We start from the raw sequence: 72089 nt of genomic DNA, 5'->3' as shown, positions 1-72089 counted from the left end.
AATCTGAGAGATGAGGTGTTGAGGCAAGGAATATGACTATTCTAGAGAGCCAGCTGATTGAGAAGACGGCAGACTAATGTCTGAAAATAACCATCTTGTTAGGGTCTGGATGCCAGGTTCTTTTAAGGATCAGAGATGGGGGAGGTGAGGAAACAGTAAAAAAGATCATTTAATTCTTGAAAATATCTCCTAGAATGGCAAGCCTCAGGCAGGGGGATATGTTAGTTTCACTTCCTTGCAGTCATTTCACGGGTGGTGTGAAATGGAATATCTCCTGTCATATCAATAAACAAAGATGTCACAGCTATCTGAGATTCCAGCCCCCTAAATGTGAATTTCTGAGCCATACTAGTAAGCAGCAGACAAGGGGCACCATTTCCCACACAAAGAACTTAAGAATGCCATAGTCTTTCACAGGTGGGCAGGCTCAGGCTATCTCCCTGTGAGCCAAACAAAGGCACCTTAGCCCAAGTGTCAGGTGGAGCAGGGAGGGCAGGGCTCCCTGAGGCAGACCATTAGGTATACCTATAATAACAGAAGTGGCAAAATAAGAGTTAAAGCCATAGAAGCAGATACAGTATGGGATCAAAATAAATCCTTCCCAGTTATGACAGGAATCAGGGAACAAGTCCTGCCCTGACCTGGAGGACACCATTCATAAGAATGCTGAAACAACCTAGAGCTCTGTTCAGTGCCCCACTTTTCTTCTTTATGTGGGATGACCTTAAGAGCACCTGATGATAAATGAAGTGAAAAACAGTTTCGTTCTTGTGTCTCTGCCCCTCTGAGATACTAAACTGACTCAAATCAATAGATTCAGAAGTCCAGATAGAAGTTGAAGGGCTCAAATAACAACATGCTTTCCATAATAACTGAGGGCTTCTCTTGTGGCACAGCTGGTAAAGAATCTACCTGCAATGCGGGAGACCTGGGTTCGATCCCTGGGTTGGGAAGATCCCCTGGAGGAGGGTAAGGCTATCTACTCTAGAATTCTTGCCTAGAGAATTCCATGGACTGTATAGTCCATGGGGTTGCAGAAAGTTGGACACAACTGAGCAACTTTCATTTTTTCATAATAACTTGTACCTCTTCCTCATAGAACAATCAACTATATATCAATCTGTATCAATCTGTGTCAAATCTTCCCTGATAGCTCAGTTGGTAAAGAATCTGCCTGCAGTGAAGGAGATCCTGGTTCAATTCCTGGGTTGGGAAGATTCACTGGAGAAGGGATAGGTTACCCACTCCAGTATACTTGGGCTTCCCCAGTGGCTTAACTGGTAAAGAATCCACCTGCAATGCAGTAGACCCTGGTTTGATTCCTGGGTTGGGAAATCCCCTGGAGAAGGGAAAGGCTACCCACTCTAGTATTCTGGCCTGGAGAATTCCATGGATTGTATAGTCCATAGGGTTGCAAAGAGTTGGACACAACTGAGTGACTTTCACTTTGAGCTTTTAACCCAGTTTGGATGTAAGTCCCATGAGACCAAGAGCTGATTCTATTTTATCACTGCATTCCCAAAGCTAGCAGAGTATCTGGCACAATGGTTGTCAATAGAATAAACGCCAATGACATTAAGTTGTTAACATACATATAACCTCATATATATGTATATGCAAATATAGTAATTATAATAAATGTAATAAATAGAATTGAGGTGCATGGGTGCTCAGTTGGGTTTGACTCTTTGGTAGCCCATCAGGCTCTTCTGTCCATGGGCTTTCCCAGGCAAGAATACTAGAGTGGGATGCTATTTCCTCCTCAGGGGATCTTCCCAACCCAGGGATCAAACCAATGACTCCTGCATTGCCAGGCAGATTCTTTACCACTGAGCCACCTGGGAAAGTGAAGTCGCTCAGTCATGTCCAACTCTTTGCGACCCCATGGACAGTAGCCTACCAGGCTCCTCTGTCCATGGGATTTTCCAGGCAAGACTACTGGAGTGGGCTGCTATTTCCTTCTCCAGGGGATCTTCCCGACCCAGGGATCGAACCCGGGTTTCCTTCATTGCAGGAGCCACCTGGGAAGCCCCAATAAATAGAATTACATAAATAGAATTACATATGAACACATATACATATATGTATACACATTCTTATTTACTTTATTAGTTTGTGGATGGGAAAAAAACACAAAACCTTGAGGGGTGTCCTATGGAATGCACTTACATTTTATTCTTTTTTCGCTTTTATGTATACAGTACTCCATTCATAGGGAAAATATCTTTCAGTTTGTCACACAATGAAATTTTTATTGTGTTCTTTTTGTAAGAGATGAGGTAAATAATTTTTTCCTGGAAATACCTCAACATTACTTCAAATAGGAAAAATAAAAGATAGACAATCAGACAAGGGGACCTGAGCAGAAGAAAATAATTGGATGTTCTAAACTGTACCATTCTCATGAGGAATTACTCATGCTGCTTCTTGCCTGGACCATGCTGTGCATCCCTTGGAATCACTACAGAGGCATTTTATTGCTCATTAAATATTTTCTTTTCTTTCTTTTTTTTTTAATGTGAACCCACTCTTGACATTTCTGTTTTATAATTTTTCTCACAAACCTTCCCACGTCGCACACTTCCTTCTCCACTATGTGTAATTTAAAAGAAATTATGTAAGCTTAATTCTCTGATTAAGAAAGTCTAATGCACAAACACACAAAGGATATGACCAGTGTAGACGGAGCTCAATGAATCTGGCAATTGTCAGCTCATTCAAGGTGAAAATGGGCCCCACAAATCACTATAAAAAAGTGTGTTTTGTGCCTCAAGAGCCATAATCGTCTCACATTTACAATTCATAAGCTGTGACTGCAGGGTGCTTACTCTAGTTAGTTCTCTATAGAATAGTAGATATTGATGCTGTGAGGAAGGGGCGCAATGAAATCATTTGTCACTTGAAACCCCATTTGGAAAGCTTCCCACAGTAATATAATCCTGAAATGTAGCCCTGGGAAGCCTGAATGGGTTCTTCCACTTAAACTTTAAGTGGTGACAGAGGTGAAAGTCTGAGATGGCCAGGCAGAGCTGAGCTACCTTTCCTCTGGTTTGCAGACTTTAAAGGTAGATTGTCAAAAATCTTATGTCCCAGGCCTTTATCTATCTAGGCCCCAAAACACAAGACCTATAGACATTTAAATTCTGACACACTTCCTTGTCTTCACTGATTTGGTTGAAGTACAACTGGGATATGATAAACAGCCAGAGACTGAGACTCAGGAATGACTCTTAATGAACAAGCTTAATATATTTACAATTCCTTTAGCAACCCAGAATAGTTTTTGTGCCTGTTATATTAAAATGATTTTCCAGTCGTGTAAATAATATTTCAACTCAACCAAAACACGTAGATCATCCTTGACATCTGTGGCAAATGGCTGTTACCCACATAAATGGATCTTTGTCGTGCTAGTTTTACCTTTCATTAATTAAGTCATGGGAGTTTGAAAAGGGTTATAGACTGATTTTAAACATGAGCTTTTTTCTTTTTTATTAAGAGCATTAATGAAATTAGAGAAAGCATATTGCTCATTTACTCTAACTCTTCTGCAATTGAAGGACATTACTCAGTTGACTTGAAGACTAGTGAAATGTATTGGTGAATCTTGGGGATCTCTTTTTCTGTCCCTGAGAAGAGTTTCTAAACCACTCAGTCATTTAAACATAAGGCACTTGAATGTGAAAAATAAATAAATAAAGTCAGCTGCCCTTACTTCGGCCCTTTCTTCACATGCCACCTTAACATCTTTCTCCAGTTCTCTTCTTCAACAGCGCCCCTGCTTCGTCTACTGTGCACAGCAGACACTCCTTATATTTCCTGGTATAAAAGTACCTCAGTTTGTTGATTCAAAATAATGATCCCTCACTTCCTGGGTGTGCAATTTTAACAATACAAGCTTTTAAAGTTCAAGAAGCAGAATCAAAATGCATTTATATTCTATATTACAATAAATGTGTATATCAAAAGATTTTCCTAGATTTGTGTGACTGCTGGCATTTGTAAAAAACCAGAGAATCTTGGAATTGGAAGAAGCAGAAATGTATTTAGTGTTTCAGTTGACTCTTGATGAAGAGCAAGATAGGGGAAAAAATGACTTGCTCTTTTGTAAATTTTTATATTTCTTTAAAAATATGTTTATTTTCCTAAGACCTAGATTAAGTGCAATGTTTGCTTCAAGACACAAATAGTTCTCTTCTATGTGCTCATTTTTGTCATGTGTTTATTTTTAATAACTTGTTTTAAATGTGTTTACTACTATGCTTTTTAATAAACAGTAAACATGCATTTGTTATGAAAAGTGTTATCTCCATGACAATTTAAGTGGACTCAACTGGTCTTCTATCCTGTTTCTTCAACCCAAAACAACAACTATCTCAAACGGTGATTTTCTTGGGTGAGGGTGGGAGGATCTGCACAAAGTACCTGAACAGAAAGAATATGCCTTTAAAAGTGCATTGTCAATTTTAGTCATTTTTAATGTTATAAAAAGGCACACACTCTATATAATCCTTTTAAAGCTCAATCACTCTATAATAATGCTAGGATATTTATAGATACATAGTTTATTTTTACTGCTATATGACATCCTATTGTTTAGTATGTATGTTTACACTTTCGTAAACAAAAAATTTAATTCATGAATTATCAACTGTTTATAGTAGACTAAGAGAAAGTGAAAAGAAAGTGAAAGTCACTCAGTTGTATCCACCTCTTTGCAACCCCATGGACTATATAGTCCCTGGAATTCTCTAAGCCAGAATGCTGGAGTGGGTAGCCTTTCCATTCTCCAGGGGATCTTCCCAACCCATAGATCAAACCCAGGTCTCCCGCATTGCAGGTGGACTCTTTACCAGCTGAGCTACCAGGGAAGCACAAGAATACTGGAGTGGGTAGCCTATCCCTTCTCCAGTGGACCTTCCTGACCCAGGAATCGAACCGGGTGTCCTGCATTGCAGGCAGATGCTTTACCAATTGAGCTATCAGAGAAGCCCAGACTAAGAGACGAACAACAAAAAGTAGTGTAGTACATTTTTTTTTTAAAGCTTTGGTTCTTTCTAGAAGAACATTATAAAATTACACAAGCTGCGTGTGGTTTCAACCTTCTTTGTGCTCTGAGGCAGCCCAGTTTTCTGCCTGGTGAACATTCCAGGGCTTATATCTAATGAAGATGCTGACAATCCCCCAAGGCCAGAACTCTTATAAATAGTTGTAGTGAATTCCTTAATCTAAGCTTTGCTCTGTACAGTGACAGGTAGAATCTTCTTCATGTACAAACGTACCTGATGTAAGTAAATGTAGTAGGGGAAGAGAGCTTTTCTAAACATGGAACAACAGTTATCTTGTGGTAGTATTATGACTTCCATATTCATGGTGTTTATTTGGTTAAGTAACTGTTCTTTGGTCATTGGTCTCATGACGGGGAAAAGAAATAGTAGAGCCTTCCCTCCTCCCAAACCTTGAAGTGAAAGCAGCTCTTTTCCCCTTTCCTATTTGCCCATTTCTGTTCTCTAATTTCAAAGAACATAATTGTAGGAACTAAATCATGAGGCTGTTTTAAGTATTAACTCCTGATTTATGTTCTGAATGCACACCATGCCTTGTCTAACTTGTTGATTTTTTTCTAAGATAAAAAGAAGAAAGAAGAATTCAGTAGTTAAACAATGACTAGCTTTCTACCTCCAACAGACCCCTTAAAAATCCTTCAGGCAGATCACGAGGACAGGATTAACATCTGAAGAGAGAGTTAGCCAGCTTGAAAGCAATGGAAAAGGATGCAGAATCCAACCTCCTGCCTTGATGATTCGCTGAGATTCTTCTCACCCTTTTTTTCCCTTGTAAAACTGTCATGACTGAGCAGAATCTTCAGAGTTGGTTTTGGGATAGGATTCCACCTTCTTCCCAGACTGCTGGTTTTTCTAATTAAAGCATCTTTCCTTTTTACTGACATTTGCCTCTTGATTATTGAGTGGCGAATAACCGAACCTGACTTTGCCAACAGAAATACAATCATTAAAGTGGGAATAAAATGTAGGGAGGAAAAACAAAAGGTATCCAGAGGTGAGAATGTCTTCACATGAGCACATTATTCTACTCTTCACTTTCACCGAACTTGAAGAGTTATATTGGGATATTACTTTTACTCCAGATACCATGATGATAAACTAATGGAAAGATTAATACCAAAATACATTGTTTTAAGTATAATTGATATTATCAGGGGGGCTTAAGAAGCTTTAAATATTTAAAAAGAGAAAAATAGTACTTCCGGGGCAAGCATACATCTTCAAAATAGGCTTGTCAAGCAGTTAAGGGAGATGAAAACGTTTAAGCTTTTTGGCTTGTCCTCTTCTTCATATGAGAGGAGAGAACAAGGAGGAGACAAAGCATAATTGTAGGGACTTGAAACCTGGCAGAAAAGAGGCAGTGCCTTTCCAACCACAGCAAGATCTGCACCTTGCATCTTCTGAAATACATTGAGACATAAAGCAAGTAACAGGGTCTTCTTTTAATACCTCTCTCCCCATGCAGACCAGACCCCAACTCCTTTTGGCTTACTCGAAGATACCCACTCCAGCAATTCTATCTTTCAAAACCATCTCATCCTCAATAATTGACTTATTTCAAGTCTATAGGAACTCTCTGAGAACTATTTACATCTTGGTCTCTCATGAACCCACACCATCAGGCTTTTATCATGAACAACATTAGCCCTTGTCTATGTGCCAGTGACCCCCATATTGATAAATCTACTGTGAGCTTTCCAGTCTTCACATTACTTGACCTATATATTTGATAGAGCTGATTGCTACCTGCCTACTGAAACTCTTGGCCTCTGTAAATACACAATATTTTGATTTCTTTCTTTATGGAACTTTCTGTTAGGTAGATAGAATAGGGAAAAGGAGTCCAAAATGGCGATGGCTAAAAGACAAGGAAGGGAAAAGCCCACGAAAATAGAACAAAAGAAGGTCCGAGGACTGGAGTGAGGACCTCAGGTAAAACCAACAACACTCCTGGCTGGCCCAATTTACATAGGACAGGCCCAGGGAGAGGTAAACATATAAATAGAGGAGCCAAAGCTAGCTCGCTCTCTCCCACGTGCTGGGGTACTCTTCTCCTCGTGTCTTTGGATCGATGTGCCCTCACGCCTCGAAGATGGATTTTTCCTGCTATCTTCTAAATAAAATAGAGCTGTAACATTGAGCTGTAACACTGATTTGTCTAAGAGATATAACACGGTCCATTCGAGACCTGAGAGCTATAACACGGTCTATCCAAGACCCGAGAGCTGTGACAGGCCGAGGGGGCTTTAATGTCCATCACTCCAAATCTTTGTCGTGACAAGACAAAGAGCCGAGGAACATACACTCGCATGACATTTCCCTCTTAAATTCTTTGAATGGTTCCCTTTCCTTTCCTCAGCAATTAAACACAAAGGTACCCAAAGGTTTCATTTCCCAGCTTCCTCTCTCTTTTTTTTATATTCACTCCTTAGGTGGTCTCAAACCAGGCCCATGGGTTTTTAACACTCTTCAAAAATCTCCGAAATAAAAAAGAGCCAGATATCTCCCACGATCTACATACTGTTTTATCCAACTGCTACTTAACCTCTCCTCTAATATGTGACATTGTCAACTCAAATTTAGAGTGTCTAAAAGTAAGTTGATTTTTTTTCCACCCAAGCCTGTTCTATCCACAGACTGTCCTATCTCAGTAAGTGGGAAACTCCATCCTTCCATTGCTCAGTGTCTCCCCCAGCAAAAAAAAAAAAAAATTAAAATGACATCATTCTTGAGTCCTCCCAATTTGTTTTCAAATTCTTATTCTATCTTCAAAACATAGCCTGAATTCAACCACTTTCCCTAAATTTAAATGTTACATCCTGCTCTAAGTCACCTTTAAGCCTCCCTTAATTGGCTTCCCAGTTGTCCTGCTCAGTTCTCCCCTACGCCTAAGCTTATTCTCAGCCCAGCAACAAAGATGGAATCTGTCAGATTACAGTGCTTCTATGTTCAAAGCCCACCAAAGGTTTGCCTTCTCACCATAACAGTAAAAGCTGATGTTGCTTGAGTCTGTGGTCTGCCCGCCATTCTTTTATGACAAATTCTGTCCCTTACTCAATGTTCTCCAGCCACTCTGACCTCCTTGCCATTCCCAGATTACATCACGGATGTTCTTGCCTAGGATCCTTTGCACTTGCCCTTCCTCCCGAGAAGCTCTCATTTCCCAGTCACAAAGTTGTCCTGCATTTCTTTCAGGTCCTGCCTCAAATGTCACCTCATTAAGGAAGCCCCATCTGATCTTTTTAAAATAACAGCCTGCTGATTGCACTTCCTGCTACTCTCCATCTACTTTGCCCTTCTTTATTATTTCTACTCAACTTATCATGTACTGATACACAGCAATTTTGCTTGTTTGTTTACTGTCTGTTTTCTGACTAGACTCATGGAGAACAGGAATTTTATCTATTGTGTTCACTGCAATATTTTCATTGCCTTGGAAAGTGAACTTGCAGGTGTCGAATAAATATTTCATTCTTGGAAAGAGGAATAACTTACTGTTATTAAACACATTTGTCTAAAATAGGTCTCTGTGTTTAAAATCATTAAGTTACTTTGCTTTAAGCATATATGGAACAATCACACAAGTAGATGATGCATTAAAACTACAAAAAAGCATCTTAAAATTTTCAAAGAACAGAAATCATAAAGACTATATAATCTGAAGACAATGCAATAACATTAGAAATTAACAATGACCTTGAACAAAACAGTGAAAAATGAACCTATCCACCTGAAAGCTTGAAAACATCCATTTAAATAACTGCTGATCACAATATAAAAGAAAAATCACTGAAATTTTGAAAAACTTACAAATAAAATTACACTATGAGATGCAGCTAAAGCAGCATACAGAAATAAATGTGGAGCCTCAAAAGTATATAGTAGGAAATAAACAAAGAAAAACAATATATAGAATTTGAAAACTAAGACTCATGACTCAAATAGTTGAAAAAGAAAACCAAAAAAGGAAAAGTAGGAAGAAAAATGAGTCAACAGATATGAGATCACTACTTATTGAAATATAAGTGAAAGGAAATAAGGCTTGATCAACAAAACTAAAGTTTTCCTGAAAGACTAATAACATTATCACTGTATCTGACCAAGAAAGAGAGAGAACTAGGAAGAATAAATAATATAAGAAATATGAAATGATATAAAAACATAAATGGAAATAATAATCCAATGTAATTTAATGCAATTATTTTAATGGCTATATTTATGATGGACAAAAATAGAAGACAAAGTCAGAGAAAGCAAGTAGAAATTATTTCCAAGTCTGGGAGAGAGATGGTTTTTGACACCTATACTAGAGTAGTATCTCCTAGGAGAGGTTTAGGAGTGAACTAGAAGTATTAAGGTAAAGTGGGTGATTGATTGGGTGAAGAGGTTAAAAAGAGATACATCCCTCCACTTGCCACCCTTCACTCCACAACCCTGTATTAACTGTGACTGAGAGGGGTGAAGGCAAGGACTCGTAATTTATTTTCAATTTTTAAAATTGGCTCAACACCTACCATTAACACGAATATTTCAATTACCCTAATTCATTAGGTGAGACCTGATGAGATTTGGCTTTCTTTTTTTAAACTTTTAAAGTTTCATCTTTCTTCAGCGTGTGTGATTTCAATTTTTCCTGAATCTCTGTGTCTGGGAAAACTGCAATAAAGTTTAAGAAGTCAGTACAACTCTCTTAGGTACACAGGAAGTTCATTGATTTAATTAATGAAATTACTACTGAAGTCTAAATTGAAAGAAAGGTTACCAAATACTTCGCAGGTTATTTGAATTACTACATTTGTTACTCCTAATTTAAATAGGAATTCTTTACAAAAGCATGAGGAAAATGACTTGGGAGTTTGAACTTAAATTTTTAAGACTGTGTTAAGTAAGGAAAAAAAATAGTATTAGCAGTTCCAATAACAATACTACCTTCCTGGAAATTATTTTCTCCTGGATTTATTCTATTACTGGCTCCTTTCCAATCCATTTTCTCATTCTCTCCCATTCCCCAGCCCCTAAAATTTCCTAACCCTCAGTGTTCAGACCTTGAACTTTTTCATCTCTTTTCTATCCACACACCCACTACCTTGGCATATTCACACAGCCTCATGGTTTAAAATATGCTGTGCAATAACGCCTTCCACATTGCTCATTTTAACCTAAACCTCTCTGAATTTCAGAATAGCATTCTTAACTGCCCACTTGACATACATTCTATGAAAAGTAATTGGCATTTCAAATTATAATTCAAAACTCAACTTCTGGGTCTTCCCCCTAAACTTGTTTCTTCAACAGTGTTTCCCATCTCACTAAATGACAACTCCAATTTTCTAGCTATTCAGGTCAACAGCCTTGGGATCACTCTTGATTCCTACCCTTCTCACATTTTGCATCCAAATTTAATCCTGAGCAAAACTCACTGTTTTTCACCATCAAAATATATGCCATCTCAGCCTGTCCATATTACTACTCTGTTTCAAGCTACCATCCTTTCTTGTTGAGATTATTTAATGGTCTTTCCACTGGCCTTTGTGCTTCTGTCTTTGTCCTAGTACATCTGGTCTCCCATAGTCTAATTTCAGGACAGCCAGCAGTCACAACTATCCTTGTAAGATGAACACATTTTACTCAATTATTTTATTTAAAACCTTCCAGTGTCTCCTCAGTTCACTTTGAGGACAATTGAAATAGTTATAATCACCCACAACATCCTATATGATCTGTTTCTACTTTATGTCTTTGACTTTATTTTCTAACTCCTCCCTGGTCTTCTTGCTGCCCCTCAGTTTGAGATATTTCCAGGTTATGTTTCCTTACTTAAAGCTCTTTCCCAAATTTGCTGCATGGTTCACTCATTTACTCCTGTAGTTCACTGCTCAACTGTGATTTCATACTCCTTTTCTGTCCTTTGAGAAATTTTATCTCCTATACCCTGGCATTCTTTCTCCTTTGCCTATTTTATTATTCTCCACAACACACACAATCCAACATTTTGTTATTGTTGTTGTATGTGTGAATACATGTAATGAATTGGCTTTATTCATTCATGTATTCAGAGATAAAAACTACGTGGTTTCGTGAGGCTCCTTTTAGCCTGGCGTGACTTGGTCTACTCATGAGTAACTGGACTCATACATGTCAGTAATTAGTAGACAGTTTGAACTGGGAAAGGGCAGAAGGAGAAGGGGTGACAGAGGATAAGATGGTTGGATAGCATCACTGACTCAATAGGCACGAGTTTGAGCAAACTCTGGGAGGTAGTTAAGGACAGGGAAGCCTGGGCATGCTGGGCACTTAGTGACTAAATAACAACAACACATCAGTTCAGTTCAGTTCAGTCGCTCAGTCGTGTCCGACTCTTTGCGACCCCATGAACTGCAGCACGCCAGGCCTCCCTGTCCATCACCAACTCCCGGAGTTCACTCAGACTCACATCCATTGAGTCAGTGATGCCATTCAGCCATCTCATCCTTTGTCGTCCCCTTCTCCTCCTGCCCCCAATCCCTCCCAGCATCAGAGTCTTTTCCAATGAGTCAACTCTTCTCATGAGGTGGCCAAAGTACTGGAGTTTCAGCTTTAGCACCAGTCCTTCCAAAGAAATCCCAGGGCTGATCTCCTTTAGAATGGACTGGTTGGATCTCCTTGCAGTCCAAAGGACTCCCAAGGGTCTTCTCCAACACCACAGTTCAAAAGCATCAATTCTTCGGTGCTCAGCCTTCTTCACAGTCCAACTCTCACATCCATACATGACCACAGGAAAAACCATAGCCTTGACTAGATGGACTTTTGTTGGCAAAGTAATGTCTCTGCTTTTGAATATGCTATCTAGGTTGGTCATAACTTTCCTTCCAAGGAGTAAGTGTCTTTTAATTTCATGGCTGCAGTCACCATCTGCAGTGATTTTGGAGCCCCAAAAAATAAAGTGTGACACTGTTTCCCCATCTATTTCCCATGAAGTGATGGGACCAGATGCCATGATCTTCGTTTTCTGATTGTTGAGCTTTAAGCCAACTTTTTCACTCTCCTCTTTCACTTTCATCAAGAGGCTTTTTAGTTCCTCTTCACTTTCTGCCATAAGGGTGGTGTCATCTGCATAGGTAAGGAGCAGCAGCTGCGCTTTGCTGGAGCAGCCGTGAAGAGATACCCCACGCCCAAGGTAAGAGAAACCCAAGTAAGATGGTAGGTGTTGCAAGAGGGCATCAGAGGGCAGACACACTGAAACCATACTCTCAGGAAACTAGTCAACCTAATCACACTAGGACCACAGCCTTGTCTAACTCAATGAAACTAAGCCATGCCCGTGGGGCAACCCAAGATGGGCGGGTCATGGTGGAGAGATCTGACAGAATGTGGTCCACTGGAGAAGGGAATGGCAAACCACTTCAATATTCTTGCCTTGAGAACAACATATCAACCATATCAAAATCTCCTTCTTCCTCCTTGTCACATCAATAAAAAATGTGTGCAACATTTTTAATCTGTAATATATCATTTTCCTGATGGTAGTAGTGATATTTCACCACAAGAACAACTAAATTCCCACATAGAAAAGTTAGCCCATGAATCATTGTAAAGGAGTGGTCTGATTGTTAGCTCCTAAGGTTAGCAATCCTTTTGATGACTATACCATGCATTCTGTTTCATCAATATTTACAGAATGAAGTATAATATATGAAGGAAAAGTACTGACATGAGACTGAGGGTATAATGATTCCTTTGCTTCTCTGAGTCTTCTTTATACATTTTAGATCTCAAGCAAAAGAGTCCTTTAACCAGGAAGGGACACACCATAAATGGCCATCCTATGCCTTGATTAAGTATGCTGGGTAGACTTGGCTGGGGTCCAGTCCAGTGAGAATCTAATGCCAATGCTTGTAAAGCATCTACAACTCAACTGGTAAAAAAAAAAAAAAAAAAAAAAATTACAGAAACAGCTGCAGTCTGATCTCCTTACATGTAAAGCAGGATAAGCAGCAAAGATGGAATTTATTCAATACATATTACCCATTTTTCAATGAAAAAATGTCATTTAAAAATGGTGTTCATCCCAGGAATGTCCAAATGGTTTTTATTTAAAAAATCAGAAGGGTTGTAATAACAAGTTTGTGTGTGTGTAGGACTTCCTAAATACTTTCAAGTTGCTAAAATCTCAAATGATGTCCCAACTCTGTTTAACCAACTTCTCCCAGATTATTTATCTCAGAAATGAGAGGAATAGACTTGAAACCCATATGATTCTAGGATGAGGAATATGCTAGTCTTAAAACTAACTAATACCAAAATTTTACAAATTCCCTTTATCCCTCCACGTGATGTTTACATCCTTCAGCCATTGCACATAGATAGCCCAAATGTTTGCAAATTCAGCAATGCTATCTTATTGTTCTCTGCCCACTCTCCGCTTAATAAAACTTCATGGGCTTGAAGGTCACTGTGAAGTTACTCTCAAGACTTTGCTCTTCTTCTGGTAATTTAATCTTCTTTGCTCTTCTTCATAGTTCAATTTTGTCAACCTTTTCTTCAGGGGAATTTAAAATTTACTACCATAACTACTTAATGGGCTGCTTCTTGTGATAAGGGGATAAGAAATTTACTTTGGGGGACATGTGCTGACTTCCTCATGGGTACAGTTTAGGCTGCTTACTGCTGACCTCAGGATTCTGTAACTTCAAATGTTAATGGTTTCTAAAATGTGAGGACTTCATAACCACTCACTGAAGAGTCACCTGCAAAGTGTGTCACAACAGATACTTGTATAATACAGGTTACTCACGTTCTTTCTTTTGACAAACTTAACCCCTCAATTTTCAAAATGATTCATTTTTTTCATGAATTATTTTGATTTAAGTGTATAAATACAAAAATTTTGCAGCAAGATATACAACTATGATTATTTAGCACAGCAATTATAAAATATTAATAGATGTATGAATGGATATGAGTAGTAGGGCTAATGGGACACCTCTGATTCGCTCTGTACATCTCTATATGCCAGGTATTCTAAGGATTGATAAGGGAGATACAGAAACATATTGGGTATGGTATAAAACAGTGTAATATGATGTACAGTGGTGGAAGGCCACAAATACATTTCATGGCAATAATAAGTTCTTACCATGGATATGAGGAAGAAAGAAATTTATTGGGCCTTCCTTGAAGAAGCCAGAGATGGGGAGGGAATTTTAGATTAACAAAAAGCATAGACAAAGTGTTAATATAATTTACTGAGGCTAAAGCTTAGACTATCTGCATTATTAATAGATGTTAGCTGAAGTAAAAAACAACCCTAAAATCTGAACGGATTAATACAGTTACAGTTCAGTCACTCAGCCATATCCAACTCTTTGTGACCCCATGGACTGCAGCATGCCAAGCTTCCCTGTCACCAACTGATGGAGCTTACTCAAACTCAAGTTGATCCAGTTGGTGATGCCATCCAACCATCTCATCCTCTGTCGTCCCCTTCTCCTGCTGCCTTCAATCTTTTCCAGCATCAAGGTTGTTTCTAATGAGCCAGTTCTTTGCATCAGTTGGCCAAAATATTGGAGATTTAGCTTCAGCATCAGTCCTCCTAAATAAATATTCAGGACTGATTTCTTTTATGATTGACTGGTTTGATCTCCTTGCAGTCCAAGGGACTTTCAAGATCTTCTCCAACACCAGAGCTCAAACGTATCAATTCTTTGGTGCTCAGCTTTCTTTATAGTTCAATTCTCACATCCATAATGACTACTGGAAAAACCATAGCTTTGACCAGATGGACATTTGTCAGCAAAGTAATGTCTCTATCTTTTTAATAAGCTGTCTAGGTTGCTCAAAGCTTTTCTTCCAAGGAGCAATGGTCTTTTAATTTCATGGCTGCAGTCACCATCTGCAATGATTTTGGAGCCCAAGAAAATAAATTCTCTGTTTCTATTGTTTCCCCATCTATTTGCCATGAAATAATGGGGCTGGATGCCACGATCTTCATTTTTTGAATGCTGAATTTTAAGCCAGCATTTTCACTCTCCTCTTTCACTTTCATCAAGAGGCTTTTTAGTTCTTCTTCACTTTCTGCCATAAGGTTGGTGTCATCTGCATATCTGAGGTTATTGATATTTTTCCTGGCAATCTTGATTGCAGCTTGTGCTTCATCCAGCCCAGCATTTCACATGATATACTCTGCATATAAGTTAAATAAACAGGATAACACAATAGACAGCCTTGACATACTCCTTTCCTAATTTGGAATCAGTCCATTGTTATATGTCCAGTTCTAACGGTTGCTTCCTGACCTACATACAGATTTCTCAAGAGGCAGGTAAGGCAGTCTGGTAGTTCCATCTCTAAGAATTTTCCACTGTTGTGATCCACACAGTCAAAGTATTAGGTGTAGTCAATAAAACAGAAGTAGATGTTTTTCTGGAACTCTCTTGCTTTTTCTATGATCTAATGGATGTTGGCAATTATACCATTTATTTATTTTTCATGTCATAGTGTAAGGGGGGTCACCAGAGAATTCCTATTTCATGTAGTCCTTCAGACACTAAGAGACATTCGACTCACCTGCCACTGCCCAGAAACCTTGGAATCTTTCAGTGGATACTCTACATCCAACTAGATGAGCTCACAAGGAGATACAGTATTGCACAGATGATCATGTGAGAACTTACAGAGGTCATGTCCAGAAGTAGTTCATATCACTTCCACCCACCTTCCCTCGGCTTGAACTCAGAAGAGTTCCTTAACCTGTCACCAGCACACTGGCCAGCTGATGTTGGGTGTCAGTGTGCTGAGGATAAGAGAAGAAACTCAGATCTTGATGAGCATACATTCTGTGTCATGGTGGATTCATTCAAAGGACATATATTTAGCTGAAAACTCACCAAGCACGTTCTAGTCAGATCATGGAAGAGATTTAGAATTTACTCTGCAGGGTATAGATAAAAATGGTCATTGCCTAGAAGAGCAAATATACAATGAGATCTATTTCTCTCAAGTATACCTAAATTATTTTTCTTCACTTCAGGCAACAAAGATTTAAAAAGGGGAGAAGAGAATCAAGCAGTCTATTTTAGGAGCATCAACAGATGTATATACACTGTTTTGAATGTGCATGTCTAAGGCATTCATGTCATTAGACAAAAAGCATTGAAATAGAAGATGCATTGATGTGAGACCTCGGTATTTGGATTCCAAGGTGATTTATTTTCGTAGGGTTTTTATGACATTGTAAATGAGTGTAAATTGGTGCTTGAATGTGAGGCACAGAGGATTGCAACTCTTCTCAAAGTGGATTCAATAATCCTGCCATCTAAAATGCTCTATAAAATTGCAAGATTCAGTTAAAAAGGGGAGGAAGCTTCACTTATTTGTGATGTGCTACACATCTGTCAACAATTCTATACCAGTTTAGCTGCTTCTATTTGACATAAAAAGATTTCTGGATTATGCTAGCACATAGATTACATAACAGAAAGAGACCAGTTCAATCTTCTAACACAGAAAAATCAGCTGCAAGGCTTTTTCAGAGAGGAGGAGGATGAAAGGACAGAGGACTAAGTTAAATGAGGAGAGGAGTGCAAGAGAGAAAACTCACACTACTTCTGTTTTCTGTGAGTCTTTCACCAGTTCTCATTGTGAGAGTAAAGACTATCTAGTCTATAACCAGTTTATCAAATGGGTCAGACTTCTAAGTGCATAAGCAGAAGACAGTGATGCTTTATCTCAAACTACCTCTTCAAACATGCTCTTATTGCCTGTACTAGTCAGGCATCTCCAGAAAAACACGCCAACAGGATATGCATATAGATACAAAGAAAAGTTTATCTGATGGAATTAGTTCATATGACTATGGAGGCTCGTGAATCCAAACCTTCAGTGTGAACTGACAGGGTGGAGACCCAGGGACAAGTCAATATTGCAGTTTGAGTGCAAAGGCTGTTTGCTGCAGAATTTACTCTTGCTCTGGGGAGGTCAGTTTTTAATTTCTGTTGTTTTATTCTGGCCTTCAACCAATTTGATGAAGTCCACCCACAATTACAGACCAAAGTCTACTTTACTTAAAGCCCACTGTTGATCTCATCCAAAGAACATCCTTGCAGAAACATCTAGAAAAATGTTTGACTATGTAATGAAGTACCTGCAACCCAGCCAAGATGACATATCAAATCAACGGTCACATTTCCCTTTTCTTGCTTCCCTGATAGCTCAGTTGGTAAAGAATCCACCTGCAGTGCAGGAGACCCCAGTTCGATTCCTGGGTTGGGAAAATCCCCGGGAGAAGGGAACGGCTACCCACTCCAGTATTCTGGCCTGGAGAATTCCATGGACTGTATAGTCTGTGGGGTCACAAACAGACAGACATGACTGAGTGACTTTCGCTTTGACCTTTCCCTTTTACTTACAACAATGGATAGTTTACAGACATTTTCAGTTCTAAAAACATTCTAATTTTTAGATAGTAAAAATTCCAGAGTAAAGGCCAATTTCAAATTCTCCTTCCCTAACCTGATCCGTAATCCTAATGTCTGAGGGATCACAGAGAAGAAATGAAACAAGAAGGACATAGGATCCTTTTATCTTCCTCTTTCCCACTCGTCCATGCTTCTTTAGGCACCTTCTCATCCCTTCCCCACACTGCTACCTCTCCCTCCACTTCTTAGGAAATCCTGCTAAGTGATCTAGAGTTGATACTTAAAGAGAGGCCATGGAGGGGGCAGGGTGTGGCTACTTCTCTTCCTCAGCTTTGCCATGTTAGCTTATGATTTGCAATAAGAGTCTAGTTATCATTTCAAATACTATTACATATACTACCACACAGTTATTGCCAACTAAAATTTTCACTCACCAACTGGTTCTAACAGAACACAGTCACTAGCCACAGTAGTTACTGACATTCAACACACCCTAAAGGGTGATGGTCAGGAATAAGTACTGTGTGCTATAGGAAAAACTAGCAAAACAGTTTGCCCACAGATAGGCATTTTCAGGAGAAGATTTTATAAGCCTAATTTCTTGCATCTTCTTAGATCTAGCAAAATGCTAAAATCATTAACAGAGACATATGTTCCTCACAGCTACCAAAAAGCCTGTGTCAAAATGTGTGCTGGATTGAACGTACCCCACTTCACTAAAATCATATATAAATTGACCTTCAACTCTCACCTCTTCCAGACTATAGTCCTCATTATCTCCAAATGAAAGTTAACTCTCAGCTCTCACATTGAGCCTTTTTTTTTTTTTCCAGTTGATGTTATACACAGCTGTACACTCATTCTCTCACACACACATGCACACAACACCACTCTCTAGAAGGAATACATAAGAGATTCAACATAGGTCTATTTTTGGAACAGTAGGTGATATGCATGGAGAGGGCGATGGCACCCCACTCCTGTACTCTTGCCTGGAAAATCCCATGGATGGAGGAGCCTGGTGGGCTGCAGTCCATGGGGTCGTGAAGAGTCGGACACAACTGAGCGACTTCACTTTCACTTTTCACTTTCATGCATTGGAGAAGGAAATGGCAACCCACTCCAGTGTTCTTGCCTGGAGAATCCCAGGGACGGGGAGCCTGGTGGGCTGCCGTCTATGGGGTCACACAGAGTCGGACACGACTGAAGCGACTTAGCAGAAGCAGGTGATATGCAAATAACTTGCAGAAGAAAGTAATCTTTGGAAGTGTCTCCATACTACTGATAATACTCCTGCTTGGATAAATCCCAATTACAGCATTATTTCACACTAGTCAGAAACTATTAAACACTGTGTAACTCATACAATTTATTTTAACATAAAGACCCAGTCATTCCAGCATGTCGTATTTCTATCACACATCATGCATAATTCTGTAATATTGTTACATCACCATCTCTATGTGAATGGAATGATGAATCCAAAATAGTCACAAATGCTATGAGTCATGCTATATGAATAGTGTGTATGCGCTCAGTTGCTTCAATCTTATCTGACTTTTTGCCACCATACGGACTGTAGCCCACTGGGCTCCTCTGTCCAAGAGATTCTCCAGGCAACAATACTGGAGTGGGTTGCCATGCCCTCCTCCAGGGGATCTTCCTGGACCTGGCATTGAACCTGCATCTCTTGCACTGCAGGTGGATTCTTAACCCACTGAGCTACCTGGAAATCCCATGTATACATAGTAATTCTACTCAATAGTTGATACTCTAGTTTAGATTTATTTGTAATATTTGCATATCTTTATCATGTGTTGCTAATAATTTTTATCAATCCAAAGGTAGGTTAATGTATAGTCAAGTCACCGGGTTGTGGTGATGGCCAGACCTAGAAATACTGCCTTGTATTACTCCTGACCACTCTTGGGTGCAATGTTCCTCTCCTTATATCTTTAATACCAGCTGCTTCTCTGCTTGGGGGGAGATGCATTTTCTCTAAGATATTCTCCTTCACATGTGAGTATCTTCACTATTTGTTTGCTGTTAAATTTGCCAATATAACTAACACCTTAGGCTTTGTACAAATTCAAAAATTATAAATAAAAACTGAAATACCATATCCATTACTTGGATAAAAATTGGGAACAATGTTAGATTTTTATAAAAAAATCACAAGGAAACTAGTAGAAAAAAAAAGCTGTAAAAGCAAAATAAATAGATCCCTACCTCAAATTCTTAGAACTTCCCCTCTAAAGATGAACACTTCTAAAAGAAAGATGTATCGGTTCAGAATGTTGATTATGAAGCTGATCTTCTTGGGTTTGAATTTTAGCTCTTTTCTTTATTTCCTAAACATATTCTAGAGCGTTTTATTCTTTCATAATCCCAGTTTCTTCATTGTAAAATATGGATAAGAAAATAACCTACCACATAGGATTATGGTGAGAATTAAATGAGTTATTATATGAAAAGCACTTAAAACAATGACTGAATTGTATTAAATGCTTAAGAAATATATTATCATTATAAATTCCCTCAGTAAAATATTATTGGTATGTCCTTCTAGAAAAATGATTACGGATACTGCAGTGTAATTATCTTTTTAAAATTTATACAAAATTTATTCAGATGTCAACCTTCTATACACATTGTTCTATATATATTTTCATTTAATGATATATATGGGCAACCTTTCCGTATCAGTGTATAGTAATCTACCATAATCATTTTCAGAGATGCAAGCATTCTATTATATGGAATTACTGACTGTATTATATTTAGATAGCCCCTCACTGATATACATTTAAATCACTTCCAATTTTTTAATATTATGAACAACGTTTCAGTCAACATACTTGTACAAATAACTTGATGTACTTTGGGAAATATTCCTACAAGGTAAATTCCTAGCTGTGTAATTGCAAGGTCAAAAGATATTCTCATAAATTTTTATAGATTATAAAACAGTCCCATGGAATTATCACATGCAATTACATTTCAAAAAAAACTATATGAAAATATATTTCTTACATGAAAGAAATGATAAGATTCTACTGAAGGGCATAATAGAAGATAGATAAACAGAAAAATACACCTTATTTCTTGATAGAAAGTTTCAATATTGTGCAAATGTTAACATTTCTTATAGAAGTCTTAATTAAAATATTAATCAAATGTATGGTAACATGAAAAACTGACATGAGAATGTATTTTCATTTAAAAAATAAAAACTAACTAGAAATAGTATCTTCAAAAATGAAAAAAAAAAAAAACAGAAACATGAGTGTCAGGAAGGGAAGTTAACTCTGCCAAGAATTAAATGCATTAAGCAGTTATAATACTTGAGACAAGTTTGTACTGGAAGTGGGTGAAAAAAGTGTTGGTTTCACAGCACAGTAGAAAAGATATCGGAACTAAATATATGCTGTTTGGCAAATAATGAGCATAGCATTTCAAACTGATGGGAATGTTGTGTTTTTTCTTTCTTTTTTTTTTTTTTTAAATAATTGCCATTGCTTCAAATGCTCAATATTTGGACTATAATGAATCTGGATCTCTACTTCACTTACTACATGAAAATCATCTTAGATATTCAATTTAAATATGAAAATAAGAAAATATAGAACATTAGAGGAAAATAAAGTCCAGATTTATTTCTAAGACTAAAGCATGGTTTTTCCAGTGGTCATGTATGGATGTGAGAGTTGGACTGTGAAGAAAGCTGAGCACTGAAGAATTGATGCTTTTGAACTGTGGTGTTGGAGAAGACTCTTGAGAGTCCCTTGGACTGCAAGGAGATCCAACCATTCCATCCTAAAGGAGACTAGTCCTGGGTGTTCACTGGAAGGACTGATACTGAGGCTGAAACTCCAGTACTTTGGCCACCTCATGTGAAGAGTTGACTCATTGGAAAAGACTCTGATGCTGGAAGGGATTAGGGGCAGGAGGAGAAGGGGATGACAGAGGATGAGATGGCTGGATGGCATCACTGACTAGATGGAAATGAGTTTGGGTGAACTCTGGGAGTTGGTGACGGACAGGGAGGCCTGGTGTGCTGCAATTCATGGAGCTGCAAAGACTCGGACACGACCGAGTGACTGAACTGAACTGAACTGAAAGCAGGGAAGGCAATGAAAGATTAGATGAGTGTATTTTACTATACAAAAATGGGAAACTTGTTCAGAGTGAAAAAAAAAAGTACTAACAATCCTAAATTACATGTAAATACAAAAAGAGAAGCAATTAGTATTTCATTTTAGATTAGGGGAAAGCATCGCTTCCTCTAAAACTATGCAACTGTAATCTGAAATTCTAACAAGATAGAAAAATATATTGTGGTAGAGACATCCTGGCTCAGTTCAGTTCAGTTCAGCTGCTCATTCATGTCCGACTCTTTGCAACCCCATGGTCTTCAGCACACCAGGTCTCCCTGTCCATCACAAACTCCCAGAGCTTGCTCAAGCTAGTGTCCATCCAGTTGGTGATGCCATACAACTGTCTCATCCTCTGTCATCCCCTTCTCCTTCTGCCTTCAATCTTTCCCAGCATCAGGGTCTTTTCTAATGAGTCAGTTCTTTGCATCAGGTAACCAAAGTATTGGAGCTTCAACTTTAGCATCACTCCTTCCAATTAATATTCAGGACTGATTTCCCTTAGGATTGACTGGTTTGATCTCCTTGCAGTCCAAGGGACTCTCAAGAGTCTTCTTCAACACCACAGTTCAAAAGCAAGGCCACCACAAAAGTTTTGGATTTGGGGACATGTACCATTAAAACAAACCTACGCAATTAGTATAATTTTGTGTCACTGAATTCACATGCCTCCCTCTTCTAGGAAGGGGTAAAAAGAGCACATCATTCAAATTTAAACTCTATAATTTAAAGCATTTTAGGTCAGATGATGACCATTTTCAGAAGTTTCTACTTAACTTGCTCCATGCATACGTGAGAAACAGGATACTATTTGGATTTTCATGAAAAAAACAAAGCTTCGTTATTCTAAGAACACTAGTATCTCTATAGCCACCAGAGTCACCATGTGTCTGAGAGTGAATGATGGACCTAAAGGCCTTCTGTGGGTCCAAACAAAATAAAAAAATCTTGACCTTTTGTCTGAATTAGTGTTAGTCGCTCGGTCATATCTGACTCTTTGCAATCCCTAGGACTGTAACCCGCCAGGCTCCTCTGTCCATGGAATTCTCCAGACAAGAATACTAGAGTGGGTATCCATTCCCTTCTCCAGGGGATCTTTCCCATCTAGGGATCAAACCCAGATCTCCTGCATTGCAGATGGATTCTTTACTGTCTGAGGCAGCAGGGAAGCCCTATGTATGTTGAATCCTCATCAAAAGCTGTGAGACTAACATTAATATTAGTTTAGTCCAAAATGTTTCTATTGCTGAAGCAGATGTATAATTACAAAGATCAAATTAAGCACATCCATTTCTTCTTTGGATCCTACCAGAAGAAAGTTTACTGAAGGAAGTAAAACATATTTTGGAAAAAGAAAATCAACATGTTTCTTCCAGAATGAGAGAGCTGAGATCAGAAATAAATGTTTTTTGGATTAAATTTTTAAGCTATAGCCTTATTTTTTTATTATTATTTTATATCCACTTTATGAAGACCCTGTAGGAGTCTAAAGCCTGAATCAGCTTTTATGAAACAGAATGTATCAAACTGAGATACTCTCAGTGGGCAGATCATTTGAAGCCAGTGCTGCCAGAGGAGACACTGGTCTTTTTAGAAACGTTTGCATTTTAGAAAGCTCTGTTTTCCCACCTGACCACCAATAAATGTGAAGTTTTCAAAACTTACATCTGACAGAGGGAAAAAAAAAAAAACCAACTGTTGCATTTTTGAGGTTTTTCTTTTGTATGTAGGGAGGGGAGGAAGAGGAGTGATTGTAGGGAAAAAATAATTTATAAGGAAAAATTTCTATTTCCAACTTATACATTTAACAAAGTCTAAAGAAGAGAGATCGGAGAGGGCAATGGCACTCCACTTTAGTACTTTTGCCTAGAAAATCCCACGGACGGAGGAGCCTGGTAGGCTTCAGTCCATGGAGTCGCACAGAGTCAGACACGACTGAAGTGACTTAGCAGTAGCAGCAGCAAAGAGAGATACTCTGTTGTGAACAAATGGGTAAGTTTGCCATTCTGAGTTAATTTTGCAAAAACATTGGTTTAAGTGATATACGCTTTGCACAGTGGTAAAAATTTATTATAAAAAGAAATAAAGAAAAGAAAATCGACAGGCAAGGACTATAAAATGCTTTTGATCTGTATTGAGTCACTTTAGAAACTTGCAAAGCAGTAGGCAAAAGCCATTCATATCAATCACACTTGCATTTGTTGAATATTTTCTGCATGTCAGTACTAATCTTACATGCCTTATGTGTGCTGCTTGCGTGCGCACTCAGTCACTCAGTCATATCCAACTCTCTGCGTCCCCATGGACTGTAGCCCACCAGGTTCCTCCGTCCATGGGATTCTCCAGGTAAGAATGCAGAAGTGGTTGCCATTTCACACTCATGTGGATCTTCCAAACCCAGTGACTGAACCTGAGTCTCTTGCATCTTCTGCTCCGGCAGGTGGATTCTTTTCCACTATGTCAACTGGGAAGCCCTATATGTGTTCAATCCTCATCAAAATCTGTGCTTGCTTAGTCATTCAGTCATGTCCAACTTTTTGCAACCATGTGGACTATAGCCCACCAGGCTCCTCTATCCATGGAATTTTTCAGGCAAGAATACGGGAGTAGGTTGTCGTTTCCTCCTCCAGGGGATCTTCCTGACCCAGAGATCAACTGAACCCACATCTCCTGTGTTTCTTGCATTGCAGGCAGATTCTTTCTCTGCTGAGCCACTGGGAAAGCCCTCAAAACTTGTGAGGCTAATATTACTATTAATATTATTCCCACTTTAGTTTTCAGAAAAGAGAGGCATAAAGAAAATTGAGGAACTAGCCCAAGTGATGGAACCTGAATTCAAAGAAAGTTGTCTCCTTCCAAATCCTTAGCACTTGCTAAAGAACCTCTGTAGGGAGCCTTCAGCATAATTGATGTTTTTATTCTTCCTCTATTGGCACTTGCGCCTTTAAAACTATTTTAACGTCCCCAAATTACCTAGTAGTCTTGTAATGCTCAGAATGAAATTATTTCAGAATGCCTGCCAATGTGATTGTTTAGTACCTCTATCTATAGTTGTATAAATAAAGGAATGCAGTTTCAACTTTCAAAATTCACATTGTATTTCTCAGTGTCAGTCTGAGAATGTTTAACCTGTCCCTTTCTTTGGGGACTTTTGATATGAGGACATTTATATAATGTTTACTATCTACAGTATCACCCATTGTGGTGCATAAACCCACTTAGCACAACCTCGCATCTTTGCACTGAGAGCTCTTGCTTGGTAGCATGATGAGAATATTATTAAGAAAAAAAAATGTAAAGAACACTAAGCACCTTAACCCACATCCTCTGGTTTGCAGAAACACGCTTTACTCCTAAGTCGACAAGACTGCCTAAAACTGTAACGGTTTTCTGTCTAATTTTTTAAAATAATTAGTCCAGAGAGGATACTTAGCTGAGTAGTCGAATGCTGGCTGCGTTTTACAGCAGAATGTTTTACAGTTAAAGTATTATGATCGCTTTAGTATAGTTGTGTCAACTGACCTTGCTAGTTTACATCTTGAACACTGGTGCTACAGTAACATCCTGGTCATTTGTACTTCTTAGAGATGAGCTAAATGCTATGCCCTAGAGTGTGGGAAATTGTTTGTTGTTTGAGAACAAGTTTATTTGGATTGTACACTTTCTCTCTCCATTTCCTTCCCGTTCTTTTTCTTCTTTTCCTACCCCTACAGTTTTCTGTATCATCCTATTCTCAGCCCCAACTCAACTCATTAAAGGGACTTCAAAGAGGACTCTAACCTTCAGAAGTCTAGCTTAACCATTAAATTGTTATGTGGTTTTGGGCAAGTTCCTTTAACTCTTGAAGCCTCAGTTTTGTTTTCTGTACAGTCTGGAGGATTTTGCACTTCCTCAACCCTAAATTGTATGGTATTATTTTCTCTCACATTTTAACATTTTTGGAAGTGGAATTCATCTTAGAACTATTGGGTATTTAATGTAAGCATACTATTTTATTTGACTCATACATCTATTTTTAACATCAGTAACAAGTTGATAAGTGTCATAAAAATGAAGTAAACCCATGTAAGAGGTTAGAGACCTAAGCTATTATTTTAGATAAGGTAATCTGAAAATACCTGCCTAACCAGGCCCCAGTTTGAAGAGACCAGAAAAAAAAAGAAAGAAAGAGAGAACAGAGATCAAAGAGATCAGAGGAAAGATTTTGGTACAGACCAGGATTTCTCAACCTCAGAGCTATTGATATTTGGAAGTGGATAATTCCCTGTCGTGTGGTTCTATTCCAGGCATTATAAAATGGTTAGCAGCAATCCTCGCCTCTACCCACTAGATGCCAATGGCACCTTCCTTGTTGTGACAACAGAAAATGTCTTCAGATACAGCCAAGGTGGGGAAAATCATCCCCAGTTCAAAAGCACAGCTCTAGACAGAGGAAATATTAAATACAAAGCCCTTGAGGCAGTCATGAACTTGGCGTGCTCCAGAATGGAGACCAGGGTGGCTGGTACTGAAGTAGAATGAGGAGGCACTGTAGGAGATGTGGGCAGAGCCACATCTGTGCATGTAGGTTTGTGGATTGCAATAGAGAGACTGCATTCACTGTGCTTTGAGGAAAAGCAATTGTTCATTCGGAGCAGAAAAAGAGACTATGGTTTCATTGATTTTCCCCTTCATCTGTTCCTTTATCCCTTTTTCCTTCCTCTTTCCTTCCCTTCTCACTCTTTTCTATCAGTCCATCTGACCATCAGTATCAAACGAATCTATCTGTCTTAATGTCAGTCAATCATATGCAAAACTAAACACTTACTATACCAAAATCTTCAAAGGATTAATTTTTATAATAAATAAAACAGCAAAGACAAGAAAATAACTAGACTTTTGGAGCTGTGTGATGTTGGTTACATGAAGATGATGTGAGGGTGCAGCGTGACTTGGAGAAATATGTGGATGAAGACAGAGAGATGGTGAGATTGCTCTTTGGGAAAGGAAAGCTATTTTTTCTTTTAATAAGTGGTAAGATTTAGGGAAAGAGTGAATATTGGCTTTTGTGACTTTCAATGTGAGCCTCTGAGTTTATACAGCAAATATCTATATCCTTCATGGATTTTATATTTAGGTTCCTTTTCTTTTTTGATCCACAAAGGAGGAGGCAGATTTCAAGGTAGTTAGCCATTACTGGGGATGTCTATCTGCCTGTCTGCCTATCTATCTCATCCATTATTTTTCCTAATATCAACGGCAGTGGAAAGAGTACCTTGTAGATTTTGTTGTTTAGTCGGCAAGTTCTTCCCAACTCTTTTGTGACCTCATGGCCTGTAGCCCATGGCTGCTCTTTCCTAGGATTTTCCAGGCAAAAATACTGGAGTGGGTTGCCATTTCCTTTTCCAAGGAATCTTCCTGACCCAGGGATTGAACCCACAACTCCTTCATTGGCAGGCAAATTCTTTATCACTGAGTCACCAGCAAACCAAGTGAAATAATAATTCTATGCTATAATTAATCCTATGCAGTAAAAATGAATTTTACACTGTACTTTTAATTACTGCAAAAAAATTACTTATGTTTGAATATATTATTTAACTGCTAAACTGATTTTATATTTATACTAAGCTTTTCTATTGGAAACTATTGATTCTCAAACTTGGCTACACAATGGATTTCTTGGACAAACTGAATAAATTATCAGTGCTGGTATTCTAATCCCAGAGAGCTTATCATAATTGGTCTGTGCTGTGGCCTAGGCATCATTTTTTTTTTGGATTTCCAGGTAATTTTAATGTACAGCCTCAATTAAGAACCACTGGATTTATCCTAGAATTTTTATAAATTGTTAACAAAATTTGGTGAATGAATCAAAACAATGATTCTTAAATTTTTAACAAGTGATGCCAACACAATGCCAACATCTTCCTTGTGTTTTCCAAATCCTTTCCATTAAATGAAACACATGAAAATATGTAAACCATAAAGAAGGATATAATTTTTCCTCCTTATTTAATATGTTGAATAATGCATTGAGTACATAAAATGCTTTTAATTTCAGTTATTATTTAAAATGAGTCTACCTTTAATGACTATTATGCTTGTTCAGTCACTTAGTCATGTCTGACACTTTGCAGTCCCATAGACTGCAGCATGCCAGGCTTCCCTGTCCTTCACCTTCTCCTGGAGCTTGCTTAAACACAAGTCAATTGATTCAGTGATGTCCTCCAACCAACTCATCCCCTTCTCCTCCTGCCTTCAGTTTTTCCCAGCATCAGGGTCTTTTCTAATGAGTCAGGTTTTTGCATCAGATAGCTGAAGTCTTAGAGCTTCAGTTTCATCATTAGTCCTTCCAACTGAATATTCAGGATTGATTTCCTTTAGGATTGACTGGTTTATCTCCTGGCAGTCCAAGGGACTCTCAAGAGTCTTCTCCAAAACCACAGTTCAAAAGCATCAATTCTTTAGCACTCAGCCTTCTTTATGGTCTAACTCTCACATCCATACATGACTAACGGAAAAACCATAGCTTGGACTACTTAATGACTATACCATATCACTAAACTAGATTTTGTCTATATGTGAAGGAAACCAGTTTCACATGGAAAATTTCATCCAGAGAAGCAAAGTAATGTTGATATGCTATAAGGCTTTAAACAGTTTCTGTACTAGGAAACTGCCAGTACAGTGCTGGCTGTTATAATAATGGCATTGGATCATTTTAATAGTATGACTATTACAATAAGCCTATTAATATTTCTTAATAATTGAACTGAGGCTTACAATAATGCAGCTAATAACACTATTAAAAAGATTTAGAATTGCCGATTATTTAGGGTTGGATAGAGATTTCACAGGAGCAGTGCTGAAGTCACTATAAATGCAGTAAACCAGTGCTGGGATTCACAACAGATGAATGTGAACTAGCCATTTGTTTTCTAGCCAATCTGAGTTAGGTGTAATTCATAATAGAATAAGGCTTCCCTTTATTCTCAGTGGTAAAGAATTTGCCTACAATTCAGGAGACACAGGTTTGATTCCTGGGTCAAGAAGGAAGTGGCAACCCACTCCAGTATTCTTGTTGGGAAATTCCATGGACAGAGAAGCCTGACGGGCTACAGTTCGGGGATTGCAGAATCACACACAACTTAGCAACTAAACCAAACTACAATCAAACATAAAAATGAATCTTTCCACTTCATATCCTTTTCCAAGCCTCCTTCCTGGCTGAGGGACAAGATACTTCTAGAAAGATGTCCAATGTATATAGGCAAACTTGAATAAAACAGCAAAAGGTTGAATATATATGACATCCCACTTTCTTTAATAAATATATATATAGCGAGATGTTTATATACATAATAGCAATGAACATTCATTACCTCTGCTGGTGAGATTATGGTGAAATCAAAATTATTTTTGTCTGAACTTATTATTTTTTACATGTACACATTATTTTTACAATCGATATAATGCAGATATAAAAATCAAATCCAGAATCCAGAAGTTCACAAATAAAGTGTTCTTATTCAGCATAGCGGTGTATAAGAAGTTCTAATTTTTTTCTTTTTTAAAGAAAGTGAAAGTGAAGTCGCTTAGTCATGTCCGACTCTTTGCGACCCTATGAACTGTAGCCTACCAGGAACCTCTGTCCATGGGATTTTCCAGGCAATAATACTGGAGTGGATTGCCATTTCCTTCTCCAGTGGATCTTCCTGACCCAGGGATCTAACCCAGGTCTCCCATATTGTAGACAGACGCTTTATCATCTGAGCCACCAGGGAATGGTACTATTCTATTCTGGCAAAATGTAAAACGTAAACATACAAAACAAACAAAAACAAATGAAAGCAAGTTCACATGTTCTTAATTTCAGCATGTTCTTTGAGAAAGTATTCAGCTACTGCTGCTTCAGATAAAAGTGGTGAGAAATCTTAAAATTTTGACAATCTGAGGGTGGAGGGAAAACTCTTATAGAGGTATATGCTTTTCAAATGGATTTCTAGTATATCAGTGGTAAAGGAATTGTCTTGCTGGCAACTGCATGTGTTTGTCTTTCATGCCAACGAAATAACTTACTGGTTAACCTGGAATACCATGTGACACACCATGTTTCTTTTCATTTGGCTTTTAAAAATATATGTTAATTTAACTGCATGTCATCATTTAGCTTTCACTATTTTCCTTTAATGTATCCTCAGAAAATGAAAGTTTATACCCATGAATGCTTAAAAAAAATGGTCCCTGCTTTCAGGCTCTCCACTTTAACCATAGTTTTTATAATAAGGATATATAAAAAGTACTCATCCAAAATAACATTATTAATGTCATAGAATTTCTATGCTGTTCTGCTAGTCATGAATCTAGCTAATTACTTATTCATATTTCCATCAGTACCTTTCCTGATCAAGTCTGCTAATTTTGATATTTCATCAAAGTTTTGCTTCATATATTAATTCAGTCACTTGTTCATCTATTATTGAGTACTTGTTTATGTTAATGCCTGCATTTTGTTTCTCTAGCACTTTTCTTTTCTATTACCTAAGTGGTATTTATCTTGTATCAGTGTAATTCTCCAAATGTACCATTTATGAAAGAATTGCCAGTTGATTTTGATGCCCCAGTGGTCAAAAGAACTCACTCTAAGAGACATTAATATGTGACTTATTTTAATTCCAATTTCATAAGACTTTTTTCTTGGCTCAATCAATTTATCATTCCCATTATGGCAACGGCAACCCACTCCAGTACTCTTGCCTGGAAAATCCCATGGACGGAGGAGCCTGGTAGGCGTCAGTCCATGGGGTTGCTAAGAGTTGGGCACGACTGGGCAATTTCACTTTCACTTTTCACTTTCATGCATTGGAGAAGGAAATGGCAACCCACTCCAGTACTCTTGCCTGGAGAATCCCAGGGACAGAGGAGCCTAGTGGGCTGCCAGCTATGGGGTCGCACAGAGTCGGACACGACTGAAGCGACTTAGCAGCAGCAGCAGCAACATTATGGCAAAAATCGTAGCTTACATGTCTTAGCTTCCTTTTAGTGCTTTGGCAACTGTTCCACCCACTTAGGTAATCAATAAGTATTTGATTTGTCAGTAAATTATCCACTTTGTAAATATATATCAGGAAAATAAAGTTTATTATTATCTATCAAACCTGTGAGTATGGAAGATTCCCTCTGGAGAAAAGCATTATGAAACTTATGAAAGAATAGGGACAACACGGGCCCTGAGGGTCAGATCACAATCTACTTCCAAGACACTACAAAGCACCCACATTTCTGGTGCCTGCAGGTGTGAAACAGACATTACCTGACCTGACTCAGTTCAGGAGGCTGGTTTCAAGGATTTTCTGAAGTTCCTTCCTATTCCTAGATATCAGACTCTACAGATCCCTTTTGGTAATAGCAACACATCAGACTCCTTATGTGCAATTGGCAATTGTGCTTCATCTTTATCCTGCCCGTATGTAGTAGTGGAATATTTTCTCCCTGAAACAGGCAGTGTACCAAAAAAGCAGTCTAATAAATCCATAGGCGAGATGCCATTGAACTAAGGATAAAGAATTATTTAATGATCTTAATCAAGAGAGCTTATCTGTGATGTTCATTGAACTTTAATATAAAACCCATAATTGAAAGCTTAGGATGTGATGAATGAGGAAGCTTCCCATTCTGATTAATCCTGAAGCCAATATGGCAAATACAAGAGTCTGCTGGATTCCAGCTTGAGTTTGTACCTCAACAGACAACTTGACCTGGTCCAAGACCCAGGGAAACAAAGGGAATGAGTATGGAGCTATACTACCTATGTTTTTGACACTTTATAGAAAGTGTTAGTTATTTTATTATAAATTATATGAATTAATATCAGGAGCATTGTACCTGCCTACAGTGAGGACAATGTATATGTGTTAGCTTAAATCTTGAAACAGAAAACCCTTTTTGGATATAAAATGCGTTTACAAATTCGAGGGTAATGAAAATAAGTATATTGTGCAAATTCCTGTAGCTTTTCCAATGGCAAAGTTGAACTCAATCCCTAGTTTCAATGATTATTTCCTTCTCCATGCCAGTGTGAAGCCATGCTCCTATTTTCTCTGAATTCAGTGACATATTTTAATAAAATAAATAATTCATATACTTCATTGTTTTATAAATTGAAGCAGGTATTTTATTTGCCATGTATTATCAATCCTTAGAGATTTGTAGCATATTATTCACAGTTTTGCATATTCTATCTTATTTGATCATCTCAATAATGTGGACACATGGCATAGAGACCTTATTGATAAATGTGAGAAAATTATAGTTTGTAGAGGCCATGACACTGTCTTAAAGTCCTACGGCTAGTAAGTAGCAAAGTAATAATGCCTTAATTTTCTCTGAATACTCATTGGATGGACTGAAGATGAAGCTGAAGCTCCAATACTTTGGCCATGTGATGTGAAGAGCTGACTCATTGGAAAAGACCCTAATGTTGGGAAAGATTGAGGGCAGGATGAGATGGTTGGATGGCATCATTGACTCAATGGACAAGAGTTTGAGCAAACTCCAGGAGACAGTGAAGGACAAGGAAGCCTGGTGTGCTGGGATCCACGGGGTCCCAAAGAGCTGGACAGGACTTAGCGGCTAAACAGCAGCACAATTCAATTTTTGCATAAGAATCCTCCTGGTAGTAAAGAACCCACCTACCAAACAGGAGATATGGGTTGGGGAGACCCCTTGGAGAAAGAAATGGCAACCCACTCCAGTATGATTGCCTGGGAAATCCCACGGACAGAGGAACCTGGTAGGCTACAGTCCATGGGGTTGCAAAGAGTCTGACACAACATAGTGACTAAACAACACCAAAAGGCTTAACACAATACCTACTTACTAGCTCACAGTTACGGAGTTTTGAAGTCTGGGCACAGGGTGACTGGGATCAGAATCTTAATAGGCTTCTGCCAAGGTGTCAGTGGGGCTACATTCCTTTCTGCAGACTCTGGGGAGAAATCTGCTTTGAAGTGCCTTTGGCCAATTCAGTTACTTCTGGTTGTAGAACTGAGGATAAATTCTTCTGGTTATAAAACTGAGATCCCCATTTCCTTCCTGGCTGTTGTCCGAGGCCTCTCATAGCTCCTAGAGACCACCAGCATTTTTCATCATGTGGTCCTTTCATCTTGAGCCAACTACTGAGAACTTCTCCCAATGGATCCCCCATGTTTCTATTCTCTCATTTCCTCTACTGCTGGTCTGTAGACTCAGATGTAAAGAATTATGTAATTAGGCCATCTTGGTTAATTTCCCTGTCTTAAAACTGTGTAATATATATAACATAATCATTGGAATAAAATATATCATATTCATAGTGTCTGGGATTATTCATAGGGGACAGGAAATAAATGGGATATTCTTAGAACTCTGCCTATAATAAGCACTAATATGTAGCTATTATAGGTAAAATTAGTATCATATCTCCATCATTCACTAACCTCGTGAAGGTTTACACTTCCATAAGCTATTGTCACTGGGTATGACTATACCATTAACTTTGGCCAAGAAACTAAGAGCAGAAGTAACATATCACTAATTGACAACACAAGCATTGAAAGACCTTATGGGTTTTTCCAGAGTTCTTTTCTCCCAGTCACAAGGTCAGCATATCCCAGCTATGAGGTGCTTTTTTTAATCATGGGTACTAGGATAAGCAAGACTTACAGAGAAGAGCCTCAACAGATCTGCAGCATATATCATGGGAAAGAAATCAACCATCCTGGCTGTTGGCTACTAATAATTTGGAGATTATTGCTACTTCAGCATAATCTTGTTTAAAGGTAATTAATAAAGAAATTGGAATCTAAAAGTGAGGTAAATATAAATAATAAAGTATGCATGCATGCAAAATCACTTCAGTCATATCTGACTCATTGTGGATGTACTCCACCAGGCTCCTCGATTCATGGGATTCTCTGGTAAAGAATACTGGAGTGGGTATTGCCATGTTCTCCTCCAGGGGATCTTCCCCACCCAGGAATCAAACCTGTGTTTCTTACATTTCCTGCATTGGCAGGGAGGTTCTTTACCACTAGCACTACCCTTTTCTTTATTATTAAAATACACACACACACATATATATAAGGACATATATATATATAAAAATAAAATAAAATTCAGCACTGGCTTTGTAGCCAGCTAGCAGGTAGCATGGAATCTCAATAAATATAGAAGGTTATAAATATGGGGAAATGCTATCTAATCTATCTAATGCTATCTAATGCTGTAAAATCAAAAGAAAACTGAGTGATATAAATTGATCATGTATATTTTTTGAGTCTCAGGTTTTACATCTATAGTATGGGATACTATGGGATCTGGTCCCATCATTTCATGACAAATAGATGGGGAAACAGTGGAAACAGTGGCTGACATTATTTTTCTGGGCTCCAAAATCACTGCAGATGGTGGTTGCAGCCATGAAATTAAAAGACGCTTACTCCTTGGAAGGAAAGTTATGACCAACCTAGACAGCATATTGAAAAGCAGAGACATTTCTTTGCCAACAAAGGTCCATCTAGTCAAGGCTATGGCTTTTCCAGTGGTCATGTATGGATGTGAGAGTTGGACTATAAAGAAAGCTGAGTGCCGAAGAACTGATGCTTTTGAACTGTGGTGTTGGAGAAGACTCTTGAGAGTCCCTTGGACTGCAAGGAGATCCATCCAGTACATTCTAAAGGAGATCAGTCCTGGGTGTTCATTGGAAGGACTGATGTTGAAGCTGAAACTCCAATACTTTGGCCACCTGATGCGAATAGCTGACTCATTGGAAAAGACCCTGATGCTGGGAAAGATTGAGGGCAGGAGGAGAAGGCAATGACACAGGATGAGATGGTTGGATGGTATCACTGACTAGATTGACATGGGTTTGGGTGGACTCCAGGAGTTGGTGATGGACAGGGAGGCCTGGTGTGCTGCGGTTCATGGGGTCACAAAGAGTTGGACACCACTGAGCGCCTGAACTGAACTATGGGATACTACCTCTATTGCAATTCCAGAATTATGAAGATTGTTTAAAATGTGCAAAATATAGCTCTGTGTTTTTAGTTCCTGAAGTGTTTCTCTAATTAGAAGCAGGGAAAACAATTTTTCTAAACTATAATCAGTTTCAGCTCAGTTTAGTTCAGTCGCTCAGTCATGTCCAACATTTAGGCCATATGCTTTTAACCCAAGGCCCAACTCTTAATTTATCAATTTAATTGAAATTTTTCTGTAACTCCTGTCTCTAATATGGCAGATTTGCAAATAAAGAAGCATTCTCAAAGGCAACTTCAATTGTGAAGATAAAATAATCATAATTTTTCAGAATAAGACAGGATTTAAAACCATAAATGTGATTTTTGAAGTGATGCAACCCACAAGATCCTAAGCTTTATGAAGGCAGACCCTATTTTTCTTCCCTGGAATGCTATCTTGAACTAACTCTCATATCCCCTCCTCACCTTGCACATCTCATACTTAGTTCTTGCTATTTTTCTCTGCCACAAATGGTCTATATTTATGTATCACTTTTTGTTAAAATCTGAGGCATCTCTTGACATTCATTTGTGAAGCTGCCTCCTGCTATCTCTCTAAATATATTCACCTTCCTTTGAGCTCCCTCAGCACCTGGAACTTCTCTTTTGGCATTCAAGATATATTGGGTAAGTAGAACAGAATTAGGACTTTGGAGTCAACACTGTGGTCAATCCTTTCTCTACGTTATCAATCATGTGATTGTATGTCCATTCCTCAGGATTATTTTAAGCCTCTAAGACTATTCCCAAATCCCATAGTCACAACATCAGTTTAGCTCTGCCACTCATTCACAACCTTAGATGTGAAATTCTTGTGCTGATATGTTGTCATGCATCACCCCCATTTGATTCTGAATCCACATCCCTCTCCTAGTTGGGCTCCATCTTGCTCCACAGGCATGATCTCACTGGGCACCATTTCATCCACACTTCATTTCCTCCTTGACTCCAGGTAGAACCACTCAGCAGCCACTAGCCCTGCTTTTCCGGAACCTAAATAAACGAGTCACTCAGCCTCACCCATTTTTCCCTCTCAGAGGTAGCACTCATTCAACACACACCATCTAGAATTGCAATTTGGTCAATATAATGCCTTCTTTTGAATATGTTTCTTCAATATCAAAATGTGTAAAATTCCTTATTAGTATGATTCTGAGGGTTCCATAAGAGAGTACATGCCAAGCTCTTATCCCATGCTTTGCATATAATAAGTACTCATTAAACATAAGCTTCTTTTTCCCTGCTCTTTGTCTAGCCTGTATTAAAGTCATTTGCTTCACACACTGTATATGACCTGCCTCTCTCTTATCCTACAAACTGATATTAAGCACATCTAGCTAGGCCCTGGGTCTCAGTATCTTCTACAGTGCTGAGACCGCTGTTTTAAACCATTGATTGAAATTTATTGCAACAGATACTATATGCTGAGTAGCATGAGTGATTGTGAAGAAGCACAAGGTCTGCCCTGTGCTGTCCTAGAGGTTAGAGTCTATTGGGATTTTGAATTATTACAAATAAAAGTCAAAGTGATTAATTTAAGAAAATAGGGTTTAGGGACATTTTTTGATGTGTAGAGAAATAGTGTAAAGTAAATATATATATATATATATAAATAAAAGATGAATCACAAAAAAAAAGAAAAAAAATTCAAAAGGAAAAAAAAAGAAATATTGTGGCTATTCAGGAAAGTGATATAATAATAGTGATTGATATAATTAATAAATAAAAGCTTTAATAGAGAAATAAGAACATTGACCAGAACCAGTAGACGTTTCAGAGACAATATAGATTTACGGATAAAATAAAGAAGTGGCATATTCACTTGCTTAATGGAACTAAAAAAATAATTAGGATTCTGCTTTAGGCACAAATTTTATCTAACAAGTTTCTCTGTAATTTGTCTGTGATTGTCACCCTCTACCCCCACCTCTGCTCCAGTTCCCCTGAACTGGAATGTAAAGTTATCCATCAGTATCTGTAGGGGATTACTTCCAGGATCCCTGTAGATACCAAAATCCAAGGATGGTTTAAGTCCCTTGTATAAAACGGCAGTGTTTGTGTATAATCTACACACATCCTCCCATATATATTAAGTCATCTCTAAATTACTTATAATACCTAATACTATATAATACTGTGTAGTTAGTTGCTAGTGTTCAGTAAATTCAAGTTTTGCTCTTTGAGACTTTTAGGATTTTTTTTTTTTTTCTCAAATACTTTCAATCTGTGGTTAGTTGAATCCCTGGATGTAGAACCCAAGGATACCGAGGGCTAACTCTTTTCAGAGGATGTTCTCTAAGTTAAGAAAGATGACTATAGGGCTTCCCTGGTGGCTTAGAGGAAAGAATCCACCTGCCAATGTAGGGGACATGGGTTCAATCCCTGGGCTGGGAAAATTCCACGTAACCCAGAGCAACTAAGCCCATGTGCCACAATTGTTGAGCCTGTGCTCTAGAGTCCAGGAGACTCAGCTACTGAGACCACACTCCCCAGAGCCCACACTCCACCATGAGAGAAGCTACTGCAATGAGAAGCCCAGCAACCATAACTAGAGAGTAGCCGCCACTCACTGCAACTAGAGAAAAGTCCATGCATCAGTGGAGACCTAGCACAGCCAAAAATAAACACATAATATTATAAAAAGGAAAAAAAAAAGAAAGATGTCTATAAGGCAAGCTGTCCTACTAGAAAGGCTTTCCAGGTGGCACAGTTGGTAAAGAATCTGCCTGATAAAGCAGGAGATGCAAGAGATGTGGGTTTGATTCTTGGGTCGGGAAGTTCCCCTGGAGAAGGAAATGGCAAGCCACTTGGCTGGATAATCCCATGGACAAAGGAGCCTGGTGGGATACAATGCCTGGAGTCGCATAGAGTCGGACACAACTGAAGCACTGAGCACAGCACACACACACTAGAAAGAAAAGTCTTTCTGATGATACTGATATCTTTGGGAGGACCCTAACAGTCTCTGTACATCTCTGAGAAAAACTAGTCCAAAGAGAGGAAGGAGGCATTCAGAGGGCACAGGCCCACTTGAACCATGTCATCGGAGAGTCTGTTTAGGGAAGACTGTTAGGGGAGCTGAGAAGGCAAAACTGTTGACTTACCATTATTTAGAAATTGTGTCATATTTTAAAGAATGAGTAGCAATAGCAGTGGGGTATTTTAGATGGGAAAAGCAACCAATAAAAAGGAAGAAAGCAAATTTGACCTATTTATGAAATATTAGGCTAGAGGCTCAAATGGTACAGAATCCACCTGCAATGTGGGAGACCTGGGTTTGATTCCTGGGTTGAGAAGATCCCCTGGAAGAAGGCATGGCAACCCACTCCAGTATCCTTGCCTGGGAAATCTCCATGGACTGCAGCCCTCCAGGCTCCTCTATCCAAGGGGTCATAAAGAGTTGGACACAACAGAGCAACTAAGCACAGCAAGCTGACCATACTGAGTGACAAGCTCAATATAATTTAGTTTTTCCCTAAAAACTGAACCAAGGATTTGGAGACACATAAAACTTGGTTTAAAGAATTCAAACTTTGCTGTTAATTAGCCATGAGTCCTTGGACAAGATGCTGTCCTATTCAGAACATCAGTTTCTCAATCTATAAAATGGGGATGACACCATGTTCATAATACGGTGAGTCAAATAATCAATGAAATAATATACGGTGACTCAAATAATCAATGAAATAATATATTTAGAGCTTCAGATGCAATTTCTCATACTTAGCACCATTAGTAAAAATTAATCAGCTGTAGTATTATGATAGTTTCATGCACTGGAGAAGGAAATGGCAACCCACTCGAGTATTCTTGCCTGGAGAATCCCAGGGACGGGGGAGCCTGGTGGGCTGCCGTCTACGGGGTCGCACAGAGTTGGACATGACTGAAGTGACTTAGCAGAAGCAACAGTATTATGATAATGATCAAAATCAGGTGTGTTTGGTGAAGATATAGGCACTGAGATGTAATCACTAATTAAAAAACAACCTCACCCCCTGTTAGAAACAGTCACTGAGCTTTTGCTCTTCAGCAGGCAGAGCTGCTTGGCTGGGAGGGAGGTCACCTTGCCTTAACGCGAATGCCCTCTTGCCTTCAAGTAGCAACAGAGAGTTTGCGAAGTCGGAGAGGGGAGACCAAAGGCAGTTTATATTCCACAGCTAGTAATTTTGTTTTTCTTTAGAATAACTTTAATCTTAATCTCTTCTGGCTTTCATTTGACAGGGAAATTGGAGAGAAACGGAGGAATGGGCATATTATTTAGTGAATCCTATTTGCCATGGCATTCACAGATCACCATATGCTCATCAAGTATATAAAAACCTATTTTAAGCTCATTTTTGCACATATGCCCCCAAATTATTTCTACCTTATATATCTATATGGCAGCCCTAGAAATGCAGTTTTTAACCTTTTCAGGGGTATAGCTTTAAACCATTTTACTGCTCTAAATCTAATTTGTTTGTTTTTATTTTTCACAATATTCTTTTTTTTTTTTGATACTTACCAATCAGGAATTTTATTACATGAAATAAAAAAAACACTCCAAAATTATGGCTACTGGGGGCACGAGCTCAGAGCACTTCCCATGCAGTGGACTTGGGTTCTAACTGGGGAATCCACAAAGGCATCACCCAACTTGGGCTTCGCCCACAAAGGGCTGTCCTTCAAAACAGGAAGAACCATGTTCCAGTCACCAGGACACCCAGCAGAGGTGAAAAGCACTAGAATGTCAAAGATGGGAATGAGGGAAGCAAAAGAAAAGCACATCCAAACTCTGTCCAGCAATGCTTGGAGAGGCTGCTGCTGGACATGCCACCAGGCAGACACAACCCCAGCTCAGGACTGTCTCTCCTGGGGGACAAGATGTCTCATTTCCGAAAGGACATCTGCAATCACAAACCAAAACCCAACGAGGACGCTGAGCAGGACAACCACTTCAGATCTCACAGGTGGGTGAGAGGAGAGTCGGACAAAGGGAGCTTAGGAGACAATCTTCAAAATGTTTATTACAAAATACAGTACAGGCTCGCCAAATGTTTCCCAATGTTCTCTGATACATACACTGGATGAAGCACTGCAAATACCTGGCAGGCGCCCACGTGAATCTAGGACGTCTATAATGATTTGAATCTCCTTGGAGGTACAGACGAAACCTGTAGCCGGCAGTGGAATGGAGACGGACAGTCACTGCGACCGCCGGGCTCCTGCCTGGTGAAGAATGACATCGTTTTTTCCAGAGGTTGAAATCCACATCCAGGGCTGACAACCTACTGAAAGCTGGGATCCAAATTTGTACAGAGGCAGAATGGAGAGAAAACTCCGGACAACCCACAGGTCTCCAGCCACTACTTCTTATTCCTTGGTTTTAGCTCTTCAGCTGCATTACGCAGGAAAATGTAATTTTTCTTTTGGGGATTATAAAATTCATGTCCCTTTGACCAGTCGTAGCTGGAAGCATACGCAAATATGTTTCCATTGTGATTGAAGCAGCAGGCCGATATAGGCTGATCTAACTGTTCCAAGTCTTTAGTTTTGTTCTGGCATCCTTGTCCCAAAAGCTGAATCTACCATCAGATCCCACAGTGGCAAGGGTGCCATGGACAGGATGGAACGCAATTCCATTAACCGCATAGATGTCCTGAGGAGCAGAAGTGTTGGTCCCGTTAGATCGATGACATTTAAAGGTGAAGTTATCCTTGGCAGGATTTGGGGGGGTTGATGTAGTGGATAGCAACTCTCCCCTCGATGCTTCCCAGGGCAAAACCTGTCGGCTTGTTCTGTTTGTCTTTAAAAATAGCCACACATCGATGCTGATGCTTCAGTGGAGACTCTATCCTCCTGAATTCAGAAGGCTGATTCTCTAACTGATACACAATCAGGCCCCTCTCTGCAGTTGCCACCACAGCCATAGGATATATCACGTCAGCACAGTAACACCTTTCAGGGAGCTGTAACACCATCATAGGATTTGATGATCGTGTATCCCAAAACTTCAAGGTCTTATCCCAGCTCCCAGTCATCACACAGCTGTAGTTTGGTGCTTTGATCCAATGTATTGTTTTGACAGGAGCATCGTGCTGTGCAATCTGTATCGCCTGGTTACTATTGAGGTCCCACATTTTGGCAGTTTTATCACATGAGGCTGTAAATACTTTGCTCCCATCATCACTCCAGCAGACATCTAGGACAGGTCCCGTGTGCATCTGCTGGGCTTTTGGAATAGTCTGTCCGCTATCTTGAACTTCCCAGCATCGAACATCATTAGCCCACGATCCTGCAATAAGAAAGTTTCCCGGCAAGGTTGGGGGGCTAAATGATAGACAACCAATGCTATCATCAGGAGAGGATGTTACTTCAATATCCTTCATAGGGTTGTGATTATCTGTGGTTGTGCTGCCAAACATGCTGGTCCCACCAGATCCAAAACCCGAGGTTGTTCCAAACAGACTCATTTTGGCCCTGAGAGTCGCAACGGAGGGAAGCCGGCAATGGGAAGCGGGAGGAGCTCGAGAGCCTGCGACCCCGCTCGGGCGCGGAGGAGACAAAGGCCAGGTGACAGGAACGCTAACCCCGAGGGACTGGGGTCCACAATATTCTTACTGTTGGCTTTTAGAATACTATTTTCAAATAATCTGAACTGATTCTACAGAACTATCCTTATACCCTATGGTGAACAAATATATAAGAATCTGCAAATAATTAACAATTTGAAAAAGGCAGGTAACATTTAAAAGCAATATGACATTAAACATTAAATGGAGCTGTGGCTTAAAAATGAAATGTGGGTAATAGAGATTAAGCCTTCATGTGAATTCTTATCTGTTGCTAATCCAAACTTAAATTTGAATTGTCCTCCATTTCTAGAACATGTACACCTCTCAATTTATCTAGAACATATATACTTCTCAAATTAGTTTACCTACTGTCCTCTTTAAATATGGGAAAAGAAGAAAAAACTGTACTGTAGTCAGAATGCGTTGTTTACATTGAAGGCATCTGTCTCATGGATTCATGCACATCTTAACCCCCAAATAACAGTTATGTTGTTTAGAATCCTACTTTATCTTTAAAACATGCATCCATCCCTTTCAGGAATCCTAGATTCATTAGGACATTTAGCAGTCCAGTGTTTAAATTATCTCTACAACAACTGAATCAAATTCTATTTAGGAGGAAAGAGGAAATCAACTTTTTTTTTTTTTAATTATTGGTGAAGTTGTAGAATTTTCCCCTAATAATCTATGCAGGTTTAATTTAAATCTCATAAACAGGAAGCTTACTAAGTCAGATACCCCCAATGCAAGCCCAGATCATGTTCATTTCAGGAGGTCACAAAATCTCATTTTGGTAGACACGCATCATCTGCGATAATGCCTTGATTAAAGTGACCCTAAAGGGGCAAATGTGCGTTTGGGCTTTGGAAATGAGCTGATCATTACTTCTGAAGAAGTGAAGCAATCAAGACTTTTACCACTTCTCCCTCCTGTAGAACTTTGGAGGAAAATTCATGGGTAGTAGATATTCACATTTAAAGAGAAATGGCAGGAGACAATGGCCACCAGAAGAAATGAATTGTATTCTAGCCAACTTTTCCTGTGTCTAAACAGTAAGCTTAAAACCATTACGCTTACTACTATTAAGACAGTCATATTTCAAAACACACATGTATATGAACTCATTTAACTTTATCGAGAAGGTAGAAAATGGGTAGGACTGTAGAGAAACCGAGACACAAGAGAGCAAGTCGACCTGTGTCCAATGACACAAGTTTCTCCATTCCTTATCATCTCATGAGATAGGCTCAATTTCAAACAATATGAGCAGGATGTTAGGATGCGGAGTTTTCTGTACTTGCTCACATTGCCCAGGGGCCTAAAAATCCCAGTGGACTAGGTGGCATGCAAGTACTCTTCCTTTTGACAGTGACTGTTACGAAGAGTAAGAAACACAGCGCATGAATGCCAAGGTCTGCAAACTCTGTTTCACTGGAATATGGATTTAACAAGGGCAGTGACTACACACTTAAACAGTGCTTGGCACAGAGCGTGCACTCCATAAATATTTGCTAAATGCTTCAAGAAAAGCTCTTCTTTAACACACTGCACTTACAGCCTCAAATCCTACAACCTCGGGCGGTACATGCTCCCCTTTCTACTGAGTTTCTTCATCCCGCAGATCTGAATGCAACCATGTGACTTTCCAAGACCACACGCAGAACGTTACACGTTAAGTTATACGATGGAAATGAGATTAATTATGAATGAGAGCTGTTGAAGGACAACAGAAAAAGATACAAATCGAGTGACATTTTAAATGGACTCCTTGATTCCAACGTTTTATGTGAAAGAGGTGGCAAGAAACCCCGCTTCTAAGCCCTGAACACAGCAATGCTTAAATAACCAGCTTTGAAAGACTAACAATAGATTTCAGCTCTACCCCTGCAACAGCATAACAATGTCACACACACGCACAAACAAAGCTGAAGACCCCATTGAAATATTTGCATCTGAGATATCTTCTAAAAAGCAATGTGAGCACAAAAGATGCTACTGCTGCTCCAACACAGGAGCCTTTGATGTTCCCTCATTTTTACATCATAGAGGGAGCTCAAAGGGTTAATTAAAATTTAATGATATCGGCAGTACTTTGAAAAAGTTATGAACTTGGGCGAGATCAATCACTTTCTTGGACTGCCTGACTTCAAAGCCGACATTATGCAAAAGGAGAGAGGGGGGAAACAGCTCCCATTCTGAACTGAATTCATAAGCAAGGATTTTCTCATTAGTGGTCTGCACATGGAGGAGATTCCAAGTTCAAACTGAAAAGAGGTGAGATGCCCAAAAGTGGTTAATCTGAATGTTAAGCCTTTGATGCCAATCGCATTTAGGTTTGAATGAACACATTACCAGAAACATCAAAACTGAGAGACCCCAAACCAGGAAATATAGGATTAAGAGGGAAAAACAGCTTTTTCCTCCCCTTTTCTTTATTTCTGCTTTTGGAATCATGTTTTGTTTGGCTGGATTTAGCGAAAGAAGAAACAAAGAAAACCAAACTAATTAACTTGTTTATTCATTCTCAGTGACATTCTATGGAATGACATTTAAAACGACTGATTTAACTTCTGTCAAAATGTAAACTTTGGGCTGTTTCTTAGGCCTTTTCTTCTGCTTGTGTCATCTTTGCCTAAATTCCCTAATCATGATTTCATTCTCCGTTTGAAATTCATTTATTTATAAATATAAAGGGTGATGTTGTTTCAGCCAGAGGAAAATAACTTCTTTTTTTCATACAGATGAATACTCTTCACTTGGAGTTATAGCTTGAGGTGGATATAGTCATTTCGGCCTAAGTTACAAATGTAACAGAAATGGCTGTTTTGAAACAATTATGAATTGTCACTGAAAGCCAGAAAAACTTCAAAACCTAGGCCTGAAAAGAATGAATCTAATCAAAAGCTGTTACCAGGTAACATCTTGCCTTAACACAAGGGCAGCAAAGGTTCGTGGTGGAATAAAAAGGGCCAATCAGTAGCATCGTATATATTTAGAGGTGAAATTTAGATCAAATCCCCATTCATCAAAGGTTGAGAAAAAAAAAGGGGGTATGTATTCTTATCTGCTACAGGATTAATAGAAAAATCAAATCACAGATGTGCCACCAATTTGGGAAAAGCTGAAAAATGCTGGATTTCCTCCAATATATCTCTCCCTCCAGATACCTCTTTCAAGACTGAAAAATAGGTTTTATATAAGACTCCAAACTGAAATGGTCTGCTGGATTCTGTTGGAGACTCAAAACATGCCTATAGATTAGTTCAAGGGAAGGGCTTGCTTCTCTGATGTTGGATGTGCTCAGGAAATTATCTTATTGTTATGAATGTACTCATTCCATTTGTAAACTGCAGAATCTCCCCTGGAATCTTACAGATCCAGCAATTAAAAGCTTTTAGAACTAACACCCCCAAAAGATGTCCTTTTCATTATAGGGGACTGGAATGAAAAAGTAGGAAGTCAAGAAACACCTGGAGTAGCAGACACATTTGGCCTTGGAGTACAGAATGAAGCAGGGCAAAGGCTAGTAGAGTTCTGCCAAGAGAACACACTGGTCAGACCAAACACCCTCTTCCAACAACACAAGAGAAGACTCTACACATGGACATCACCAGAAGGTCAACACCAAAATCAGACTGATTATATTCTTTGCAGCCAAAGATGGAGAAGCTCTATACAGTCAGCAAAAAACAAGACTGGGAGCTAACTGTGGCTAGGATCATGAACTCCTTATTGCCAAATTCAGACTTAAATTGAAGAAAGTGGGAAAAACCACTAGACCATTCAGTTATGACCTAAATCAAATCCCTTATGATTATACACTGGAAGTGAGAAATAGATTTAAGGGACTAGATCTGATAGATAGAGTGCCTGATGAACTATGGACAGAGGTTTGTGCTATTGTACAGGAGACAGAGATCAAGACCATCCCCATGGAACAGAAATGCAAAAAACAAAATGGCTGTTTGAGGAGGCCTTACAAATAGCTGTGAAAAGAAGAGAAGCTAAAAGCAAAGAGGAAAAGGAAAGATATACCCATTTGAATGCAGAGTTCCAAAGAATAGCAAGGAGAGATAAGAAAGCCTTCCTCCATGATCAGTGCAAAGAAATAGAGGAAAACAACAGAATGGGAAAGACTAGAGATCTCTTCAAGAAAATTTGAGATACTAAGGGAACATTTCATGCAAAGATGGGCTCAATAAATGACAGAAATGGTATGGACCTAACGGAAGCAGAAGATATTAAGAAAAGGTGGCAAGGATACACATAAGAACTGTACAAAAAAGATCTTCATGACCCAGATAATCACCATGGTGTGATCACTCACCTAGAGCCAGACATCCTGGAATGTGAAGTCAAGTGGACCTTAGGAAGTATCATTATGAACAAAGCTAGTGGAGGTGATGGAATTCCAGTGGAGCTATTTCAAATCCGGAAAGATGATGCTGTGAAAGTGCAGCACTCAATATGTCATCAACTTTGGAAAACCTGCAGTGGCCACAGGACTGGAAAAGGTCAGTTTTCATTCCAATCCCAAAGAAAGGCAATGCCAAAGAATGTTCAAACTACCGCATAATTGCACTCATCTCATACACTAGTAAAGTAATGCTCAAAATTTTCCAAGCCAGGCTTCAGCAATACGTGAATGGTTAACTTCCAGATGTTCAAGCTGGTTTTAGAAAAAGCAGAGGAACTGGAGACCAAATTGTCAACGTCTGCTGGAACATCAAAAAAGCAAGAGAGTTCCAGAAACACATCTATTTCTGCTTTATTGACTATGCCAAAGCCTTTGACTGTGTGGATCACAATAATCTGTGGAAAATTCTGAAAGAGATGGGAATACCAGACCATCTGACCACCTGTTGAGAAATCTGTATGCAGGTCAGGAAGCAACAGTTAGAACTGGACATGGAACAGCAGACTGGTTCCAAATAGGAAAAGGAGTACGTCAAGGCTGTATATTGTCACCCTGCTTATTTAACTTATATGCAGAGTACATGATGAGAAATCCTGGACTGGAGGAAGCACAAGCTGGAATCAAGATTGCCAGAATATTAACAATCTCAGATGTGCAGATGACACCACCCTTATGGCAGAAAGTGAAGAACTAAAGAGCCTCTTGATGAAGTGAAAGAGAAGAGTGAAAAAGTTGGTTTAAAGCTCAACATTCAGAAAACTAAGATCATGGCATCTGGTCCCATCACTTCATGGGAAATACATAGGGAAACACAGGAAACTGTGGCTGACTTTATTTTTCTGGGCTCCAAAATCACTGCAGATGGTGATTGCAGCCATGAAATTAAAAGGCACTTACTCCTTGGAAGGAAAGTTATGACCAACTTAGACAGCATTTTAGAAAGCAGAGACATTACTTTGCCAACAAAGGTCCGTCTAGTCAAGGCTGTGGTTTTTCCAGAGGTCATGTATGGATGTGAGGGTTGGACTATAAAGAAATCTGAGGACCAAAGAATTGATGCTTTTGAACTGTGGTATTGGAGAAGACTCTTTAGAGTCCCTTGGACTGCAAGGAAATCTAACCAGTCCATCCTAAAGGAAATCAGTCCTGGGTGTTCATTGGAAGGACTGATGTTGAATCTGAAACTCTAATAATTTGGTCACCTGATGCAAAGAGCTAACTCATTGGAAAAGACCCTGATGCTGGGAAACACTGAGGGCAGGAGAAGGGGATGACAGAGGATGAGATGGTTGGATGGCACCACCGACTCAATGAACATGGGTTTGTGTGGACTCCGGGAGTTGGTGAAGGACAGGGAGGCATGGCGTGCTGTGGTTCATGGGGTTGCAAAGAATCAGACAAGACTGAATGACTGAATTGAACTAATAGAAAGAATAACATGGAAACATATACACTATCATATGTAAAATCAATAGCCAATGGGAATTTTCTGCATGACTCAGGGAACTCTGTAACAATTTGGAGGGGCAGGATGGGGTGGGAGGTGAGAAGAACGTTCAAGGGAGGGGGGCATATGTATACCTATGGCTGATTCATGTTGATGTATGGCTGAAACCAACACAATATTGCAACTATCTTTCAATTAAAAATACATTTGTTGTTGTTGTTGTTGTTGTTAAGCAGTCTACTGGGGACTTCCTTGTTGGTCCAGTGGTTAGGAATCTGACTTCCAATACAGGGGACATGAGTTTTATCCCTGATGGGAAAACTAACATCCCACATCCCATAGGGCAACTAAAGTCCCTGTGCCACAACTACTGAGCCCTTGCACCACATGGAAAGACCTCATATGCCACAACTAAGACTCAGGTACCATCTTCCACAATTTTTACATTTAAAATCGCCATCAGGATCAGTATCAGTTCAGTCACTCAGTCATGTCCAACTTCTTGCGACCCCATGGACTGCAGCAAGCCAGGATTCCCTCTCCATCAGCAACTCCCAGAGCTTGTCAAACTCATGTCTGTTGAATTGGTGATGTCATCCAACCATCTCATCCTCTGTTGTCACCTTTTCCTCCCACCTTCAGTCTTCCCAGCATCAGGGGCTTTGCCAGTGAGTCAGTTCTTCCCACCAGGTGGCCAAAGTATTGTAGTTTCAGCTTCAGCATCAGTCCTTCCAATCAATATTCAGGACTGATTTCCATTAGGATGGACTGGTTGGATCTCCTTGTAGTCCAAGGGACTCTCAAGAGTCTTCTCCAACACCACAGTTCAAAAGCATCAATTCTTTGGCTCTCAGCTTTCTTTATAGTCGAACTCTCATATCCATACATGACTACTAGAAAACCCATAGCTTTGACTAGACGGATCTTTGTCGGTTAAGTAATGTCTCTGCTTTTTAGGTTAAAATTGCCATCATCACCTAACAAAATACATCCAGTGGTGAGATTTAGCTGTTCAGAACTTCTGAAGTGAATTTGATTTGGGGGAACTGAATATAATTAATATAGGAGATACAAAAACTGCTCTTCAAAATTTCATGAATTTGATAAAACACTTTTATTGTTTATCCACACCTATGACTCGATGGATGTGAGTCTGGGTGAACTCCAGGAGTTGGTGATGGACAGGGAGGCCTGGCGTGCTGCCATTCATAGGGTCGCAAAGAGTCGGACACGACTGAGCAACTGAACTGAACTGACCTGAACTCATTGTTGGCTCATTAGGAAAAAGTAGCAAGTTTGTTTCCAAATATATCTTATTCATAATCTCAGAAATTAAGAAAAATCTCCTGGTACTATATTTCTTATGTTCCTACCTTTTGCTTTTTTTTAATCTTTTAATTAAAAAACACAATAACTCACTTCTTCTTTTCCTTTTGTCCCTCTTTGTTCACATTGTAAATAAAGCACTACTGATCTTTCCCATTTTAATTTTCCTTCATTTATTTCTAAATATTTTTAATTCACCACATAATACATAGGAAAATGATGTATCACAAATGCACTATGAAAAAAATAGCATAGAGTAAAGATGTCAGAAGTTTGACAGATTTGGGATGGTAGGAGCAGATGTTGGTATACCAGTTGTAGTTTTAAACTTATATGAACAGGATAGATTACGCTGAGTAGGTGATATTTATGTAAAGACCTGAAGACGCTGAGAAGTAAATGAACATCTTCTCTTTGAATGAGTATTCAGAAGAGTTTCTAGGCCAAAATAGCCATGTAAAATCCTGTGCACCCTTAAAAGGGCTATGGTAGAGATAAGTGTGCAATTTCTGTGCACCCTTAGGCGGCTATCTGATATAGTTCTCTTAGCCTCCTCTATCTCCCCACACTGTCTTTCTTTTTTTTTTTTTTTTTTACATTTTATTTTCAGGAAATGACATCTTGTTTTCACAAAGAAGAGGTATGCCCACCCTGTCTTTCCATCCATCTAGTGTTTGCCCATCACCCTACCTTATCCCTTCCCTTTCTTTCTTATATTTTCTCTATTATGAATCGCAAATGCAAGTGTCAAGGTTAAGTTTCGTTTACAAACTTTTGTTTTACTTCTATGAAGAAAAGTATCAACACAGGACAATGCCTAAAAACAAACAAACGAATCCAGCAGTACATCCTGTTTATGGTATAGAACATAACAGCCTCATCTTACATGCTTGTTTACGACTCCTCGAGGGGTTGATAAATATCGATTGCATTGCCAAGCCATACTTGAACTCTCAGTTTGGGGTTCATTTCACATTCCTTCCTGTTGGTATTGTTTTGTACTCAAAATTATAAAGTTGTCAAATGAAGTGGCTCCAAACTTCACTGGAGAAGTGGGGAGAGGTGTGAATTTTTATTGAGTTATTCTTAAAACTTGGCTCATTGTACATTATAATTTCTTTCTTGGAATCACCTGCCTCCATCTTGAACAGGAGAGAAATAGACTCTCCAACACTTCGACAAGCAAAGTACTTGAATAACGATTTAACTTCTCACTCAGAATAAATTAGCTGGGTGCTTTTGAAACTACTTTGTTAATATCACTTCATACTGTATATTTAATGAAAAAAGAAAATGCAAACCTCTTTAATAGTGACCATTTATAATTCTTTCCCAATTATATACTATATTTTCCAAGTTTATATATAAATCTCTTTCTGTAATAAGAAAACATTTTGACTCTTTTTAAGTTTTTGACATTTTTGTAAATGAAATACAAAAATTAAATAAATAAAATGTAATTTTAAATTTAAAAAATCTCTAAGTTTTTTCTTTCAAAAAAAAAAAAAAAACTACTGAGTATAGTTGAAACAAGTAGTTGAAAACTGACTTTTTCAATTATATTTAAATCTTGACTTAAAACATATTTCTAGAACTCAGGGCTTAGTTTTCATTCCTGACCCACAGTGTCAAAGATATTCAAAAAGGGGAGCTAGAGTTCATAATACTGACGGGGATCAAGGAAAGAATAAATCTTTAGTTTGCAACTACTGGTGACCATAAGGAGACTTTTATCAGTGATCATCAGAGGGAAAGTCCTATGATTGAAGCATCTCGCTTGGAAAGCAAAACCGATGATGATGGGGCATAATCAGAGAAGGGAAGATCAATCAGGGGAGACAGATGAAATGAGGTACAAAAACGTCTTGCAAAGCAGTAGAAAGGAGGACTTAAAATTTGGTAGCCTCAAACAGCAAGAACAATTTTGAGAGGAAGGGGTGGAAAAGAGCAAGAGCCTCAGGAAAAGAGGAAGAAGAGAGGGAGAGCTTTAAAGTTAGAGGCGAGAAAGGCAGTGGAAAGCCAGACTACGTCAGCTACCCTGGTCACTTATGAATACAGAGCAGATGGGTTTATTTAAAGATATTTATACTGAAAGAAGTAGGTAGTATGGCTTAAAGGTTAAAATCACATACTCTGAATTCAAGTCCTGTTTCCTTTCATTTGGTACCAGCTAAGGGCCTGGATCAATCTGTTAAATCTAATAGTATGTCTTTATCCAACTATGTTACTGCCAGATTTAGTAAAATAATTTCTGTGAAACATTTATTATGATGCCTGAAATACAGCAAATAGTCTGAAGAGATTATTACTTTTCTCATGCTTACAAAGTTTTTAAGGAAGTTTATGCCATCAGTTTCTCTAGTTCACTTTTTTTTTTTCTATAAACCATTGCATTTCATACTTAACCCCACATGATGTCACTTAAATATTAACTACATACACAACAAACTTGTTTTTCTATATCCTTCCTGGACATAACTGGTTATAGGTAAACTCTAAGGAAAAGTTGGTTTCTTATTCCAAACAATGTCTTATCTCTCAATATTTGGTACCCATTTCACCCCAATGAAACTATGGTTCTCAAAACTAATTATATAATTTGGCAAAATCCATTCACACAATGCTACAGCCTTATGGAGTATTGGCGTAGAGATGACTCTGACTATCATAATGAATGTCAGAATTATAGTTACCAGAATTTTGGTCATATGGGAGATGGAAAAGAAGGAGGTCCTCTGGGTCACCATCACCCTTTCTGTATCACTGAGTTGTAGCTACTAGATACTACTCTACCTCCGCAACTTCTCTCTGCTCTTTTCTTGCTAGTTCATCTACCACTATCTTTCAGAGGGAACTCCTCCACTGGACTCTATGAGGCCTCACACACTTATTATTTCCCCCTTCCTAGCATTCCGGGTGAATATATATATTTTTTTAATGCATGCTGACAATACAACTATTCTGATAAAAGTTTGCCATTCCCTATTATTATCACAACAAATATTAAGCTTCTGTCCATGTCTACGGGCTTCCCTGATAGCTCAGTTGGTAAAGAATCCACCTGCAATCCAGACAATCCTGGCTCAATTCCTGGGTTGGGAAGATTTGGTGGAAAAGGGATAGGTGACCCACGCCAGTATTCTTGGGCTTCCCTTGTGGCTCATCAGGGAAAAAAATCTTCCTGTAATGCAGGAGACCTGGGTTTGATCCCTGGGTTGGGAAGATCCCCTGGAGAAGGGAAAGGCTACCCACAGCAGGGTCTACAGGGCTGTACTACAGCCTTGGTCTTCTCTTCATCCTCTCTACTTGTCTCGCCACACCCTAATCACATTGGCTTTCTTGAAGTTTGGAGAAGACAACTAAATTTCTACAGCCCCTGTGCCAAAGCTCTTGCTTTTGTGCTCCCCTTTCTTTTCCACTGGGGCTTAGGCCGCACTTCTCCAACTTCAAGAAGCTTGTTCAAGATATCTCCAACTTATTCTTCGGATTCTGACCTGATACTACAGCAGGGATTTTTTTTTTTTCTCATTACTCCACCTCTGCTCTGTTCCCATTCTGTATGAACTCAAATGCTGTCCTTACCACTGTTCCAGAATCATATATCTTCTTTTCATAGTACTAAAATAATATCATCTCTCTAATTTCATGTGTGTGTGCACATTCACTCAGTCATGTCCAGCTCTTTGTAACCCTTTGGACTGTAGCCCACCAGGCTCCTCTGTCCATGGGGTTTTCCAGGCAAGAATACTGGAGAGGGTTGCCATTTCCTTATCCAGGGGATCTCCTGATCCAGGGATTGAACCTGCATCTCTTGTCTCTTGCATTACAGACAGATTCTTTACCTTCTGAGCCCTCAGGCAAACATACATCCCCTATTTATATTATACATTTGCATATATATACATATATAATACATATAACCCTTGTAATTCTTATTTATCTCCTTATTAGAATTTAATATCTGCTAAAACTGAGACTTTGTGCTATCTTACCATTATATCTCTAGCATCTATTGAGTAGATTAGTAATGCAAATATTTTATGTATCAATAATGAATATACTTAGTTCTTTAACTTATATGATCTATCTCTCAACTAGGAAAAGTGAGTGATATGTCTCTATTCATTTGTGATGAAACCAGCAAAGGGAGATTAAACATGTTCTCAAAATTCCACAGCTAGTACAAAAGAACAGAGATTAAACTCTTTATTTTATAATATCTTTAATTTAGAAATCTAAGGTTCTAATTCTCAAATTTGTAGTGTTTCTTACTTGCTCAGTTTTTGAACTTTGATCCCATAAAGGCTAAAATAAATGTACTTCCTATTACTACCCCACTAGACTTTTGACTGTGTGGATCACAACAAACTGGAAAATCCTTAAAGAGATGGGACTACCATACCATCTTATGTGCCTCCTGAGAAACCTGTATGCAGGTCAAGAATCAATAGTTAGAACCTTACATGGAACAACAAACTGGTTCAAAATTGTGAAAGGAGTATGTCAAAGCTGTATATTGTCACCCTGTTTATTTAACTTATATGCTGAAGTTATTTATCATGTGAAATGCTGGGTTGGATGACTCACAAGATAGAATCAAGATTGTAGGGAGAAATATCAACAACCTCAGATATGCACTTTAAGGGCAGAAAGTGAAGAAAAACTAAAGAGCCTTTTCATGAGGGTGAAGGAGGAGAGTGAAAAAGCTGGCTTAAACTCAATATTCAAAAAACTAAGATCATGGAATCCAGTCCTATCTGCTGCTGCTGCTGCTGCTGCGTCGCTTCAGTCGTGTCCAACTCTGTGCGACCCCATAGAATGCAGCCCACCAGGCTCCCCCGTGCCTAGGATTCTCCAGGCAAGAACACAGGAGTGGGTTGCCATTTCCTTCTCCAATGCATGAAAGTGAAAAGTTAAAGTGAAGCTTCTCAGTCGTGTCTGACTCTTAGCGACCCCATGGACTGCTGCCTACCAGGCTCCTCTGTCCATGGGATTTTCCAGGCAAGAGTACTGGAGTGGGGTACCAGTCCTATCACTTCATGGCAAATAGATGGGAAAAAGTAGAAACAGTGACAGATTTTATTTTCTTGGGCTCTAAAACCACTGTGGACAGTGACTGCAGCCTTGAAATTAAAAGTTACTTGCTGCTTGGAAGAAAAGCCATGACAGATCTAGACAGCATATTAAAAAAGCAGAGACATCAGTTTGCTGACAAAGGTCCTTATAGTCAAAGCTATGGCTATTCCAGTAGCCAGGTACAGATGTGAGAGCTGGACCATAAAGAAGGCTGAGTGCCAAAGAACTGATGCTTTCAAACTTTGGTGTTGTAGAAGACTTGAGAGTCCCTTGGACTGAAGGAAGATCAAACCAGTCAATCCTAAGGGAAATCAACCCTGAATGTTCACTGGAAGGACTGAAGAAGAAGCTGAAACTCCAATATTTGGTTACCTGATGCAAAATGTTGACTCATTGGTAGAGACCCTGGTGCTGGGAAAGATTGAGGGCAGAAGGAGAAGGGGGTGACAGAGGATGAGATGGCTGGATGGCATCACCGACTCAATGGACATGAGTTTGAGAAAACTCCAAGAGATAGTGAAGGACAGGGAAGCCTGGCTTGCTGGCATTCATGTGGTCACTAAGAGCTGGATACAAATTAGTGACTGGACAATGACAGATCTGTGCTGTTACCTGGAACTTAACTCCCATCTCATTCGGTCTTGGTTGAAAGGAAATAAGAGTCTTAAATCATTATAAAACCATCTCTAATGAACTCTGTATTACTTCTTTCTCTCTCATCCTGCCTACAAAGGTGGCAATGTTGAGACTGTCGAAATTCAAACATGAGACAGAGCTTTCCTTACACTTAGGTTTTGGTTTCTAGACTGAGTTATTTATCTCTAGATGATACGAATATCACTTGAAAGGTTAGTTTCAACAACTACAACTTTTTATCTCTGCCCAAGGAAGCATAGTAATGGGCTATTCTGTTCATAAATTTTGAACGTGTTGAGGTTGTTTGAAATTACAACAGGGGGAAAAAAAGGAGGAAAGTGCTTTTTGTTTGTTTGTTTTTTTCTGTTTGTCCTCATACATATTTGTACCCATGAGCTTTTCCATTAGAAAGTAAAACAGCCAAGATGATTAGAGTGTTGTGCCTTTCAGAAACGCGGACCTGCAGCATGTTGCTCCTGGACCCCCAAACCCTTCATTTACTCATCAGCAATGTGTGCCTCCTGTGTGTATGTCAGAGTGGGTACTACCACCTATTGAACTTGTGCAAGGGAAACACAGCTTTCTGCACACATAACCGAGGCACAAACTGTACGGTGTAGATATCAGAATAATGTCCATTTTTCATCATTTCATCTCCTTGAGAGATACTACCAAGAAATGCAAAATATTAAGAATAAGGCATGAAAATGTAGATCCAGATTATGTATAAATGATACAAAATCACTTGTTAACCTTTATATTCCTTTTAGAATAAAGGTTACATGGATAAGGCTAGGGAGAATCAACTATCTTTTGCCCTATCCCTTCCCTAGCCATCTTACACTTCAAAACTCCCCCATTTAAAAACTATGATATAATACTCTTTTCAGGATGGGTTTTACAACATATTGTGTATATAGTGTAATATACATAATATCCAAAATATTCATAAGTGTATGATTTCCATGGCAAATGTTTAGTTAATGATGTTGCTAGAAGTTATAGAAAGAAATAAAATCCTCTGCTACATTTATCATTTTTGGCACCTGAGGTGATGAGGGTAGGCAAAAGACCATATTCCTCCATTTTCAGAACCTAGAAAATGATATCCATAGATATTTCTATATAGATTTGGAGTATTTGAGAACCAAATCAGAAAATCATGGAATTAAGCTGGTTTAAGGGAAGGACAGAGGTTGGTGACATTGTACTGGAGACAGGGATCAAGACCATCCCATGGAAAAGAAATGCAAAAAAGTAAAATGGCTATCTGGGGAGGCCTTACAAATAGCTGTGAAAAGAAGGGAAACGAAAAGCAAACAGGAAAAGGAAAGATAAAAGCATCTGAATTCAGAGTTCCAAAGAATAGCAAGGAGAGATAAGAAAGCCTTCCTCAGCGATCAGTGCAAAGAAATAGAGGGAAACAACAGAATGGGAAAGACTAGAGATCTCTTCAAGAAAATTAGAGATACCAGGGGAACATTTCATGCAAAGATGGGTTCAATAAAGGACAGCAATGGTAGGGACCTGACAGAAGCAGAAGATATTAAAAAGAGGTGGCAAGAATACACAGAAGAACTGTACAAAAAAGATCTTCACAACCCAGATAATCATGATGGTGTAATCACTCACCTAGAGCCAGACAGCCTGGAATGTGAAGTCAAGTGAGCCTTAGAAAGCATCACTATGAACAAAGCTAGTGAAGGTGATTGAATTCCAGTGGAGCTATTTCAAATCCTGAAAGATGATACTATGAAAGTTCCACACTCAGTAGGCCAGCAAGTTTTGAAAACTCAGCAGTGGCCACAGGACTGGAAAAGGTCAATTTTCATTGCAATCCCAAAGAAAGGCAATGCCAAAGAATGCTCAAACTACCGCAAAATTGCACTCATCTCACACACTAGTAAAGGAATGCTCAAAATTCTCCAAGCCAGGCTTCAGCAATATGTGAACCATGAACTTACAGATGTTCAAGCTGGTTTTAGAAAAGGCAGAGGAACTGGAGACCAAATTGCCAACATCCGTTGGATCATCAAAAAAGCAAGAGAGTTTCAGAAAAACATCTATTTCTGCTTTATTGACTATGCCAAAGCCTTTGACTGTGTGGATCACAATAAACTATGGAAAATTCTGAAAGAGATGGGAATACCAGACCACCTGACCAGTCTGTTGAGAAATCTGTATGCAGGTCAGGAAGCAACAGTTAGAACTGGACATGGAACAACGGACTGGTTCCAAATAGGAAAAGGAGTACATCAAGGCTGTATATTGTCACCCTGCTTTTTAACTTATGTGCAGAGTTCATCATGAGAAATGCTGGGCTGGATGAAGCACAAGCTGGAATCAAGATTGCCAGAAGAAATATCAATAACCTCAGATATGCAGATGACACCACCCTTATGGCAGAAAGTGAAGAGGAGCTAAAAAGCCTCTTGATGAAAGTGAGAGTGGAGAGTGAAAAAGTTGGCTTAAAGCTCAACATTCAGAAAACAAAGATCATGGCATCCGGTCCCATCACTTCATGGGAAATAGAAGGGGAAACAGTGGAAACAGTGTCAGACTGTACTTTTTTGGGCTCCAAAATCACTGCAGATGGTGACTGCAGCCATGAAATTAAAAGACGCTTGCTCCTTGGAAGGAAAGTTATGACCAACCTAGATAGCATATTAAAAAGAAGAGACATTACTTTGCCAACAAAGGTCCATCTAGTCAAGGCTACGGTTTTTCCAGTAGTCATGTATGGATGTGAGGGTTGGACTGTGAAGAAGGCTGAGTGCAGAAGATTTGATGCTTTTGAACTGTGGTATTGGAGAAGACTCTTTTTTTTTTTTTTAAAAAACTTTACAATATTGTATTAGTTTTGCCAAATATCGAAATGAATCCGCCACAGGTATACCTGTGTTCCCCATCCTGAACCCTCCTCCTTCCTCCCCCCCCTATAGCCTCCCTCTGGGTCGTCCCAGTGCACCAGCCCCAAGCATCCAGTATCGTGCATCAAACCTGGACTGGAGACTCGTTTCATACATGATATTATACATGTTTCAATGCCATTCTCCAAAATCTCCCCACCCTCTCCCTCTCCCACAGAGTCCATAAGACTGATCTATACATCAGTGTCTCTTTTGCTGTCTCGTACACAGGGTTATTGTTACCATCTTTCTAAATTCCATATATATGCGTTAGTATACTGTATTGGTGTTTTTCTTTCTGGCTTACTTCACTCTGTATAATAGGTTCCAATTTCATCCATCTCATTAGAACTGATTCAAATGTATTCTTTTTAATGGCTGAGTAATACTCTATTGTGTATATGTACCACAGCTTTCTTATCCATTCATCTGCTGATGGGCATCTAGGTTGCTTCCATGTCCTGGCTATTATAAACATTGTTGCGATGAACATTGGGGTACACGTGTCTCTTTCTCTTTTGGTTTCCTCACTGTGTATGCCCAGCAGTGGGATTGCTGGAGGGTCCCTTGGACTGCAAGGAGATCCAGCCAGTCCATTCTAAAGGAGATAAGTCCTAGGTGTTCATCGGAAGGACTGATGCTAAAGCTGAAACTCCAATACTTTGACCACCTCATGCGAAGACTTGACTCATTGGAAAAGACTCTGATGCTGGGAGGGATTGGGGGCAGGAGGAGAAGGGATGACAGAGGATGAGATGGCTGGATGGCATCACCGACTCAATGGACATGAGTTTGAGTGAACTCTGAGAGTTAGTGATGGACAGGGAGGCCTGGCATGCTGCAATTCATGCGGTCACAAAAAGTCGGACAATATTGAGTGACTGAACTGAACTGAAGGGAAGGAAGCAGACCCTACACACTTGATTATTAGGGAACCACTGAAAAAATCTTGGAGCTCAGCTTGGAAATTAAAAATATATTCCAGCTTCTCTGGGTTAGGCTGCAAAAATATAGGTACAACATGGCTCTGTGACTTGCTGAATTAATGAGGCACGGTTAATAGGTGAGACTATAAAAGCAGAGACATTTCTTTGTCAACAAAGGTCCATGTAGTCAAGGCTATGGTTTTTCCAGTGGTCATGTATGGATGAGAGAGATGGACTATAAAAAAACTAAGCACTGAAGAACTGATGCTTTTGAACTGTGGTGTTGCAAAAGACTCTTGAGAGTCCCTTGTCCAACCAGTCCATCCTAAAGGAGATCATTCTTGGGTGTTCATTGGTGGAACTGATGTTGAAGCTGAAACTCCAATACTTTGGCCACCTGATGTGAAGAGCTGACTCATTTGAGAAGACCCTGATGCTGGGAAATATTGAGGGCAGGATGAGAAGGGGACAACAGTGGATGAGATGGTTGGATAGCATCACCAACTCAATGGATATGGGTTTGGGTGGACTCCAGGAGTTGGTGATGGACAGGGAGGCCTGGTGTGCTGCGGTTCATGGGGTCACAAAGAGTCAGAATTGAATGAATGACTGAACTGAACTGCACTAGAAGTGTAGAAGGCAATCCACTCTTCTGTCTCATCAGGTCTCTGGCCACTGGACTTTTACTCATCAAATGCTTTAACTGATTTTCCTAAATACTCTGTTAAGTTTGAGTTTGTGATACTGCCTTGACTTAAGCATTTTCAAGCTGCTTCTAATGGGACATAAAATGTCAAAAAGTAAAAATATAGATGAAAATACCATAGTGACATTAAATAATTGAATAACTATTTTTTGCTATGTGTTTTCCCTTGACTTAGAAGCAAAGGTCTGAATTGTGAATCTAAAAGCCACTATCTCTGCCATTCCAGAGCTTACAGTCATGGCATTAACTTACATATACTGGCATTAAGTAAACATTAAAGTAAAATATAAAATTATAACTGACAAAAATGATAAAGGAGTGGTATATGACAACACAGTGACCTGTAATAGGACCAGACTTTTACTTATTCAGAAGCATCAGGGAGGGGTAGAGATATTTTGAATTGAAGTAAATAGTTTAAGAGAACAGATTTTGTTGACATGGTACAAACAACTAAAAAACACTTAACTGTCTTGTTTCATTTAAAAAGGATTCTGTGGTTTTACATAAGTTCAAATTGAGGCTTGTTTTATGGCAAGATATACCACAAGCATGTAGTTCAATATTCATAAATGTTATGCTCCTCCAAAATAAAGAACCATCTATTTCCATGATCTCACTAAAGATAACTATGTAAATCCTGTATTTCAATCAACATTCTATATTCTAATGTAAGACCTATCTCAGGAAAGTAAATGTTTTCTTTTCACTAGCAGTAAACTCTTTGTATTATATTGCAGGAAAGTATCTTTAATGAAGAATAAACAGAAAGAATAAAATTAGTTTCTACTGAATAAACAGCATTTGGGTAAAATTCTTTCTGCAATAGGCTATATATATACAAATGTGTGTGTGTGTGTGTGTGCATTTAATTCTATCATTTCAGTTACTTGCAGTTATACTTCACTGACAAATCATGAACATGAACAATACATGCTTTTCTTCCTGATAGAGAGAGAGAGAGAAAGAAAGAGAGAGAGAAAGAGAGAGAGAAAGAGAGAGAGAGAAATGTTAAAAAGACTGAATGTGTATTTTAGGAAGCATGGGTATGTTGGTAGGAAAGGTAATTCATCACTGGCATGATTCCATTGTTGAAAATGTTAAAGTGGATATTCCAATAAACTAGAATATGCTGTCTTTAAAAATCCAAAGAAGATGAACTCTTTCACTTAAAATACGTCAGATTTTCTTTGAAGCGTGAACATGGATACAATGTTTTTGTGCCTTAATCATTACTAAGTAATCAAATATTTCCAACTTTCTGTACTGGGGAACTCCACTGAAAATCTCAGGAATGTGAAGAAGGAAAGTCATCACCATGATTGATTGGTAATTAATACTGATAACATGATAACATGGGTTACCCAGGTAGTGCTAGTAGTAAAGGACCCACCTGCCAATGCAGGAGACAGTAGAGATGTGGATTTGATCCCTGGGTCAGAAAGATTCCCTGGAGAAGGGCATGGAAACCCACTCCAGTATTCTTGCCTAGGAAATCCCATGGACAAAGGAGTCTGGCAGGCTACAGTTCATGGGGTTGCACTGAGTTGGACACAACTGAAGTGACTTAGCAGACACACACACATGATAAAATATCTAAACCCCACGTTTTGCCTTCAATATATATTTTAAGTCTCAAATTTGTACAAAATACAAAAGTCCTTGATTTCTCAAATATACTTTACAGACTCCCTCTTCTTTATAACGTCAGCACAGAGAAGGATTAGAACTTCCATATAGGGATCAGAACAGTGAAGTAGCCCTTGAACTGAGAGAGAACTAAAAATTGGTCTCTGGTTACCTTCCAATCCCAGCTTATATAGAATTTCTCTGTAAGTAACAGAGCTTAAGCCTTATTGGAAATCCTTAAAACTTAGGATCAAAAGAGAATGCAAATGTTAGAAAAATATCTTATTTTAAATAAATTAGAAGTAAACCACTGAAATTCTTAACATCCTCCTTTTCTATTGGAAGATCTTTGGTGGTGACATTTGTCAGGCTTTGCCTGAATATGTCGTTATATTTATTCTACTTCCACCACATGCAGCATGTGTTCTCTAAAGCTATCATTTTTCAACTGTCTTGTGTATCAGTTTTCTTTTAAATAAGACAGAAAATGAGTAAGTGTGAGTCAGAATATTAAAGTGATGATCTCCATTATATTCAGTCAAAGGATTTGGTGTTGTCAATAAAGTATAAGTAGATGTTTTTCTGGAACTTTTTGGCTTTTTCAATGATCCAATGGATGTTGGCAATTTGATTTCTGGTTCCTCTTTTTTGAAATCCAGCTTGAACATCTGGAAGTTCACGGTTCACATTATGTTGAAGCCTGGCTTGGAGAATTTTGAGTATTACTTTGCTAGTGTGTGGGATGAGTTCAATTGTGCGGTAGTTTGAACATTCTTTGGCATTGCCCTTCTTAAATGGAAAATTCTTAAGTGGAAAATTTTTAAAGATATGGGAATACCAGACCACCTGACCTGCCTCCTGAGAAATCTGTATGCAGGTCAAGAAGCAACAGTTCGAACCAGACATGGAACAACAGACTGGTTCCAAATAAGGAAAGGAGTACGTTAAAGCTGTATATTGTCACCCTGCTTATTTAACTTATATGCAGAATATATCATGTGAAATGCCAGGCTGGATGAAGCACAAGCTGGAATCAAGATTGCCAGGAGAAATATCAATAACCTCAAATATGCAGATGACACCACCCTTATGGCAGAAAGCAAAGAACTATAGAGCCTCTTGATGAGAGTGAAAGAAGAGAGTGAAAAAGTTGCCTTAAAACTCAACATTCAGAAAACTAAGATCATGGCATCTGATCCCATCCCTTCATGACAAATAGATGGGGAAAAAATTGGAAACAGTGAGAGACTATTTTGGGGGGCTCCAAAATCACTGCAGATGGTGACTACAGCCATGAAATTAAAAGATGCTTGCTTCTTGGAAGAAAAGGTGAGACCAACCTAAAAGGTAAGACCAACCAGCATAATGAAAAGTAGAGACATTACCAACTAAGGTCAATCTAGTCAAAGCTATGGTTTTTCCAGTAGTCATGTATGGATGTGAAAGTTGGACGATAAAGAAAGCTAGGTGCTGAAGAATTGATACTTTTGAATTGTGGTGTTGGAGAAAACTCTTGAGAGTCCTTTGGACTGCAGGGAGATCCAACCAGTCAATCCTAAAAGAAATCAGTCCTGAATATTCATTGGAAAGACTAATGCTGAAGCTGATACTCTAATACTTTGGCCACCTAATGCGAAGAACTGACTCATTTGAAAAGACCCTGATGCTGGGAAAGATTGAAGATGGGAGGAGAAGGGGATGACAGAGAATGAGATGGTTGGATGGCATCATCAACTTAATGGACATGAGTTTGAGTAAGTTCTGGGAGTTGATGATGGACAGGGAGGCCTGGCATGCTGTAGTCCATGGGGTCACAAAGAGTCAGACATGACTAAGAAACTGAACTGAATTGAACTGATTGTATTCAGGGTCTTATAGTTCTGTGTGTTTGTACAAAGACTGGTGTAGTGTTTTTGTTGCTCTGTGTGAATGCCACTTCCTGGTAGTAAGTTGTCTCTACTCAGAACTCTTGATAGTCCCCTACTGAACTGCCAGTGTTCATGCATCTTCTAATGTATCTTTCATATTACTGGAGAATGACATCCATGTTATAACACAAACATTGCATGCAAATTCAAATGCAAAGAAACAGTGGCAAAGAGACTTACAGCTGGCAATCTGAACTTCATTTCCATTTTTTATTCTGCTTATAAAAAGTTAAATTAGGCAGAGCATTGCCTAGGTGATTCAGCTCTTTTCTGCTCAGGGCAAATTCGGAAAACAGAAGCACTGTACTAACGACTCTACATTCACTAAGTCTCGTTATCACAAGAACAGTCTAGAGAGGTTATTATTATCGCCTCTGCAATCCTTTCCTGTGTATAGCTTTGGGTTGTGTTTGGCCACACATACACAAGTGTATTTGGAAGTTTGAAGGTGGAAATGGAATTACAGCCATTTTGCAGTCGAAAATTCTGTGTGGGGCGAGGTGCTTTCTCAGGCTGATCTATTAGAGCACCTAGTTGACAAGGGGCAGTACCCAGGGTATACAGCTAGTCCAGCTCCTGCCAATCTAGTTTGGCTTCTCTGAATCTTTAGCCAGGTGTGTGCAGCAATATCTTGACAGGTACCAATTTTTCCAGCAAGTCAACCATATCATCAAAGCTGGGGGTGGTTTGAGATCAATGTGGGTAGCAATTGACCGTGTATCTTCCAGTTTTTTCTCATGGGTGTCAGTTTGTCCTTATTCACCTCTAATTCATGTCCACGTTTCTTCCTGACTGCCCACCCAGCTGACCAGATCTAAAATTGGAGGCAGTATGCTTATATAAACTACTCCCATAAGTCTAATTCCTATTAATTACTTATCCTCTTTCACTCAGATAATTCACCTTCTCTAAACAAATCTTAATTTAAAACAACCTGCATTTAGCACCAGAAAAAAACGTAGCCCTAAGATGTTAAGTAACATGTCCACAGTCATTCAAAAGGCTTTGTCTGGGGCTAGGATCTGAACCCTGGCTGAACAACATCTAAACCTCTGCTTTTAATCCTTCCCCTCTCCCCCACAGGATTCTGTTTGCACATTTTATATGATGGTCATAAGGATTGAATAATATTTGTATTTAATATTTGCAAAATACCAAACCAGTATTTGATCTCTAGTAGGCACTGTAGAAAAATGTGTTATTTTTATGAGTTATTACTACTATCTGAATCCAAAGAGCATGCTGATAACCACTACACTATACTGTCTCCTGGGGAGTAACTGGGCAAAAGATACAAAATAATGGTTTCATTTTGTTTGTTCTCAGCATTCTCTAAGGAATCAAAATCTAATGTCTAGGATTCTCTGGTAACAGACAGTAGTCAGCCAAAGACACACAAAAAATGGATAACATGAATAGTTTAGAGAATTAGAAAGGGTATGGAAAGGGACAGAGATTAATTTCAGGATGGATACTTGGTAATAAAAAATATACTTCTCTAAGTTACTCAACAAATATCAATTATTCACTTTAAATTAGGGATAGGATCCTTGAGAAGTCAAGAGAAGCCTAAGCCATAGACACAAGTTTATGGCTATGAGGACATATCTGAATGTATGCATAGCTTCATTTGGAGATAATATCAATAATATATTTTCTTTCTTTTAACATTTTAATGTAAATGGTATAATATACACACATGTACAAAAAGCACACTAATATTAAAAAACAGAGACATTACTTTGTAAACAAAGGTCTGTCTAGTCAAGGCTATGGCTTTTCCAGTGTCATGTATGGATGTGAGAGTTGGACTATAAAGAAAGCTGAGGGAAGAATAATTGATGCTTTTGAACTGTGGTGTTGGAGAAGACTCCTGAGAGTCCCTTGGGCTGCAAGGAGAGCCAACCAGTCCATCCTAAAGGAGATCAGTCCTGGGTGTTCATTGGAAGGACTGATGTTGAAGCTGAAACTCCAATACTTTGGCCACTTGATGCAAAGAGCTGACTCACTGGAAAAGACCCTGACGCTGGGAAAGATTGAGGGCAGGAGGAGAAGGGGAAAACAGAGGCTGAGATAGTTGGATGGCATCACCAACTCGATAAACATGAATTTGGGTGGGCTCTGGGAGTTTGTGATAGACAGGGAGGCCTGGTGTGCTGCGATTCATGGGATCACAAAGAGTCAGACACATCTGAGCTACTGAACTAAACTGAACTGAATCTGAAACACATATAGTTCAATGGATATCTGCATATTTAGAGTCTCATTCTGATCAAGATATTAGACACATTAGAATACATTTAGTGATTTAGTATGCAAACTTTGCTGTCTAATCCTTTTTATTTTTTATAAATGGGAGGATTTTACTGGTAGCAGATAATAGCCCTTTCTGTTGTGTCAGCATTATATTCCTCCTCATTTTTATAATCACCATAGTAGCTAACATTTACTGACTGCTTACTACATGCCAAGCTCTATTCTGTTCACCTTCATCATTTCATTTAATGATAACCATAGTCCTTTGTCAAAGGTATTGTTGCCTCTTTTTACAAAGTTGAAACTTGAGGATAAGAGAGTGTAAGTAACTTGCCAAAAGTGAAAAATTATCTGTAAGTGTTGGATCCAGGATAAATACATTTTATCTGGCCCCCAATCTCTGCTCATATCATTAAGCTGCATTGGTTAGGAAAAACAAACAAACAAAAAAACAGATACAGAAGTTAGAAGGAACTGGCAATTAAAAAAGAGGTAGTGTATATAGAAAGGGGCTTCCCTTGTAGCACAGTTGGTAAAGAATCTGCTTGCAATGGAGGAGACCTGGTTTTGATTCCTGGGTCAGGAAGAGCCCCTGGAGAAGCAAATGGCAACTCACTCCAGTATTCTTGCCTGGAGAATCCCATGGACAGAGAAGCCTGGCAGGCTACAGTCCATGGGGTCATAAGAGTTGGACATGACTTAGCGACTAAACCACCAATGTGCAAAGGAAAAAATGAAAGAAAGTCTTGACAGAAAAGCATTGAAAAAGAGAAAGTGAATTCCCCAATCAATCATTTAGCGCTCCAACATCAAGCAGCTACAATGCTTTTAATAAAATCCAATAGCATCATGTATTGGGAGCTCTAATTTTGGGGACTGTAATACAAAGAGGGTGGAGAAGGAAATGGCAACCCACTCCAGTATTCTTCCCTGGAGAATTCCATGGACAGGGAAACCTGGTGGACTATGTATGGCCCATGGAATTGCAAAGAGTCAGACATGACTGAACACACAACACACAGTGCAAAGAGGGAGATGGAAATCTAAATGCAGATGCCATTTGGAAAAATTGTCTTAAGAATTAATATCATCTTCCTATAAAACAAACTGAGTTATCAAGTAACTGTGGAAACTTCTGAGCCACCAGGAAGTCAGGAGGCTGTGACGGTGCAGGAGCATGGCCGAGAAGAGCTACTTCATCTCCAACGTAAGGAGTGGTGGCTGCGTTTTCCTGGAGCAGTTGTGAAGAGATATCCCGTGTCCAAGGTAATAGAAATCCGAGTAAGATGGTAGGCACTGACAGAGGGCATGAGAGGGCAAACAGACTGAAACCACAATCACAGACAACAGGCCAATCTGATCACATAACCACAGCCTTGTCTAATTCAATGAAACTAAGCCATGCCATGTGGAGCCACCCAAGATGACAGGTCATGGTGGAGAGGTCTGACAGAATGTGGTCCATTGGAGAAGGGAATAGCAAACCACTTCAGTATTCTTGCCTTGAGAACCCCGTGAACAGTATGAAAAGGCAAAAAGACAGGACACTGAAAGATGAACTCCCCAGGTCAGTAGGTGCCCAATACGCTACTGGAGATCAGTGGAGAAATAACTCCAGAAATAATGAAGGGATGGAGCCAAAGCAAACACAACACCCAGTTGTGGATGGGACTGGTGATAGAAGCAAGGTTTGATGCTGAAAAGAGCAATACTGCATAGGAACCTGGAAGGTTAGGTCCATGAATCAAGGCAAATTGGAAGTGGTCAAACAGGAGATGGCAAGAGTGAACATCGACATTCTAGGAATCAGCGAACTAAGATGGCCTAGAAGGGATGAATTTAACTCAGAGGACCATTATTTCTACTACTGTGGGCAGGAATCCCTTAGAAGAAATGGAGTAGTCATCATAGTGAACAAAAGAGTCTGAAATGCAGTACTTGGATCCAATCTCAAAAACAACAGAATGAGCTCTGTTCATTTCCAAGGCAAACAATATCACAGTATCAATATCACAGTATCCAAGTCTATATGAAGTTGAACAGTTCTATGAAGATGTACAAGACCTTCCAGAACTAACACCCAAAAAGATGTCCTTTTCATTATAGGGGACTGGAATGCAAAAGTAGGAAGTCGATAAACACTTGGGGTAACAGGCAAATTTGGCCTTGGAGTACAGAATGAAGCAAGGCAAAGGCTAATAGAGTTCTGCCAAGAGAACACACTGGTCATATCAAACACCCTCTTCCAAAACACAAGAGAAGACTCTACAAATGGACATCACCAGTTGGTCAACACTGAAATCAGATTGATTATATTCTTTGCAGCCAAAGATGGAGAAGCTCTATACAGTCAGCAAAAACAAGATGGGGCACTGACTGTGGCTCAAATCATGAACTCCTTATTGCCAAATTCAGACTGAAATTGAAGAAAGTAGGGAAAACCACTAAAGCATTACTTTACTAGCATGTGAGATGAGTGCAATTGTGTGGTAGTTTGAGAATTCTTTGGTATTGCCTTTCTTTGGGATTGGAATGAAAAGGTCATTCAGGTATGACCTAAATCAAATCCCTTATGACTATTCAGTGGAAGTGAGAAATAGATTTAAGTGACTAGATCTGAAAACAGAGTGTCTGATGAACGATGGACAAACGTTCATGACATTGTACAGGAGACAAGAATCAAGACCATCCCCAAGAAAAAGAAATGCAAAAAAGCAAAATGGCTGTCTGAGGAGGCCTCACAAATAGCTGTGAAAAGAAGAGAAGCAAAAAGCAAAGAAGAAAAGGAAAGATATACCCATTTGAATGCAGAGTTTCAAAGAATAGCAAGGAGAGATAAGAAAGCCTTCCTCAGCGATCAATGCAAAGAAATAGAGGAAAACAATAGAATGGGAAAGACTAGAGATCTCGTCAAGAAAATTAGAGATACCAGGGGAATATTTCATGCAAAAATTGGCTCAATAAAGGACACAAATGGTAGGGACCTAACAGAAGCAGAAGATATTAAGAAGAGGTGGCAAGAATACACAGAAGAACTGCACAGAAAAGATCTTCATGACCCAGATAATCATGATGGTGTGATTACTCACCTAGAGCCAGACATCCTGGAATGTGAAGTCAAGTGGGCCTTAGAAAGCATCACTGCGAACAAAGCTAGTGGAGGAGATGGAATTCCAGTTGAGCTATTTCATTTTTTTTTAATTTATTTTATTTTCAGTTGAGCTATTTCAAACCCTGAAAGATGAAGCTGTGAAAGTGCTGCACTCAATATGTCAGCAACTTTGGAAAACTTGCAGTGGCCACAGGACTAGAAAAGGTCACTTTTCATTCCAATTCCAAAGAAAGGCAATGCCAAAGAATGCCCAAACTACTGCACAATTGCACTCATCTCACACACTAGTAAAGTAATGCTCAAAATTCTCCAAGCCAGGCTTCAGCAATACATGAACCGTGAAATTCCAGATGTTCAAGCTGGTTTTAGAAAAGGCAGAGGAACCAGAGATCAAATTGCCAACATCTTCTGGAACATCAAAAAAGCAAGAGAGTTCCAGAAAAACATCTATTTCTGCTTATTGACTATGCCAAAGCCTTTGACTGTGTGGATCACAATAAACTGTGGAAAATTCTTCAAGAGATGGGAATACCAGACCACCTGATCTGCCTCTTGAGAAATTTGTATGCAGGTCAGGAAGCAACAGTTAGAACTGGACATGGAACAACAGACTGGTTCCAAATAGGAAAAGGAGTACGTCAAGGCTGTATATTGTCACCCTGCTTATTTAACTTATATGCAGAGTACATCATAAATCCTGTGCTGGAGGAAGCACTAGCTGGAATCAAGATTGCTGGGAGAAATATCAATAACCTCAGGTATGCAAATGACACCACCCTTATGGCAGAAAGTGAAGAACTAAAGAGCCTCTGGATGAAAGTGAAAGAGGAGAGTGAAAAAGTTGCTTTAAAGCTCAACATTCAGAAAACTAAGATCATGGCATCTGGTCCCATCACTTCATGGCAACTAGATGGGAAACAGTGGAAACAGTGTCAGACTTTATTTTGGGGGGCTCCAAATCACTGCAGATGGTGATTCCAGCCATGAAATTAAAAGACACTTGCTCCTTGGAAGGAAAGTTATGACCAACCTAGATAGCATATTAAAAAGAAGAGACATTACTTTGCCAACAAAGGTCCATCTAGTCAAGGCTATGGTTTTTCCAGTGGTTATGTATGGATGTGAGAGTTGGTTGTGAAGAAAGGTGAACGCCAAAGAATTGATGCTTTTGAACTGTGGTGTTGGAGAAAACTCTTGAGAGTCCCTTGGACTGCAAGGAGATCCAACCAGTCCATTCTGAAGGAGATCAGCCCTGGGATTTCTTTGGAAGGACTGATGTTGAAGCTGAAACTCCAATACTTTGTCCACCTGATGCGAAGAGCTGACTCATTTGAAAATACCCTGATGCTGGAAGAGATTGAGGGCAGGAGGAGAAGGGGAGGACAGAGGATGGAATGGTTGGATGGCATCACTGACTCAATGGACATGGGTTTGGGTGAACTCCGGGAGTTGGTGATGGATAGGAATGCCTGGCGTGCTGTGTTTCATGGGGTCTCAAAGAGTTGGTGGAGAAGGCAATGGCACCCCACTCCAGTACTCTTGCCTGGAAAATCCCATGGACGAAGGAGCCCTGTAGGCTGCAGTCCATGGGGTCGCTCAGAGTCGGACAGGACTGAGCAACTTCACTTTCACTTTTCACCTTCATGCATTGGAGAAGGAAATGGCAACCCACTCCAGTATTCTTGCTTGGAGAATCCCAGGGACATGGGAGCCTCGTGGGCTGCTGTCTATGGGGTCACAAAGAGTCGGACACGACTGAAGCGACTTAGCAGCAGCAGCAGCAGCAGCAAATAGTTAGACACCAGTGAGCGATTGTACTGAACTGAACTGAACCTTGGAAACTTGAAGGAAGAGCCTATTTTTAGGCCATATATGGATATTTTTTCTCAGGATCAATTAGAGCATATTTAAAATATAATAGTATTGATATTTTCTTTGTTTAATATACCAGTCTTTATTGTAATGAACATAAAAATATTTATAAGGGCTTTCATGATTCAATTGTTCTTAATTTTTTTTTTTTTTTTTACATTCCTCAATGATGAATGACAGACTCAAATGATACAGGTTTTGGAAAACTGTACAAATCCTTATGTTAGGAAGAAAATAGACAAATAAAATGGCATGTTTTTTTCAAGGTACATTTGAAGGATTATGGAGAATAAAATGGCCTTTCTATACACGTGGTATTATTAAAGTATAGATATTTCAACTGATACAATTTATAAAATATATCTTTGTATTGGCTGTTCTTTCTTTTTGGAACACTTTTCAGATAAGTATATGGCCAGGTAATTTCTCCTAGATTCATCATTTAAGTGAAAGGAAGCCAAATTTCTACAATTCTGCAATTACTATACTATATAATTTTAAAAATTTTAAATTATTGTACATTTACTCCATAACTTATTGATGATTCTCAAATGAACTTATGGAAAGATTTTTTATTAATACCCCTATCTAGAATTTGGCAACATAGTGATGAAAAATGGGAGCTAGCCCTGTAATAGAATGTAAAAGATATTTCTTTAAAAGAGACATGATGGAAAACATGGTATAAATATAGATATTTTATTCAAATTTTCCTCCAATCTGTCACCTACTGAGATGCAAATGCATATCGGGACTGATAATTAGAGACCATTAGACACACATCTGTATTTGGCTATTGCACAGGGGTAAAGATGGTGGCAGGAACCAGATGTTGGGGTGGGAGGATATTATCTCAGTTGTTGGCAGTGGGAGTCTGAAACAAGGGGGCAGCAAGAAAGCCACAAACAAAAATAATCAGAGAAGATAACTTAAATGAGCGAGGCTACAGAATCAAATTGGTTGAGGGAGCTTAGTAATTAAGAACAGACCTTTCACTGGTAAAGTCTATTACCTACAGTAGCACTAAGTTTTTGAGTTTTTTAAACTCTTCTTGAGAGAGCAAACACAAACACATCTATATGCGAAGGAAAGCTGTAGTGCGCAGGGGTATATGCGGAAGAGGGTGCTGAGAAATAAAATGAGGCTTGCTAGATTCTATTATTCTTGCTAGATAATCAAAGCTAGATTCTTTCACTTCAAACCATCAGAAACATTTCTACTTTCCTTTCCTGAGTTCCTACACATATTTATTTCAAAGGTGAAAAAAAAAAAAATCCCTAAATGGTTAGTTACTTTTCTAATGATTACCCATTTGGGCTCTTCCTAAAACTTACAACACATGCTATGGACAAATAGTTCTTGGCACCAATATTAAGAGTTTGAAACTGCTGTATTAACCAACACCTGGCAAGAGACTACTAATAACACACTTAAATGATGAGTCTTGACTGCAGAGTCAAGAAGCAAGTAAATGGTTTGTGGAAAGGAAAGATAATCTTTCTGGGAGTACATAAAGGAGATCAACAAAGGGATTTAAATTTCTTAGTAAATATAGCTAATGATATTTAAAGCTCTATTTTAAAATATGTGTAGTGTGGTAGTGAATGTCTGATATGGTCTACAATACTCCCACTTCCTAATATTCAAGTCCTGTGACATCCCCTCCCTTGTGTGTATGCTGGCCTATTGACTTGTTTCTAATAAACACAATATAACAGAAGTAATGAGATGACATTTGCTGGATTATATTAGGTTACAAAAATCCTAGGACTTCTCTCTCTCTCTCCTCATGTGCTTGCTCCAATTAAACAAGTTACAGAAGGCCGTATGTGTGCTGTATGGCAAGGAGCTGAGGGTGATCTCTGGAAGGTATGACACTCCCAATCTAAAGACCTTTGAGAAGTAAATTCTACCAACAGCCAGGCGAAGGAAACTGGAAGCTTCTTCATGTTGAGCCTTCAGATGAAAATATTACCTCGGCTGGCACCTTGATTTGTGAGAGACCCTGAAGCAGAGGATTCACCTAAGCCTGATCCACACAAACTCAGATAATACAAGTCTGTGGTTTTAAGTAACTAAATTTTATGCAGCAATAGATATTTAATACAAGTTTTGATTAGAGGTATAATTTTAGCAGTTTTTTTCCCCCAGAAAACTCACCAAATTGTCTAAAGTCATGAGTTTACAAGTGTCAGTTTTCTGACTTACATATTGAAGATGATATGATCAGAGCTGGAGAGAAGTCTATTTTATGCCACCATCTGACAAACATCCCATTAACAGTTACATCTTTACATAACTCCTTACCTCTTTTCTTCTCTAACAAGACTCACTCTTATGGTAATCTTATTTAGTCTTACGGTCTTAAACACCATCTATACGTAAACAACTTCAAAATTTATATTTTCAACTAGACATCATCCCAAGAATCAAAATACATATCTTTCTATTTACTTGACATTCCATTTGAATGCCTGATAACATATTTCATTCATAATTTATCCCAAACTGAACTGATTCCACCTCCACCCACTTCCAACAGGCTTCACTCAGAATCTTTATTTTTTTTTAATTTAATTTTATTTTTAAACTTTACATAATTGTATTAGTTTTGCCAAATATCAAAATGAATCCACCACAGGT

At 39.0% G+C, this 72089-nt stretch overlaps 1 pseudogene; it reads right to left on the bottom strand.

Annotated features, from left to right (window-relative positions):
- Nucleotides 1-39287: 39287 nt before the first annotated feature.
- LOC102274229 (mRNA export factor pseudogene) lies at nucleotides 39288-41233 on the bottom strand (annotated as a pseudogene).
- Between the last annotated feature and the right edge of the window lie 30856 nt (nucleotides 41234-72089).

Source organism: Bos mutus, chromosome 7, assembly GCF_027580195.1.
Source record: "Bos mutus isolate GX-2022 chromosome 7, NWIPB_WYAK_1.1, whole genome shotgun sequence".
NCBI classification, from domain to species: domain Eukaryota; kingdom Metazoa; phylum Chordata; class Mammalia; order Artiodactyla; family Bovidae; genus Bos; species Bos mutus.
The sequence above is the reverse complement of the archived record's forward strand: the minus strand, read 5'-3'. Positions and strand labels throughout refer to the sequence as shown.